This window comes from Peromyscus californicus, unplaced genomic scaffold (genome assembly GCF_007827085.1).
Source record: "Peromyscus californicus insignis strain IS unplaced genomic scaffold, ASM782708v3 Scaffold_6__1_contigs__length_162567912, whole genome shotgun sequence".
NCBI lineage: Eukaryota > Metazoa > Chordata > Mammalia > Rodentia > Cricetidae > Peromyscus > Peromyscus californicus.
Genome location: NW_026294584.1, coordinates 123241153 through 123313241, shown reverse-complemented (window position 1 = coordinate 123313241; position 72089 = coordinate 123241153). Strand labels below are relative to the sequence as shown.

Here is a 72089-nt window from a genome sequence, read left to right as displayed (position 1 = left end):
GCTATCAGGGGCTGTACATCTAAGAAGAGTTGAACTTGACCATATTCGCCCCGCCGTCTCCTACCTCTGTGTTTGAACCTCTTTCATAAGGTTTTCTCCTTCCCAACTGTGAGTCTTCTTTGATTACCCAGAGTCTCCATGCTGCTTCCCATTGGCGTTTCTCCTCGTAGGAGGTAGAGTCTCTTGGTCCACACCTTTACCTGGGGATGGTCTAGGGTCCGCTGACTAAAGGAATGTGCCTCAGGCTGGGGGTGTAGTTCAGCAGCAGAGCACGCGCTTAGCAGGCGCAAGGTTTTGGGTTCAATTTCCAGCACTAAAAACAAATAGTGCATTGGAATGTGCTAGAAGTGATAAGACCCGAGTTCAGGAGACTCAAGAGGTCTGGTGAGAAGAAAGGGGCCCAGACATCCAGGGTCCCCATGGAACTCCATAGAGTCATGAAGAGTTTATCTCCCGGCATGGTGTGGCACTCTAAGTGCACAACAGTACAACCCACAGAACTGAAGTGCCACTGAGTTTCAGGATGGCGTGTGACTCAAGAATCATAAGTGATCCTGTCTCCAAGTGAGCCCTCTTCACTACCACCCCTTCCACACACGCACACGCCTGCACAGTGCACACACACGTACAAATGCATACTCAAGCACCCCTCTGTCTACCCAGTTTAAGACCTCACCGTCCCTCTAGCTATACTGTCCACATTCAAACCCCCCTCTGCTGTTGCCTGGCCTTTAAGGACAGTCTATTTATGGGTTCGAAGATAGTCTTCTAGTTTAGTTTGGGGTGTCATGACAGAGACTGAGGCTGGTTTGATGTTTGGCTTTGTTTTAACCCAAAAGATCAGCACTCTGAGGTGAAAAATTGAGGCCGGAGGGTGGCAGCACCTTGGAAAGCGTTCTCTCCATAAAGGGGACTCCCTGACTTACAGGAGCAAGTTTAATGAAGAGGAAGGAAGTGGCCTCTTGTCTTCAGACTGTGTTCACCTGCACATCCCACACTTCATTTCACTGAGACAGTGGTTTCCAGTGATAGTTGTTAGTGCTTCTGGACCCTCCTTAAAATACCACGTTTAATTCTATTCAAAAGGAACCTGGAATTCCGATTCCGTGGGTGAGTATGCTGTTAGCTTTCATTCCTGGTCCTAGTGACTCTGAAAACTATGCGTAATTGCACACACACACTTTCACAAATGCACATAGGTACACACATATACATAAATGCACATATGCAGACATACGTATACAAACACATGCGCACCATACTTTTACATATACATGTAGACACTTCTGATATAGATATACATTTTTACATATACCCTTTCACACACACACACATACACACACACACACACACACACACACACACACACACCCCTAGCTCATCTGAGGAAAGCACACTGCTAGAGGAAGCCCCCTAATCCTGTCATTACATAGTAACAAGGTAGGAGAGCTGGATTTATTTGATAACATCTGACTATCCTTTGCAACTGAACAGAAGAAGGGAATTGTTCCAGCCTGAAAGAGTCAGGACCTGGTCTCACATCTGTCTTGCTTCCTGGTAGTGTTGGCCATCTAGGACCTGGGAGGGAGGCTGAGGATGCAGCCCCATACATATCACTTGTCTACCAATGCTCGAGGTCCTGGGTTTCATCCTGGCCACCCCTCTTCCCTCTAAAAGCTCTAGGGTGGATATGGAGATTCAAGAGATGATCTTTCCTATAGAAAGGGACAGCCCTGTCCCCAAGATGTGAAACACTGTCCTGACTTAGAATTTCTGTAAGTAGACAATTTTTATTGCTCTTGTGTTTTGTTTGCTTAAAGAATAGGTTTTACGTGGCTGGGCTGTGGTGGCACACACCTTTAATCCCAGCACTCGAGAAACCTTGTCTTGAAAACACCAAAAAAAAAAAAAAAAAAAAAAAAAAAGGGCCGGGTGGTGGTAGCTCACGCCTTTAATCCCAGCACTTGGGAGGCAGAGCCAGGCGGATCTCTGTGAGTTCGAGGCCAGCCTGGGCTACAGAGTGAGTTCCAGGAAAGGCACCAAAGCTACACAGAGGAACCCTGTCTTGAAAAACCAAAAAAAAAAAAAAAAAGATTTTATATTTTTTATTGTTTGAACATTTTTTGTTTTGTTTTGAGATAAGGTCTTTTGTTGCTCAGGCCTCATAGTCACTAAGTAGGTGAGGATGATCTTTTTTTTTTTTTTTTGGTTTTTTGAGACAGGGTTTCTCTGTGTAGCTTTGCGCCTTTCCTGGAACTCGCTTTGGAGACCAGATTGGCCTCGAACTCACAGAGATCCACCTGGCTCTGCCTCCCGAGTGCTGGGATTAAAGGTGTGCGCCACCACCGCCCAGCTCAAGGATGATCTTTTAAGTTAGTTTATTTAAAATTCAAAAGAACTTTTAAATCCATTAATTAATTTAAAAATTAATTTTAAATCAATTGATTAATTTTAAAGACAGGGCCTTACTCTGTAGCTCTGACTGTCCAGGAGCTTGTTATATAGACCAGGCTAGCCTTGAATTCAAGAGATCTTCCTGCTTCTGCCTCCCCAGGGCCTGGATTAAAATTGGGCACCAAGGATGATCTTGAATTCCAGAATCTCTTGCCTTTACCTCAAACGTGCCTGGAGAACAGGCATTTACCACCATGCTGAGTTGGGCGATTTTTAAAAATTAATGTATACTAAGTAGTGAGTTGTGTTCTGGATTTCCACACATATATGCCATTATACATGCTTCCACGTAGAAAATTTTGCAATCCAGTTTGGCTATCCATTCTCTGATCTGGAATTCATCACCTTTTGTCAGTATAGATAAAAGCTTAAAATGATACAAAATAGATAAGTGTGTGAGGTGAAATATTTCTGTTTTATTCTCACCCCTCCATCATCTTGTTCCCTTTTACAGAGCCTAGGCTCTTTTTTTTTTTTCTTGTTTGTCTTGATTAAGATACAGGGTCACATGAATCTCACCTTTCAGGTGTGTCCAGCCTGCAGCACACAGGTCACATGCCACTGTTGAAAGTCAGTGGCAGCTATGAATATGTTCCCACATAAAATTGCAAACAATTACTTGAAATGAGATTTTGTCTTTTATGTATGTAGTAAGATTGTGTGGTTTTTGTAGATGACAATGTTGTGTTGTGATGTGAAAGGTTGGACACAGCTGAATGGCCTTAAAGGTATGCCCTCCATGCATTTTAGTACACTCACTGTGTTCTACAATGTTTGTCTCTATTTAATTCTGAAAATACTTCCATCACCCTGAAGCAAAGCCCTCTGTCTCTCAGGTCCCTTTCCGCTGCCCTCGGCCACCTCTGCTCTCTTTCCTCTCTGTGGATTTGCCAGTCCAGTCATTTCATATAACTGGGACCCTACTATATATGGTCTTTTGTATCTGTCTTCTTTTACTTAGCATTTTTTAAAATTTATTTAACGCCTTGGTGGTGGCATACACCATTGATCCCAGTACTCAGGAGGCAGAGGCAGGTGGATCTCTGAGTTGGAGGTCAGCCTGATCTACAAAGTGAGTTACACAGGGAGAAGGGGAAGAGGCCAGGGTCCCATAAGCCCCCTTAAGGAGGATATACCCCTAGTTACTCAGAAGCTCTCACTAGGCCCTGAAAGTTCCACAACCTTCTTACAGCAGCAGGGGCTGGGACCAGAGCCTTTAGCACAGGCCTCTGAGAGCCGGTCCAGATCCAAATGGTATCAGCTTTCAAGTTGAGAGGATCAATGTATTTTTTTCCTTCAAATTCTGTTTTAAATAGTGTGTGTGTATGTGAGTGTGTCTGTCTGTCTGTCATGTTGGTATACTGTCAGGAATATACTAACTTATCCTTTAAATGAATTTTGACTTTTTGCTACCAAAGAGACAGATGAGAATTGTTTATTCTCTAGCTAAATTTAAATAGCGTTGTAGTTTCCACATACATATGGGCACATTTACAATATAAAAAAAAATCAGACTTTTGAGCAAAAGAAATCTCAATTATTGCTCATAATTCCCACCTGAATATCAGAAAGGCATCAGCCACAGAAAATTACAAAGAAACTTAGTTACACAGAGAAGCCCCCGAAGGGTCACAAAGATGGCTAATCTGGTAAGGGAGCTTGCCACAAAAGCTGACAACCTACTTCCAAACCCCGAGATCCACGTGGTTAAAAGAGAGAAGTGACTCCTGCAGGTTCTCTACCTTCTACACATGTGCTATGGTGTGCACATACTCCAAGTAAATAATAAAGAAAAAGAAAGAAAGATGAAGATTTATGTGCTAAACAACTCCATTTGTTTCCAGGTTTTTCTATAATCTTAGAATGTGGAGTACTCAACACATGTTATACTTCAATAAATAATTTTTAAAACCCGAATACACAAAATTGGTTTTGCTAGGTTTCGTTGAGTGTTTTCAGAAGTCCATACGGAACTGTGTTGTCATGGGAGCTGGCTCCTCTCTTCTGACAGCCCGACTTGTGTGTTCCACTTGGGAAGATGTTCCTCACCTGTGCCCTAGGAATTGTGGTGGTCTTCTCTGTTCGTAAAATGCGGTCAGCCTAAATCATGCTGTAACTGATTGGTGCTACTGTGAAATGGTCAAACATGATTCCTTTTATGGGTGACTTTCCAATATGAAACTTCAGCCGCCATGATTTTTCTTTTAATGCATGCATAGTAACCCCCTCCCACCCCCGTGTGTGTGTGTGTGTGTGTGTGTGTGTGTGTGTGTGTGTGTGTGTGTATGCATGTGGATGTCAGAAGACAACTTTTGGGAATTCATTCTTTACTTCCAACACAGACAGGTTCTGGTGATCAAACCCAGGTTGTCTACACTGCTCTGTAAGCATTTTTGACCACTGAACCATCTCACTGACCCTTGTTCATGATTTTTAGTAAAATCATCTTGCAAACCTCCTAATCAGTCAGGTGTTTGCTATTTAAAAAAAATGTAACTATCCTTGTCGCTGGTTAAGTGCTATGGTAAGAACAGGAGACTTAAGACTCACAAATACTGTGGGCTGGATTGTGGCTTAGTGGTAGAGCACTTGCCTAGCACATGCATGACCCAGGGTTTGAGCCCCAGGACTACAAAAAGTGATAGTTTTCTGGGGATCATAATGTGTTCTGTACTCATTGGTAAGCAGAAGTCCGTGTGCTTAGCCACAGTGAACACTCTGAGAAGTGTAAGCGCAATGCATTTATCTGCTTGAAAAGGAACTCATCTTGCAAAACCTAAGGTTTTAAAACAGCTCCGTTTTGCAAAAGATCAAAGGCTGGACCTAGCGAGAGACTAATGCTCATGTTCAAGACTTGGTGCAGTTCATAGTTGTACTTGATACCCCACAAGCTTTGACAAAACTCTTGTGGCTGAAATGGGTTTGCTTAGGCCTGCTGTTGACAGTGAAGCCATTGCAACATTCAGCTTCTAGACTGACACAGGAGCCCTGGCTGCCTCAGAATTTCTTTTTCAGAGCGAGGAAGTTCTAAGTTCAAACGGTCAAAAACCAAGATGGACTCCCTCCAGCCCAAAGGATGTAAGTGATGCTACCAGGCTATAATGCTGTCATTCTCAAATCCCACAGAAGTTCTGATAAACACAAAGGTGGAATTCATCCTGGGTTAAAATTTAGCTCATAAAGAAAAGAATCTTTTCTTTACAGGTGCTTCTAGAACTCTCAGCACTTATCTCACAAATGGCTCGAAATACGACTCTGTAGGCCATAATTTATCCTGACAAGCGGGCACCGTAAGAGCCAAACGGCAGCAGTTCTGTTTTCAAACCCAAGCAGAGCAGATCTTCCTAATAGCGTGATGACATTTCGAGCTCTAACTTCACATGCGACCTAAACAGCACACCTTTTAAACGGCTCAGTTTTTAGGATCTCATTTTATGATCATTCGCGATCTCCTTCATGTACACTGCGCATCCTCCTGGTGATTTAACTGTGTTTAGATGCACCTGCTTCTATCATAACGGGCTCTGGGGTAGGTTCCTGGATGATGACAGGGAATTTCTTAAGGTTCACATTTGTGTTGAACAGAATTATTTTGCTGTTTCCTAACCCTTTTCTTTTACTACCTACTTTCTAAGCAGTGCAGTCTGTTAAAAGAAAAAAAAAAAGCTGATTGAGGCTTTGAAAGGTAGAGAAGGGTAACTTATATAGTTCACGGGTCTTCTTCTCTTTACAGCAACAGTCTGCCTTAGGACACCTCAAGACATGCCCGAGTTTGAGCCCTCCTTCACTTTCCCAAAGCTTGCCCGTGACAGTAGATATGCAGAGATTTGAGAAAGAGCCAAGGTAGTACCAAAAAGACCCAAGGCTCACAGGCAGCCCACATGGCATCTGGCATCTCCCCATTCTATAGGAGAGGGACTGCCCCTTTCCCAGTGGTTGATCAGTCGATAGGGAATGCATTGACGATGCTTCTCTTAAGGGATGGGCTAAGCTGGTGTCACTACGCATGCTCCTGCAGCCTAATGTGGTGTGGATTGCCTAAATGAGTCCCCCTCTCCTTTCTTCAAAGGTCAGATCCCCTTCTGCTAGGAAGCCTTCCTTGGAGAAGTTAGGGCATGCCTCTTTGGAGAGCTGCAGAGGTCAGGTTGCCAATGTATCTTAGGCAACCAGGTATCTCGCCCACCTGCCCCTCTACTTGCCCTTACAGCTTCATTGGCTTCATGGAGTGGGGGAGGGGTGTCCATGAGTCCGTGTCTGTATTCCCTCCTTATGGATAGGGATGCTATCTCCACACGGTATGCTTGGAAAAGGCTCCTAAAGAACTCGGCCATTGAATTGGGTACCTCTGCATCCTGCACCTCCTGAGTGGAGCCCAGTTAAGTAGTCTTGGTTTGGAAGAGGGGTGCTACCAGACCCCTACAGAGGATTTATTCTTCTTCTTTTTTTCCCCCTGCCTGTCACCTCTCATCAGACCTCAGTGCCCTGTGAGAATGGAGCACAGAAGGGGCAGGAGTGGGAGAGAGACACTGAATTAACCCAGAAGCCAGGCAGGCTCTGGCCAGCAATAATGTTCAAGCAGCGCTTTCCCCTTCGGCGACCCCTTCTCTTTTTGGTGTGAGCCTGTTTGTTCTAAGTTCAGTTTGAAGCAGCAGGACACTATATAACCAGGAAGGTTTGGTCTAACATTTATTTTATGAGCATACAAGTTTCTTATAGATATCAAAATTACTGGCATCGAAAGAATTGGTTCTGCTTTGTGGAAAACAAACCCTTCTGCTGTAGTACATTTTTCCATTAAAAAAAAAAATCATTTTCCCCCAAGAGTCGTGCCAACAAACAACACTCTAAATGTAAAAGTAGATTTGCAAGTAGGCTTATATTCATATTTAGAGAATATGCATATTCAGAGGCTTATTATTCAGGAAATATTTGGTTATCTTCAGACTAAGTAAAACTTACGGCTAAAAATAAGAGAGGTAAAATATAAATAGTGGGGAAAGTTAGGGAGCAGGCACAGCAGTCTCAGCAAGAATAGGATGGCATGGATGAGACTGAGCCTGACTTTGTTTGGGTTTTGGGTCTTTACACTACCTGAAATTCCATCCCATTAAGTTGAATGCTGACTAGATGCCTGACATATACAGGATAGCAAAACTTAACTTGTATCCCATGATTTTAGCACTGGCTAGGCAGGACCTAATGGACCCATAAGGTGGCCCCCCGAACATCCTCTCTTCCACCATCTTGAAATTGCTACGAAACTGAGGGTCGGAAGTCCAGTTCAAAGGGTAGATTCTGACTAGTCTAAGCCTGCCATATTAGTTCCCACAGCCCTGCTGATGATTGATGCAAACACCCAAGAGTAAATGCCAATATAGAATTCTTTCCCCTATAATGATCAGTGCAAGAATGATGTGGGACCTCCCCATTGCTTAAGAATAATGCAAAGTAAAAGGACATTTCCTGAGGGATCTAGGGAAAATTTCCTGGCTCCTAAAAAAAGAGACAATATTCTATCCATAATCCTCATGGGCATGGGTATGATGCCCCCAACAACTGCAGCCTCATGGGCATGGGTAGGATGCCCCCAACTATGGCAACCTGTGGGCCTGGGTAGGATGCCCCCAACAATGGCAGCCTCTGCTTTTTATCTTGACATAAAAGTTTAATCACAAATTGATAGAGTCAACAACATCACCAAGAAATGGATAAAGAATCCTCTTAGGACCAGTGAGATGGTTCATCAGGCAAAGGTGCTTGCTCCCAAGCCTGATACCTGAGTTTGAACCCCTGGACCCACATGGTGGAAGGAAAGAACTGACTCCCATAAGTTATCCTGTGGCCTCCCCACCATCCTCCCCATGAATGTGGGGGGGGGATTTTTTAAGCTTTCCCTAATGAAACCTCTCCCAAGCCAGCATGGCGGCTTCACTTTTCAACACAGGGGGCAGCTCTTTCCTGTTCTTTAGTCATCTTCATTGATGGAGCTGGAAAGCATATTTATACTTTTAACCCTGAAGAAGAAAGCAGAGGCCAGCAGACCTGTGATGAGAAACAGTAGGACGCAGATCATCTAAGCGTCACCAGATTGACGGACTAGTGCAGGAGACAGGCAATTGCAGAGCTGACTACTTTTCTGAGTTCTGGCTCAAAGTAACTTTTCTTCTCCCCTTATAGCTCTTCTTTGGATCCTGACCCAAATCCTAACTGCCTGTGCTGACACTCTGGTTAGACTCCCATTACTGTCCCTGAGTCCGTCGCTTCCTCTTCTCCACCTCCTTCCTCTGGGCACCTGCCAGATGGCCCTGTCATTGTTTTGGTTTTTCCTTCTTCTCTCAACTGCTGATAAAATAAATGGTCGTTCAGCAACAACAAAAAATCCAAGAGGGCAAATTGTGGCCATTAAGTAAAAAACAAACAAACAACAAAAACAAAGCAAAACACAAAACCCCACCTAGGTCCTGAGTTAAAACCGAACCAGAGAATTCCAGAGTCAGAAGAGACCTCAGATCTTAGGAGGACTTCTAGATTTCTCGAATAGATTAAGTCCTGCCTGAGAGGTCAAGTGACTTGCCCAATGTCCTACAGGCAAGCTGAGCAGGCTTGAGGACCCGGTTTTCTGGAATTCAAATGGGTTCTTTGTGCTGCACTGAACAGTTTCCTTTCTGAAGCTGTGTAATGAAATAGGCAATTGGTATTTTAAAATGTCAGCCTAGGAAGATGAGTGAGGAAAACACCGCATTTTTATTTCACAGGGATGGGGGAAACTCATAATAGAAATTGTGGATATTTTGTTTTTAAATAAGACTGTAGCCTTTACTAAAAGGTTGAGCATATGTGCCCGCATGGAGCCACCTGGAGAGGTGGTGCTGCCTAACGCCTGCTCCATGGAAGGTAGTGAGGCTCAACCCATCCTTGCCCCAGACTGCGACCTCCCTCTCAGCTCTCAGACAGCTGGGTCTCCTTCAAGTGCAACTCCACACCACAATCAACAAGGTCAAATGCCAGGGCACAGTCAGACCTGTAGCGTACATACCCTGGCTCCGCCCCCCCCCCCCGCCCCCCCACTTTCTGGAAAGAGTGGCTTGCTTGCTTGTTCTTCATATTCTGAGTTAGTCTTTGGATTGGGAGGAAGGAGAGTCCCTTCGATCCCCGGTGTGCTAACAATGCACAGGACATTCCCAGAGTCAGGTGCTCTCCGCTCTGTCTCAGGTGTTCTATTTTAACAGCTCTGAGTTCTTAAAGTGCAGCGTTGAATCTCAGAGCCTTCAGGTTACTGTTACTAATAATTTCCCTGCTTGCCCTCGGTTCGCTCTGAGAATCAGAAGAGCCAAGGGTTGTGAGAGCAGCAGGTGAATTCTACAACCCTGCTCTTAAGATCTGAGTTAGGTCCTCAGTCTAAGGATCAGGGAGCCAGAAGCTACTGATCTAGACTAACTTCCCTAGATCGCAGCGAGGCTGCTAGTGACATGAGGTGTAGATGTTGACAGTGACATGCAAAAATCCAGCCATAGAATGCCTTAGATTTTATCCAGCAATCTAAAACAATAGGCCAACACTGGATTCTAGCATTGCTTTTAATTTTTTTATTTATTAAGCCTGGCGTGGTGGTACACGCCTTTAATCCCAGCACTTCGGAGGCAGAGGCAGGTGGATCTCTGTTGGAGACCAGCCTGGTCTACAGAGTGATTTCCAGGATAGCAAGAGCTACGTAGTGAGATCCTGTCTCAAAAACAAAACAAAACAAAATTTTATTATTATTATTATTTTTTTAAGGATTAATTTACCTGGGGGCGGTGTTTGCTGTATGCCATGGCATGCATGTGGAGATTAGGGACAACTTGAGGGGAGTTTATTCTTTTCTTCCAACACGTAAATCTTATGGATTAAATTCAGGTTGTCAGGCTTGGTAGGCAAGCACCATTAGCTGCCGACTGTCGTGCTTATCCCAATCACCTTCTTTATCATGATGCCCCAGATGTAATAAGACATATAAAATGCCAAGAGAAAACAACGTAAACAGTCTGGATGAATGAAGCCCATCCCATCCATCCATCCCCCCCCCCCCCCCCCCCGGAGCTGAGGACTGAACCCAGGGCTCTACCATTGAGCTAAATCCCCAACCATGAAGCCCATTTCTAGATGGTTCCAGTCCTGTTGGACTTTGTAGCTAATAGGGTGGGGGTGGAGGAAGCACAAAGAGCTCTCATGGAGGGATTAACAAAGGACATGGAACTGTTCCTTGACGCTTGGCATTCATGTTCTGGCCAGGAAATCCCTCTCTTCTCAGACCTCCTGTAAAGATTCTCTTTCCATGAGTTCAAGAACCTTGTAACTTGGACAGTTTTTTCATTTAGGGTTAACCATTTAAACATAGGACATCTGAGCTCACACAAGATGGCTCTTGCAATCTACCCTCCATTGTATTTATCAGTTTTAGGTTTTATTTCCTGTGTTTGTATACTAACAACCTATTTGAAGGTATTTGGGGCAGTTTACACAAATACATGCTCTGTCCAAAGATGAGAGGGAATGAGTTTGGGGGGAGGGAATATATATATAACAAAGGAAATTATGATGGTCTAGATGGGGGAAGCTAGCTTAGACAGTATAGTTCGAGCCATGCAAACATGGGTCTCTAGGTTTGATCCCCTGAACCCAAGTACCAAAACCAGGAGTGTTGGCGCACATTTTGTAATCCCAGTGCTGGGAAGGCAGAGCTCTCTGGCCAGCATGTTTAGCCTAATTGGGGAGTTCCAGGCCAATGAAAGACCCAATCTCAAAAAAACAAAAACAAGGAAACAGGGTAGACACAGCAACTGAGGACCAGCACCCAAGGTTGACTCACTGTGTAGTCTAGGCTGGTCTCGACTTCATGGTAATCCTCCTGCTTCAATCACCGAGTGCTGGGAATACTGCCAGGAGCCACCATGTCAAAATTTGAATATTCACTTTTAAAACACCTGTCATTCACCCACTGAGTCCAGTAGTCAGGTCGCTAACCTCTCCAGTGATTAGCTGATTTACTTGTTCACTACCCTGTGTTTATCGGGTAATATCTAAATTCAAAGACTGTATTTTTCTCTCACAGAAGCTACCGGGAAGTCTGCTACCCTTGGTAATTTGCTGCCCTAGGCAACTGCTTGTTTGGACTCGGTTCTCCCAGCTGGAGTCATTGTTCCAATTTATTTGTATGGTTAAGTTGTTTCTTAGATCCCTGGATGCCTATTCTCAGAGCTCACAGGGTAGTCCTTGGTTTTATTTTTATTTTTACTTCTGTACTTAGTAATTATGTTCTTTTGTAAACTAGCTAATCTGAAGAAAAGTGAGCTATCAGATTGGGAGAGAAGTGCTTTAAGTTGTTGTCATCATGGCATGTTTATGTGTAAAGAGCTTGGATGGAACATTCTAGTTATATGTAAATGGTGCTAATCTCAGGAATGGGTCTCTGTCCTCAGCTCCCTTCTCTCTTCAGGTGGTCTGTATCATTTATTGCTCTATGAGTGTGGTAGACTGCCCCGACATTCTGCAAATTAGAGGAGAAAGGGATTCTTTGGTTTACAGTCCATCTTGTCTGGGAAGGCATGGCAGCAGGAACTGAGGCTGCTCTGGCAGTCAGGAAGCCAGGTGATGATATTTCCTCTGCACACAGGAAGCACAGAGAGAACAGGAAGCGGGGGCGGGGGGGGGGGGGGGGTGGGGGTGGGGCAGACGGAGAGACAGGAAGTAGTCAAAGAATGGCCAAAGCCAGCACGGAAACCTGACTGAGCAGTGTCTACTGTCATTGCCTGTAGTTTTCTTGTTTTTGTTTCTACCATCTGCTTGCTAATAATGTTTTAAAAATTAAGACCTGAATTCAAGCCCTCCAGATTGTTTGTTTAAAATTATTTGGTCTATCTAACGAGTGGTGAGAAATTACCAGGAGCTCAGAGTGAAAACTCTGTAATTCATTCACACAGACTTCAAGGTTTAAATTAGGCAAACATATCATCACATTTATTTTAGTCAGTTGTCTTCTCTTGTTTTGATCTGCTGTTTGACTTCTTGCCTTGCCAACCCAGATTCAACTGTCTGCAAAGACATCTCAATATCACTTCAAAATCAGCTCTTTTTCTTCAGCTAATCTTGTACTCGGAAGAATTAAGACAATATTGCCTAGCTGTACTGTTGGTTAATGTGCAATCCACAAAGAGCTAAATCACTTTAGTGTGGATGATTAGGTTTTTACAGTGACGTCCTCAGTGAGCATATGCCCTTTCAAAAAAAAGACAATAATTCCATCAGTTTACATATTTTAGTCTCTGTAATATAGAATATACACAATGCACAAGGGATACACATTTTATATGTTTTTAGGGGGGCTGGTTTTGTTTTTTGAGACAAATTCTCTCTATTTAGTCCTAGCTAGCCTGGAATTCACCACTTAAACCAGGCTGGACTCCAGCTCACAAAAACCTGCCTGCCTGTACCTCCCAAGTGCTGGGATTAAAGATGTATGCTACCATGACTGACAATTTTTTATATGCTTTTAAAATGCATATTCTTGTCAAAGATTTTTATTGAATAGTACAGGTTAGGAAAAGAAAGTATAAATCTATAAAAAAAAGATTTCTAACTGACATAGTCTTTTCTGTTATGGCTGTAACAAAATATCCAAGGCTCGAGTGATAAATAAAGATAGGAGATTTACTTTGGCTTGTGACTTCAAAAGTTTAAGAGCACAGCATCAGCAGCTGTTTGTCTTTTTGTGAGGACTGTGTGCTGTCTGTGTGTGAAACAAGAGTGTGCAAAAGGAACAAAAGTGCAAGACAGAGTGGTGTGTGTGTGTGTGTGTGCTTTGTTTTAGTCAGCACAGCATGAGAACTGACCCATTCTTATTGGAACTACATCAATCCCTTTGTAAGAGTGGACCCCACCAGGGCATAATCACCTCATAAAGGTCCCACCACCTCACAACACCATTATGCTGATGACTAAGCCTGACATGAGTTTTGTCAGGCTGATCAAAGTGTTTGCTATGGATCCCCACCCCCCACCGTAGCCATCTGTTTCAGAGATGAGAAATAGCAGCTATTATGAAGGCCAAAGAACCCAAGAGTGGTTCTATTTTTAAAATAGGTTCTAGAACTTTCTTTATCTACATAAGTCTCATGCCAGTGGAAATCTATAAGCCTCTAGGAAGTAGAAAAAATTCCTATTGTTTTATAGGCACAGAAAAGAAAATACTAAAAAGTTCGTTAAATCCTGAAGTCCTACCACTGTGTCCTAAGGTAGGATTCCTATTGTTTTATAGGCACAGAAAAGAAAATACTAAAAAGTTCGTTAAATCCTGAAGTCCTACCACTGTGTCCTAAGGTAGGATTTTAAAATTCAGATTTAAGCACTAATTTTTGCCACAAATCAGAGCAATAGAGATTTCCAGACGTTGACACCAAAGCCACATTTATACAATGTTAGGAAGTTCCAGTTGACTAGCCAATTCGTGTTCTCCATTGAGTCAAATACTACAGGGGGCTAAAACTAGAGTTTTAGCTTTCTTTCTGTTCTGAAAGGCAAAAGAGACATTATATAATACTGTCTGAAGAAACAAGAAAACAGGAAGACCCTGTGTTAAGTGTCCAGTAATTGCAGAGCTCCTATTATTCTTTTGATGAGTACATAAAGAGAATAGGTGGAAGTCTTCAGAACTCCTACCTTGGAGCAGATGGAAAGAATGCCTGTAGTGGTACTCATCTTGGGAAAGAGAAAATGTCTCTTGTTGCTTCCAAAAGATTAGAAGGAATAAAACGATTCAAGGTCTATCAGTTGTTCTTACCTATCATCTGCTATTACCCGTCTTTCTCCTGCCTATAAACCACTCACCGATCCATTACCTATCATTATCTGTTTCTATCTTTTAACTCTTTTCTATTGCTCTCTATTACCTTCTTACCCAGCAACGAAATTTTTATCCTGTAACTGTACCGTTTCCTCATGGCCAGTGACAAGAGTCAGAGACAGTACCACAGGGGTGACAAAGAGGAAACACTGAGATAATAGCCAGTGACCACTTACACAATTGCCAAAATTTGATGTTGCTTTTACCCGCAGAAGCAGCAATTTTTGTACAATTCAACATAATGGACGCGGACTCCAGACCTGGCCAGGTTAAAGATTCAAAACCAAAGCTCGCTGTCCACTTGCCCTCATTTTCTCGCGTGCCTCTGAACAAGCGCATGGCAAGTAATGAACGGTAGGAAAGGACATGGTGATTGAAAGTTTGGACTGTGCAGTAATTGATTCCACAGAGAACTCAGTGTATTGCCGTTTTTACTTCATCAGAAGCATTTGGGCTCAAGAGGCATTTTCTAGATATAAAGTACAAGTAAATAACCAATAATGCATATTTTTAAAAATGGTGGCTATTGTTTAGTGTGAATGCCTACTGTCTTTTAATGACTCAAAAACCATTTGAACAATTTACCATGGATCAACTTTACAAGGACAGGTTCTCTTTTAATAGAATTCCCTGTGGCCTTCAGCGATGTTGTTATGTGTTAGGGGGAGAAAGGAGCCTGGGTTTGAAGAGTATTTTAGCAAGGTAATTTTATACCTTCCTTTTTTCTGTTTCTGCTGGTCACCTAGCTGATGGAACTCTCTGAAACACTGTGACCTCCTCATCAAGAGTAAGAAGACAGTATACTGTAATTATTGCTGTCTTGGAGGCCTTGGTTTTTATATTCCTGTCTATGTGACTTTCAAGGTGCACAGCAACCATCTATTACAGTGTGTAAGCCTCGTGCACCAAGCACCAGGACAGACTGGCCTCCAGCATGCTAATGAGAGCAGCGCATGCCCTCCAACACACAAGCCCTACTCACTGAGGATCGGAGGTGTTTCAGACGTGACATCTTTCAGACAGTTTTATCTGCACAAGTTTCACAAATCATACACTCAGGCAAATTATCAGCAATCGAGAGTCCACACTCTTCCCAGCTGGAGCTCCTCTGGAAAACCGGCTTGGGCATTACCATGAGGTTTTCTGCAAACGGCTCCCCATGGTCCCTCGACTGCAAGGATGTTAAGCCAAACTGCTGCTGATATGGAAACCGGCTGTCTGAACTATAACTCAGTTAGATATGTTAATAGAGGAAGGCCACGATATCGTGATGCAGGAAATGACTAAACATTTAATGCTTATTACTCGGCAGTATTCCTGGCCTCCGGAAGGTGATGCAGGTGGTACCGTGTGGGTGAGTGCAGTAAACCAGGTCAGGGAGACTTTGAAGGGACCCGGCCTTTGTCCTTCTTTCTTGAGTCTCAAACATGATAAATATTAACTTGTTCATGATCTTGCTCCATGGCAATCGTTGACAGGATGCGTGAAACATTTTGCAACACCTTTAAAAAAGCAATCCTTCCAATATGTCAAAGCTCTTTATTATCCCACTTCCTAAAAAGTCATGAGAATTCGTTAGGCATGGAAGGACCTTCGTAAAGCTGATGGAATTTGGACCTTTAATGACGCAAAAGGATGCATGCATGGATTTTGCAAGTTTAGAATTCCTGATATATAAGTGATGACTTTCTTCCATGTTTTCTCTGCTCTCATCTTTTATTTTATGATGATGATTTTTTTTTTGGGGGGGGGGGGCATGGTGCTGGGGATTGAACCTAAGCGCTTGCATGTGCTAAAGAAGTACTCTATTACTGAATTGTATCCCCATGACTTTCATATTTTATTTTGGGGGTGTGTGTGTGTGTGTGTGTGTGTGTGTGTGTGTGTGTGTGTACGCACATGTGTTGCCCATGGAGGTATCAGGTCCCCTGGAGCTAGAATGACAGGTGGTTGTGAGCTAGGAACCAAACTCAGTTCTTCTGTAAGAACAATATGCGCTCTTAACTTCTGAGCCATCGCTCTAGCCCCCATTTTTACACTTTAAACAAAAACAATACAGATACTACTTTATGTAATTTTAGAGAAAATTCTCTTAGAAGCAGAAACAGTAAAGAGGATAAAAATCTCTCCAGGCTGGGGCTAGAGAGATGGCTCAGCGGTTAAAAGTACATATTGCTCTTGCAGTCCCAGCACCCATGTCAGGTAGCTCCAATCACCTGGAATTGCAGTTACAGGAAGATCTGTCACCTCTGGCCTCTGGGGAAACCTGTGCTTACTTACATAAACCCACACGCAGACCACATCCACCCACCCATCTACACAATTGAAAATAATAACAATATATTTTTAAAATCTATCTGGGCTACAATACATCTTTTAAAAAATTCTGGCCGGGTGGTGCACGCCTTTAATACCAGCACTCGGGAGGCAGAGACAGGCGGATCTCTGTGAGTTCGAGGCCAGCCTGGGCTACAGAGTGAGTTCCAGGAAAGGCTCCAAAGCTACATAGAGAAACCTTGTCTCAAAAAAAAAAAAAAAAAAATCTCTGTGCTACGTGCTGGAACCCCCTTTTTGTAATACTAGAAATTTATTCTGTAGCTGACCTGGGAGCTAAGAGCAACTCCTGTATTTTTAAAGGATCATGAAGAATCCACAGAACTCATGTGAGAGCAGTGAGGTCTAAAATGTCGGCTGATCCTTTGCCGCAAAAGCACGCTCACCGTGGTAGAGCACAGTGGCCCTTCTGCGAAAGGACAGCATGTTTGTTTGCCTTGTCAGATGTTGCAAAGGTGAGTAAAACCATCCCTGTCCCACGGGGCTGGAAAGGCCATGAGACCAGTGAGCAAGAGGTGAAGGGAAGATGGTGTTAGATAAGGACTTCAAAGGAAGAGAGCCAGGGGGTGGTGGGGTCATAGGGAGTGGCTTCCTCGGGAGGCATTCTTAAGATGAACCTTGAAGATAAGAGATTTTGAAGGATTAGGTGGGCAGTGTAGACAGAGGTCAAAGAATGTAGAGTCCAGTTGTGGAAACAGTAAGGTGGCGTGCCTCACTGGAAGGCAGGAAGGTGGAGAGCAGGTCCTAGGAGGAGACTGCTAGGCAGTTTCAGCTCTTTAGGGGCCCCGGAAGGACAACAGTTCTCATTTCCCCTTGGTGTTTGATATGACCATAGTCTCAGGAAGCACACGGACTTGCTGAAAAATGAGCCTCATCTCCTGTAGGCTGAACATTTCATCAGTAGCTTTTAGCTATAAATCTATAAACGCTGTTACTGTGTGCCGTCACCATCAACAAATAGAGCCGCAATCTATTCCTCGGAACTCTTGAACGTCCTCTTTAACCGCAGGACAAACAGAAGTGAGACGGCCCAGCCTGGGGAGGGTGCCAGGAATGTAGCGTTTCTGCTTCTGAGTTTGTCTCTGACTCAGTAAATGGCTGACCTTCACCCAGCCCCACCTGCTCACTGTCTCAGTCTCCTCTGCTATAAAATGGGCACAGCATCGGTCGCCTAATATCTGTCCGTAGAAACTTCTCAACGTGTTCTGGACCCTGAAAGGAGAAGATTCTCATTTCTCTCAATATTTTGTTGTTGTTGTTTTTGGGGGGTGGGGGTGGGGGATGAGATGATCAGAGTTAAAATCAGAACATAATAGCTTTGCGAATCAAATGATTATTTGTGATGTATTTATGATTGTCGTATGCCGTGGTGTGCACATGTGCCGCGGTGCTCTAGTGGAGACCAGAGGACAACCTTCGGGACTCCTCCACTGTTCGTGTAGTCCTAGAGATTAAACTCGGGTTGCCAGGCTTGTACAGGAAGTGCTCTTACCTGCTGAGCCATCTTGTCAGCCCTGATGAATGATGCAAAGTTCAAAGACGGCTGAAAGTATTCCAAATCTACCAGTCTATGATCTCTCTCCCTCTCCTCCCCTCTTCCACTCCGTCCTCTTTGAACTCTCTCTCAGTCCTCCCTTCTCAGTCTCCGGAGTGCTGGGATTATAGGTTAGCTGTTAGTATACCAACCCTGCTGGTAGTTTCTAAATTAGAGGTAGGACGCTTCTTACTGTTATCATTGCTATTACGAATGGGAGACGACAGCCCTGTCCTGGACCGTGAGCTCATATGTCCATTTCTCCAAAGCTTTGGATAATCTGCCCCGTTCTGTTCTGTGTATTACTTAGTGCTGAGTGCAGAGGAAAGAATCCTGTTCTGTGTCTTCCTTTGTGATGGGCTCTGCCTGCTAGAAGTTCTGCTCCACAGTCTAGTCTTTGCATGGGCTCTGCCTTTGGCTGTCAACAGCTGAGGGAGACACCAAAGTCTTTAATGAAAGCAGAAAACAGGGCTGGAGATGTGGCTCAGGGGGTAGAGTACTTGCCTAGCGTGTTTGAAGCCCTGAGTAGGATCCTCAGCACTAAAGCTGGGTGTGGTGGTGCACTCAGGAAGTAGGGGCGGGAGGGTCAGAACTTCAAGGTCACCTTGGGCAAGACATACATAACAACTCTGAGGCCAGCCTGGCCACCATGAGAGTCAGTCTCAAACAAGCAATCAGAAGGGCATGGGGGATCTTGACTCACAGTCACACTGGATCTGGAGTGCATGCTGGGGTTCTTAGGCATGCTATGTTCTGTAAGGCCCGGTGGTGACAGGCTTCTTAGATGTGTATGTTTCTTGGCTGAGAACCACTTGGTGGCCTGTCTATCTTCATATATCTCTTTCTGTGTTTTATTCTTATTTTATGGATACAGGTGTTTTGTCTGCATGTATGTATGTGTACCATCTGCATGCCTGGTGTCTGCAGGGGCCAACCGAGGGTGTCAGATCCCATAGAACTGGAGTTACAGATGGTTGCAAGTTCAGTTCCCTAGAAGTCATGTAAAAAGCCAAGTGTGGTAGCCTGTGTTTATAATCCCAGTGCTAAAGAAGTAGAGATGGGTGGGTCCCTGGGGTTCACTGGCTACCCAGACTGGCCTAGTAGGTGAGTCTCAGGCCAATCAGAGATCCCCATCTCAAAAAATAAAAATGAGGTGAGGGCTGTTCACATGACTTAATGGTTAACAACTAACTCCTGCAAGCTGTTGTCTGTCTCCAACATACCCACACTCACACCCAACCACACACACACACACACACACACACACACACACACACACACACGAACACACGAACACACTACTATGTTTTTTAAGGTGGTTGGCACCTTGGGAGTGGTACCTGAGGTTGACTTCTGGCATGCGTGTGAACATGAGTGCACACATTGGTGCTTATATACACACATGCATATCATTTCTATGGGCTATATGTGTGGGTCTTATCACCTGCAGATCCATACACTGAAAGCCCAACCTTCAAGGTGATGATGATGATAGGAATTGGGGACTTTGAAAGCTGATGAGGTCGTGAAGGTGGAAGTCTCCTGAGTGGGACCAGTGTCCTTGTCAAAGAGCTGACAGGGTAGGTTCTTCACTTCTGTGCTGTGAGGACACAGCACAGTGACCATTGTCTCTGAACCAGGTAAGTGAACTTTCCCAGACTCAGAACTGCCAGCACATTGTTCCCCAACCCCCAGCTTCCCTCACTGTGAGGAAAGAAATGTCTTTCTAGGTCTTCTAGTATACGGTACTTTATAACTATGGCCCTATATCGTCCTTCTTTGGACTGCCAGTTCCTGAATAATGACAAGGAGACTTTTTATTAATTATGAAAACTTGGCCTTAGCTTAGACTTGTTCCCAACTAGCTCTTAACTTAAATTAACCCATTTATATTAATCTATGTTCTGCCACAGTGGCTCATTACTTCTTCTCAGTATCGTACATCCGACTTCTTCCTCATCTGGCTGGTGTATTTCCCACCTCAGATTTTTTTCCTATCTCTGCCCAGAAGCCCTGCCTATCCTCTTCTGCCCAGCCATTGGCCATTTAGCTCTTTATTAAACCAACCAGAAGGTCCCTTAGATGAGTGAGGTTAAACAGAGACACATCTTCACACAGTATTCGAAAAGATTATCACATCATGGCCCAAACAGAATGAGACCATCAGTCTCTAGGTACAGGGCAGCACTTTTGTACTGTTCAGTAGACTGAAAGAGAGCAAAATCTAGTGTCTGTTTTTCAGTTGCTGGTAAAAGAAGTCTAAAATGCCTTTAAACCACAACTTGCTGATGAGTCTTTAAACAAGGTTAATATAAAGAAGTCATGAAACCACATTCAACATAGATGAATCTGTGTGAGGCTGAAAGAATGTAGAGCTGGAGAGAAGGCTCAGTGGTTAAGAGCATTGGCTGCCCTTACAGAAGACCAGGGTTTGATTCCCAGCACCCACGTAGCAGCTTACAACCATCTGTAACTCCAGTCCCAGGTGATCTGATGCCCTCTTCTGGCCTCTGTTGGCCAAGTATGCATGCACCACACAGACACACACCTAGGCAAAACACCCATGTATATAAAAATAAAAAAATTAATAAAAGATGAAGTGAACACCATGCATTTTTAAAAATATCTAATAGAATGTAGCCCTTTAATGATGCAAATTTAAGGTTCAGTATGCATAATGCAGGGTTTCACATATGTATAAATATGGAGTTTCATGTATGCATAAAGGCAAGGTATCACCTATATCTTATAGAAAAAGAACTAAGGAAAAATAGTAGGTTTGGATGTCATGTGGCATCTCATCTTCACTATTTGACCCTGTTTTGTAACATGAAAATAGCCATAGACAGTACATGGGCAAGTGTTCTAATAAAATTTTATTAGAACAAAAAAAAAACTTTATTATCACAAAACAAATGGTGAGCTAGATTTAAAAGTTTCCTGACCTCCAGTTTGAACAAGCAAGTTTTTCTTTTTTACAAGTACCAAAAAGTTTCAGGACCTGATCAATACTGCAGCACCATGGTTTCATTCAGGGTCTGAATTCTTTCTCTCTGCTCCTCTCTGTGTTCTCTGTGACTTTGATTTTGATCCCCCCAGGATGAGGTGCCCACAGCTCTCCACATACCACACCTTCATGAGCAGGGTTCAAAAGCCACAAGAGTCTCTCGTGTTTCCTTTTGAGGAGCAAGGACATTTTCCTCAGCAGCCTCCTAACAAACTTAACTTTACTTCCTAAACTGGGAAGGATGAGGTGAGTGTGCCTGGGCGTCTTCAGCTTGGCAACCTATAACAAGGTCTGCATTCATTTCCCATGTCTGTGCGGCAAATTCCCACACAAACCGTATCACAGGTTCTGTTGGCAGACAGAATTCAGCTTCCTGTAGCTACAGGACAGAAGTCTCTGCTTTTCTTCTGGCTAGTTGTCATCTTGGGACGGTTTGCAGCTCCCGAGAGCCCATAGATTCTATGTCTTCTACTTGCCTCATAAGACACCTCACTTACTCAAGGCCAGTCAGAAAATGGCTCTCTTTGAAGATTTTCTATGATGTAACCTCCTCAAGGGAACAATAGTCCGATTGTATTCACAGGTCCTGTCCATATTGAAGAGAACACTCTGGACCCCAGAAGACCTGACACAACATGGTTTAAGCCAGGGGTTGGCAAACACCCTGGAGAGGAACAGACAGTCCAGATTGTAGGCTCTCACCTGCTCTGTGTTCTCACATAAAGAAGCCATACATCATGATGCATGAGCAACTGAACTTGGCTGCATTCTAGTAAGACTTCAGTGAACATGGAAGCCATCTTGGAATGCTGCCTGCCTGGTACCAGGTCTCACCTGGAAAATTAAAACAGATTCATGTCACAGTAGAAAATTATACTTTCAGAGTCCTGGAGAGATGGTTCAGCACTTCAGAGCACTTGTTGCTCATTCAGAGGTTCAGAGTTTGGTTCCCAGCACACAACTACCTATAATTTCAGTTCCAGGAGCTCTGACGCCATCTTCTGGACTGTGTACGCACATAGCGACACATACTCACACAGAGACACATAATTCTTTAAAAAGATGATTATATATTCAGAAGGAATTTATCCTGTTTGGTACTCCTTTTGCTGGGAGTACATTTCTTTCTCAGAATTTCTTTGTCTAATCTTGCTTATTTTCCCATATTAATGTTAAAATGAACATATGCAGTTTTTGTGTATTTGACACAGGATCTTATATAGCCCAAGCTGGCCACTAGCTTGCTGTGTCTTGATGGCCTTGAACTCCTGATCCACCAGTCTCACCAACCTGTGTGCTGGGATTACAGGCATGCATCACCTCACCTGATTTAACTTTATATCAATTTTTAAAAACTTAATTATTAGATCAAGAGTTTTTGTACTTGTAGATTAATTTGGGAAGGACTGGCATCTTCATAGTTGATTCTTTTAGTCTAAAATCACGTAAATCTTTCCATTTGTCCAAATATTTATGACCTTCAGTCGCATTTGAACTCTTCCTCACATGGCGTACCTCTTCAGATTGTTTCTAAGGACATAGTTTTTTTATTTTTTAATATAGATGGATCGTCTCTTCTATTTCTAATCTAATATTATTTCAAGGACTCTTAGAAGCCAAACGAGCATTTTTTGTTGTCTCAAGAAATAAAATGTTTTTACTTATTTATATTTTTGTTTGTTTAGACAAGCTATTACTATGTAGCCCTGGCTGGACTGGAGTTGGCTGGGTAGGCCAGGCTGGCATCAAACTCAGAGACAGTCACTGGCTCTGCCTCCCAAATGCTGGGATTAAGGCGTGCCCCACTGCTTCTGTCAAACGAAATCCTTTAAACTACAATTAAGAACACATCATTTACTTCTGACCAAAACAATTTGTAGGTGCTATGTGCTGTAGAGAGGGGGACCCTTTCACAAAATTCATGTAAGTAAAATAACATTATGAAGAAAATAAAATAACTATGAAAAAGTATTTCTTGACTGACATTTGGGTTTTAGGACATAAACTATGTTTTTCTTACCCTTGATATTCTTTAGGGAGAAATTGAACCCAGGGCCCTGTGTGTGCTTGGGACATGCTCTACCACTGATCTACTTACTGCCTAGCCCACCATTCCTCGTTTGGTTAGTAAGGTATGCATGCAGCTATTTTTCTTAATTTGTCTTAGTCCAGTATGCATGTAGCTGCTTTCCCTAGTCAGACATGCATGTAGCTGCTTTCCCTAGTCAGGCATGCAGGTAGCTGCTTTCCCTAGTCAGGCATGCAGGTAGCTGCTTTCCCTAGCCAGGCATGCAGGTAGCTGCTTTCCCTAGCCAGGCATGCAGGTAGCTGCTTTCCCTAGTCAGGCATGCAGGTAGCTGCTTTCCCTAGTCAGGCATGCAGGTAGCTGCTTTCCCTAGTCAGGCATGCAGGTAGCTGCTTTCCCTAGTCAGGCATGCAGGTAGCTGCTTTCCCTAGCCAGGCATGCAGGTAGCTGCTTTCCCTAGTCAGGCATGCAGGTAGCTGCTTTCCCTAGTCAGGCATGCAGGTAGCTGCTTTCCCTAGTCAGGCATGCAGGTAGCTGCTTTCCCTAGTCAGGCATGCAGGTAGCTGCTTTCCCTAGTCAGGCATGCAGGTAGGTAGCTTCTGTGATGCTCTACTTCTCACTAACCCTCCCTCAAGGAAGGCTGGCAGCTCCCATCTCCTGACTTCTTTCCAACCTGAATCTTTGGAAAGGAACCACAGCTCTCAACTCAAGCAGAAGAACCATCTAATGTTGCCACCTGCTTCTACCTGCCAGTTCCCTGTGACAACCTGGGAAAGCAGCAGGGGAACCATAGCAACCCTTCCGGTGTCCACTGGAAGATGAGGAAGGGTGACCCACTCTAAAAGAGTCCTAGGCTTTGTAAACCCAAGAACATGCAGGGTATAAGGATGAATAGTGTGGGGAAGGGAGCCTAGAGCTGGAGATGTCCTTGGGCAGTGGAAGTTTTCTTCAATGAGTGAACCTATGATGGGCCAGAAGAGGAAGATGGGTTGTTACTGAACTTAGGTTCACAGTCTGTACCCCAAGAAGCCGGCTTCAGCCACCCATCTTCTAGAAAACAATTAAAATAGTTGAATTAATAGTAAAGTCAAAAAAATTCAATGTGTCCACACTGTGAAGAGGGACAAAGGGATTCAGTGACCCGCCACCCTCACCCCCTGGTCCCCTGGCATGCACCCTGAGTTCATCTTCTGGTCCTGAAGAGAGATTAAATAGATGGCCATGGATATACACTTCTAAGCTGTTCCAGTGGAGGTGAGGTGCCACCCTCCATTGACCCATCACTGTTAGGTGGCCTGACAAGTTGTTAGAAGTGTGTCAAGTCTTTTTGGGGACAGGTTCTTTCTCCAGCTAGTGCTAGACGTCAGACTGTTTCCTCTCTAAGCGTGCAGTTCCTGAGGAAAACTTCTGTGTCTTTGGTCCATTGTTTTAATAGGCTATGTGAGTCTAGAATGAATTCGTGTCTGCCAGGCTGGTTACGGGGTGGCTTGTCACCCTTCCTTTGAGGAAGGATGAGAGACCACAAGTTCTGATCATCACTCCAGCCCTCCAACAGCCAAAAACTCAGTCAAGGGCAAGTGATAGAGTATGACTCTGAAACCAAATGCCTGTCTTTGCACACAAGGGATGTCAGGGGTGGGGTGTGAGTGTGCATGTGTAAGCACATGTGTGCGTGTGCATATAGCAGTCAGAGGCCACTTGTGCATGTAGAAGTCAGGTGTCTCCTTCCTCCGATGTCATCAGATACCTGGTTTCTAGGAGACAGAGTCTCTCACTGGGACCTATGGTTCCCCAAGTAAGCTAGGCTGACGGTCCCAGAGATCTGCCTGTCTCAGATTCCCCATTGCCAGGATTTGAATTGTCTGTCACCATTAACAGCTTTCGTGCGGGTGTTAGGGTTGAACTCAGAGACTCATGTTCATGATGCAATGGGCTTGTGCGTGCCTGTTACTGGCTGAACTGTCTTCCCAGCCCTCAAGGGTCTGACTTAGATCATGTCATATATTGTTACCCTGAGAGCTTATGAAAATCCATGGCTGGGGTACAGTTCAGTGGTAAGGTGTGTGAGGCCCTGAGTCCAGTCATCTGCCCAGGAAGAAAGGGAAGAAAGAAAAGGGAGAAAGGAAGGAAGGGAGGGAGGAAGGGAGTGTGGGAGGGAGGGAGGGTAGGAGGGAGGGAGGGAAGCAGGCAGGCAAATATTTGAAGTAAGGATTAATAGGTTAAAGTTGCTTTGTATATTAAATACTTCTTCCTAGAATTTTAAATATTGTTATATTCATTCTTTTAAAAAGTAACTTTGCTTATGTTGAGGAGGGCTTGTGTGTGGGATGGTGTTGTTGACTCATAGGCATGAAGACCTCTTCCTTTGAGTCACAGGCTCACATGGACCTTGAAATACAGTCACCTGAAAGGTTTATTCTGTAGTGCTTTGAAACTCGTCCCCCTTGTCACAGTAACTCTGTCCTCACAGTTTAGACCATTGTCTCAAAGAAATCTGTGTGCGCTCATGGAGACAGAGAGAGAGAGAGAGAGAGAGAGAGAGAGAGAGAGAGAGAGAGAGAGAGAGAGAGAGAGAGTGTGTGTGTGTGTGTGTGTGTGTGTGTGTGTGTGTGTGCATATGATTCCCCCGTGGGTGTGAATTTTGTCCTCTCTGTGATTCCTGTGCCCTAGTCATATTGCTAGGCAACACTGAGCAGCACACATCCCACATTTTCCTAATTCTGTTTGATGGTTCACAAATGGACTCTGGATTTTATCTGCAGGCAGAATGACACTAGAGGGCTCAGATTTTGACTTGTGAGATACTCGGGTATCCGTTCAAACCCGAACTAAATGGCCATGGGTACCAGTGACAGGCGAAAATGGGGATGAGCAAGCTTGGGAGAGAGAAGTGCATGCATTTGTTTTTAGACTTTGACCAATCACTCCTTAATGGTACAGAAAGAGATCCCTGCCATTCTAGCTTTGCAGGTGACCTCAGGGTCAGAGAGTGAGCTGGCATCTTTCCAAGGACTTGGAGGGTACATGGGAAGTACTTTTTCTGATATTGGTGATGTTGTATATGTATAACTTGTGGAATGAAACTCGGATGTATATCTCCTATCAAAATCGAGGACAAAGTTTTCAGGTCAGGATAGAGAATTTGGTAGCATGTGAAGAATGGACCCTGGGTCCCCAGGTGGCTTGTTTTCTAATCGGCTTGCCTTCTATGTTTAGGGAGTTGTCAGAAAGAAGTTCTGATGGGTGTGGTGTGTGTGTGTGTGTGTGTGTGTGTGTGTGTGTGTGTGTGTGTGTGTGTTCTGTTTCCACGACAGACAACTAATAGATGTCACTACTCAGAAGATCATCAGAGTTTTCCCCATCTGCCTTTCCCAGACTCGGAAAAGCAAAGGAAGGAAGGTGGGTAAGCCCCAATGTACTCAGAGCTGATGCTTCCCTGGGGTAAGCAGAGGGAGTTCAGATCTTCCTTACTGGTTTGAAGACATAACTTCCATGAGATGGAAGTGGGGCCACTGGTAACAAGTATAGTTACAGGCAAATAAGATTATGTAATATAACCTTATTTTTTCCCCTAGCTGTGTAAAGAGGCTCGGTCTCATCTCTCCCTCAAAAAACCTTAACTGTTTAAAAGGACAAATTCATCAAAAAGTATTTATTACATTGCACGATGTCTCATTGGGACAGGGATTGGAGTGGCTTAGTATGTGCTTTTCTGTGTCAGGGTCTCTCCAGGGCTGTCTTCAGAGGGCTGGACTCGGTGCCTGGGATACAGCTCAGTCAGCAGAGTATTTGCCCAGGATACACAAAGCCCTGGGTTGGGTCCCCAGCACTGCCTACATTCCCCACACTTAGGAGGTAGAGGCAGGAGGATCAGGTGTTCAAGGTCAGCCTAAGATGCAGTTTGAGGCTGTCTGGGATGCAAGAGACCCTGCCTGAAAATAAACAGATAAGGGGCTGGGTAGATGGCTCAGCAGTTGAGAGCACAACTGCTCTACCAGAGAACCCAAGTTCAGCTCCCAGCACCCACATAGCAGCTCACAGCTGTCTTTGGCTCCAGATCCAGGGAATCTGCACCTTCACACAGACATACATGTAGGCAAAGCACCAATGCACATAAAATTAAAAATACATAGATAGAAAGATAGCTAGATGGATAATAGATGGATGGATGGATGAGATGGATGGATGAATAGATGGATGGATGGATGGATAGATAGATAAAAGGAGGCTGAACTGGGGTTGAAGGATGCCCTTTGACTTATTCATTTAGATAGCACTAAGTGATGGCTATTATAGAAGATTTGGTCTCTTCCAGGGCCCTTATAGCACAGCACCTAACCTCTCCAGAGTGGACAAGGCAAGAGAAAGCAAGACTGAAGCCACAGTACCCCTTATAGCCTGGAGTTAGAGGTCACATGCCATCATTGCACTCAGGGAATACATCTGGAGCTCTCTGATTGGCTTGACTGGCTGACCGCTGAGTTCCAGGAATCCTCCTGTCTCTGCCTTTCCCCCTACCCCAGTGCTGGCATTATAGGCCTATGCCACCCTAACCAGCTTGTAACATGGGTGCTGAGGATCTAAATTCAGATCTACATGCTTACAGAGCAAGGAATTTAGTGACTGAGCCCTGTCTGCAGCCTAACTCATGATTTCCACAGTATCCTGTTGCCTATGGAATGTGAGAGGGAACCACATAGCATTCAGATAACAGCAGGGGCAATTATTAGAGGCCCCTTTGCAAGTTGGTTGCCTCCAAGACAGAGATGTTTCCATCCTTACATGACTGAGGAGAAATTTGTGCATTGGCTGGGCCATTGATCAGCAGTATCCAAGCAAACTGGAAGTCAGCATCTCCTCAGCTATTATGGAAAATAACTGGTCTTCCTGTCCCCTTCTGGAGTATTCTGATTAAATCAGAGATGATGCCTAGGTTTGGCAACTTCTAAATTAGATTTCTAAGGTCAACCTTAGCACAGTTTCCCAACCTTATATGATCGTCAGTGTTAGGAGATAGGTTGTTGAAGGTGTGGAATTCTGGGACCACTTCTAGCTTAAACAATCAGGCCTAATTAAAATGTTTTCCTTTATAAGGTTTTTGACCATATGCACTCAACATGATTGAAAGTTCTACAAGGTCTAAAATAATGTATTATAAAAGATATCTCTCCAATTTTGTCTTCCTGATACTTCAATTTACCTTCCAGTGTGATCAGTATTCCTGTTCTTCATATATTCATCCAGAATATATAAGATAGATACATATGCAGGGCCTACAGCTGAATGGTAAAATACTTAACATGCACAAGGCCCTGTGGGGTATGTGTGGGAGGGTTCACAGTAAGTCCTTTTCTACAGATTCATTTACCTTTATACTAGTTTCTTGTGTGTCTTTCAGAGAAAGGGTTCCACTGTTGCAAATCACTCAGATAATGCCTTTTAACAATGGATTTTTATTGGCATATAATTGTATGAAATACTCGATTTCATAGTGACATTTTATACATGCATATAAGTATGGTGTGTGTGTGTGTGTGTGTGTGTGTGTGTGTGTGTGCTGTTGCTGTTGTTTACTGTTTCTGAGACAGGATTTCATGTTGTCCAGACTGGCTTCACACTTGCTATGTAACAAAGGATGATCTTGAACTTCTGATCCACCTGTCTCTACCTTCCAAGTGCTGAGATTACAGATGTGGACCACCACAGCTGTATGTGGTGCTCAGGACCAAATCTTAGGGCTTCAAGCATTCTGGGCAAGCAGTCTACCAACTGAGCTACATCCCTAGTGCTCAGATGATGATGATGATGGTGATGATGATGATTATTCTTCCTCCTTTTCTCCTCCTCCTCTTTTTCTTCTTCTCCTCCTCCTCCTCCTTCTTTTTTTTTCTGCCAAGTATCTCTATGTAACCCTGGCTGGCCTGAAATTCCCTATGTAGAGCAGACTGGCCTTGAACTTACAGAGATCTGCCTTTCTCTGCCTCCAAGTTCTGGGGTTAAAGGCATGTGTCACCATACCCAGCCAGGTGATTTTTATAATCTACAATAAATTGAATTATTGGAACCCTTCCCTTGTTTATGCACAAGTTGCATGCAATGCATCCATCAGGTTGTATCCCTGATGCCTTATATTTAGCTGTTGTCTAAATCGTCCAAAGAGCTTGCAGTCATTGGAAGGAGCGGCTGCTTTCAGCCTAAATGCTGCGACACTGGCATGCATAGGGCACCACGGACACTCCCTAGCATTGGAGGCAAGAAACTTCTGGAAAGAAGAGATTCACCACTGAGGTACAACAAAACAAAACAAAGGGGGGAAATGAGGCTGTAGAACTAAATGGGGAAATGGAGAGAAAGGTGTACCTGGCAGTGAGAAGAATATAAATCTGGCACTCCCAAGTTTAGATCCAGCACGGTGCTCTCCAACATACAGCATCCCCAAAGTAGAGCAACTTGAAGTCTGAGCACCAAGAGCCTCAGGGAGAAACAGGAAGCAAGTGCCCTGGCTGCAGATTAAGAATAGCTAGAGCGGCAGCTCCAAACTGGAGCATTTGGCTAGTAGGAGGAGCCAGGGGCTCTATCCCGAGCACTTCACTCTTCCTGGGCACCCTCAACTTCGAAAACACAATACTGGATGAGGACTCTGAAGACAGGGTAGTCACCAATCTGATTACAGGAGATGGTCAATTCGGGCCCCCTCTCCACTATTGCTAGGATTCTTAGCTGGGTCATCTTTGTAGATTCCTGCGAGTTTCCCTGGCACCAGGTTTCTCTCTAACCCTGAAAAGCGCCCCCTCCCCCGCATCAAGATATCTCTTTCATTATTCTCCCCCTCTGTCCTGCCCCCAACCTTCTTAACCAGATCCCTCATGTTCCCACCCCTACCCCCACTAGGCTGAGGTTTGGGAGTCCTGTTGAAGAGAGGGAGGTGGGATTGTATGAGCTGGGAGGGTCAAAGGTCATGACGGGGGGGGGGGGGGGCAGGAGGGGGGGAGGGGGTAGAGCCTGTGGAACCAACCAAAGCCCTCTCTCTGCATGTGTGTGACAGTTGTGTAGCTTGGTCTATTTGTGGGGCTCCTTGGTGTGGGATCAGGTCCTATCCCTGGAGCTTGAATTGCCTTTTGGGAACCTATCCTCCATGTTGGGTTGCCTAGTCCAGCCTTGATGTAGAGAGTAGAGCTTGGTCCTGCCTCAGCTGAATGTGGCATGCTTTGTTGAGGCTCATGGGAGACCTACCCATTTCTGAACGGAGGAGGAGTAGATGGGGGAAGTGGGGGGAGCGGTGTAGAGGGAAGGCAGGGTGGGGAGGGGAATGGGAGGAGAGGAGGGAGGGCAAACTGTGGTTAGGATGTAAAATAAATGAAAAAAAGTTTAATTAATAAAAAGAAAAGAAAATATATGGGAAGAGCATATGACTCCAAAAGTGAGATACTAACCTTGGCATGCTATGCTCAGTGGTGATGGGGTGGGCAGGGGTGGATGTTGGTATTAAAAAAAATGGATCAGAAAGTCTACATCTGGAAGGAGAGAGTGAGAATTTTAAGACATTCTCAAATTTGGACTGGTCTGAATTAGGTGGCTGGGAATGTAGGTTAGTGGTTGAGTGCCTGCCTAGCATACTCAAGGTCTGAGTTTCAGCCCTGGCTCTGCCTCCAAAGACAAGCAACTGGAAACATTTCAAGAAGGCAGATTCCGTCCGATAGAAAAGGGATTCATCCAGATGCTCCCGGTTCCCAGCATGGCTAATTTATCACCTGCTGACACTAGGGAACAAGAGTGGGGAGGTACAAGGGGTTACGTGGCTGGGTGAAAGATGAGTCTGACATTTTGAGTTGAGAAGCAGTGAACGCCCATGGAAATGGAAATACAGCTTCCCACTGAGAAATAGGAGCCAGGTGGTCGCTGGCAAGCGCAAGACTAGTTTCTCCTCCTCTTTCCCTACTCCTCTTCCTCCCCTCCTGCTCTTCTTTGAGACAAGGTCTCACTGTGTAGTCTCGACTGGCGTGGTGCTCCTTGTGTCGACTGGCCTGGAACTCAGAGACTCTCCAGGCTCTGCTTCCTGAATGCTGGAACCCACGGCATGTGCCCGCCACCCTGGCCTCCCCTACTTTCTTCTTAAACCTCACTCCTTTGGCACCCCTTTGCCTTGCCCACACATGCTTTTTTCCCTGCCTCTGGCCCCTAGGCTCTCCTGTCCTCTCTTAAGCAAATTGCTCATCAGTACCCTTCAGGAGTGGCAGGACTGGGACCAGGAGAAACGTGTTCAGAGCTACTGTGCTTAAAGGAGAATCCTCCTCAAATGGTTATAAAAAGTCTCCTGTTCAAAGCAGTATTGTTCAAAACTGGCTCTAATGTGTTTCCCCTTTTTTCTTTTGCTCTAGATAATGTTCACAACTCTTGAGCATCCCACTGGCAGCCTACAGCACCGTGGATGTGTTTGCACCTAGGTAAGCCATGGTTTTCTACACTTTTTGGAGTTTGGGTTGGAATGGATAGAATTTAAGCACTTTTTGCTATTTGAAAGTACCTTTGTTTTGTGCCTTGAGCAACTAGCCAGAGGCATTTTAAATTATGATGGCGATGAAGAAAGATCTATGCAGAGAAATCTGAAGAATTTTATCCATTCTTAGTTCTTGTTAACAGACTCATTGTATGCCGTGTGGATGGCTTGGGTCTAGGACAGATTTCTCTCTGAACTTGACAGCATGGTTATATGAGTGTAATTTGGCCTTTCGTTTTTCCTGGCAGCCGGTGCCCGTCCATTTATATGGTATGTTCACAGGAGAGCTGACAAGTGTTGAGAGGTTTTATTTGATATGCATTTTTTCCTTTTAAGATGAAAAAAATCCGTAAAAATAGGTGCTTGTTAGCTAGTTTTCCTAGTTAGTCTTGTGATCGTAACCAAATGTTTCACTAAAGAGTTTCACCCAAGTACATTAGTGTGCTGAATGATTGGGCTGTGTTTAATATTCATGGCGAAGCTGTACACAGGCAGTTTTTAATGATACAAATGCAAGGCCACATTATTTTTCCTGTATGACTTGCAAAAGCCGTTCCTTCTAAAACAGGGCTATTTATGCTAATTTGCGATAGTTACTGAATTGCAGGCGGCTCTGTGAATTTACTTTTCTTGGCAGTTCTAGAATATCCTGCCATAACACATACTGAAAAACTGTTTGATGGGTTATGAAAATCTGGATGTACTAAAGGTATGTCTTGTATAAACCATGAAATGGTGATTACATTAGAGAAAAAAAAATCTGCTATCTGATCGGGTTAAGGAAGCAGTCATTACTATAACCCAAGGAAAAATTCAGTGGTTTTGAATGGAAGATAGATAGGCTCTGGATGGGTACAGAGACTCACTAGTAAGCTTGGTTACTCCGTATCTGACGTGGCTTGTGGTACTCATCCCTCCTTTGGTTTTATTGGTCTTTCTGAAGATGCTGAACTGTGCTACCCATGGAACTCACCTGGAGATGGGTAACACCCATTGTTTTCCAGTAGACATTCATTGTTGTTTTGAGACAAGGTCTCATGTAGCTTTGGCTGGCCTCAAACTCACCATGTAGCCCAGGATGAACTTGAACTCCTCATCTTCCTGCCTCCACCTGCCTCCACCTGCCACATGCAGGGATACAGATGTTTGTAATCATAGCTAGCTTCATTGACCTTTTTTTTTTTTTTTGAAGAATAGAAAAAATACTTCATTATCTTAATCATGCTTTACACAGAGAAAATCTTTATTTGCATTATAAAATTAAGTGCATCTAAAGAAATAAAATAGGAAAAATTGGTCCAAACTTAGCAGACTTCTCTATCCTGACTCAACTTTTTTATAATGCAAATAAAATTTTTCTCCAAATATTTTTTAAAAAGATTGTTTTGTTTGGAATTGTGGTAAATCAAGATAGGTATTTTGGGAAGAAGAATCTTGGTTTGTAATTTAAACTATGAAATATTCAATTTTAGTTTATTTTAAATGATTCAAATATTTAAAAATAAGTGTACAGTTTCCCTTGGCACATTAATAAAAGGATATAAAGGCTAAAAAAAAGAAGAGAAATAAATATTAAACCATCATCAAGATGGATAACCTTTTGTAAATAAACTTGTAAATACAGTAAAGATGTATAAAATATCACATAGTGATGTGTCAAGATGAGTTTTTAAGTGTAGTAAATAAGAAAAAAGGTTCCTATCTCTGAAGTAGTGCAAGAAGTCAAACACGAAGACAACTGAATGATAAACTACTTAATAACTATGTGAAGTGTTTTGAAAGACACTTGCAACCTGGGTTGGGTATATATGTTGGTGTACAGTTTTATAAAGATTTCTTTTTGAAACCAGGCGGTGGTGGCACACGCCTTTAATTCCAGCACTCAGAAGGCAGAGCCAGGTGGATCTCTGTGAGTTCGAGGTCAGCCTGGGCTACAGAGTGAGATCCAGGAAAGGCACAAAGCTACACAGAGAAACCCTGTCTCGAAAAAAAACAAAAGCAAACAAAAAGCATTTCTTTTTGAGACAGTCTCAGGTACTCCAGACTGGCCTCAGACTTGCTATGTATCTAAAGATGGACTCGAACTTCTGATCTCCTTCCTTCAACTTTCTCCCCAGTGCTGGGATTACAGGTGTTCAACATCAATCTTAGATTTTTTTGAGATGATGATGATGATGATGATGATGATGATGTTGATGACGATGTTGATGATGATGATGATGATGATTGAGATAGGGTCTCAGCATATAATCTTGGCTGGCTGGAACTTCCTATGTAGACTAAACTGGCCTCCACCTCACAGAGATCTGCCTGCCTCTGCCTCCAGTGCTGGGATCAAAGGCATGTGTCACCACACCCAGGCAAGGAAATGATTTTTAACTCAAAGATAGAAGGAGTATTTTTTTTATATTCCACTTCCCAAGGAAGAAAAATAGATAAGAAATGCAGATGGTCAATTAACTTATTCAGCCAACTTCATCCACATCACAAAGAATGTAAGCTTGAATATAAAAACTGTAAGAGACTTACACGCTAAGAAGAGTATCGAATTGACTGAGAATTTCTAGTGATAAGGTTGGATACTTGATGAAGGAATGTTCTCACTTATTTCTTTTTATTTTTTGATAGATTATCTTTTAATCTTTGAAATTTCATACATGTAAATAGTATATCTCTATCAGATCTAACCCCAACTCCCCTCAGTCACCCCCAGTTCCTCTTGTCCCCTTTATGTCTTTTTGATTGGTCTAATTAGCACTGTCTTTTGGGTGTTGACAGATCTTGTTGGCTTGTCCAGGTGCCCATAGCTGCAGTGAGTTCATGAGAACAGTGGCCACGTCATGTCCTGAAGACAGCACTTCACAGCGCTCCTCCCTACCCTCCATCCTTACATTCTTTTTGCCTCTCATCGACAATGTTCCCTGAGCCTTGGGTGGGGATGTGTGCTGATATAGATGTCCCATTTAGGGCTAAGTACTTAATGGCCACTTATTCTCATCACTCTCTGGTCAGCTTTGAGTCTCTACATTAACTGCTGCCCCGTGTAGAGAGATGCTTCTCTGGATAAGACTGAGTAGCACTAATCTACAATATAAACTTATGTATTTAGAAAGCAATTTGAAGATACTTCTATTTAGCAAAACGACAGCATTAGGTTCCCCTCTACCTATATCGACCCTAACCATGGGCCTTTGACCAGGTTTACAGTACCAGGCATGAATTCCCTCCTGTGGCGTAGACCTTAAGTCTAATCTAAATGCAGTTGATTGTACCCATAACTGTTGTGCCATCAAGGTACCAGTGGGCACATCTTGCCTGGCAGGTTGGTATTATAGCATACACAGTTCTACTACTGGGTACTACGATTGATGTGATTTCTTCTCCAGTGAACTGTGTAGCACCTTCCTATACCACGAAAGCTAGCCAGCAGAGAAGAAATATTCAGGTCAGTTCCAGCTTGATTTCTTCATGTCCTGCAACAAAAGTGTGTGGTATTTTTTTAGCAATAGGGTCTGACCATCTAGTTCTGGTGGGCAACCAAGAGCAAGGGCAATAGCCTGTGTTGTTTCGGGGGCCTCTAGGGCCTCCCTAACCAATAACTCATAGAGTTCTCACATGTTTCTATGCAAAACAGAATAATTATATTTGAAGCTAAAACATAATAGAGATGTTGGAAGAAAACCTAAACTGACTAAGGAGAGTCAAGTTCATATTTATAGTTTTTGCAGCTTTGTCTTTCAATAATGAATTTAAACCAAACTTAATTTAAAACTGTTATTGCAACTTGCAGTTTGAGAAATTCAAAAGGAATGTATAATCAGGAGTAAAGTAAATGTAATCACATAGGTCAAGGTTAGGTAAAAGTGTTACTTTTGATTTAATTAGAAACGTTGTGTTTACTGCATCTTATAGATAATTTTTTTTTATCACTCCACCCCTCCATTTCTCTCTCTTTACCACAGCCAACTAGTAGTCCATTACAAGAAAGCTCCAAGGTTGGATATTTGGGTTGTTCCTGGTAATCATCTCAGTAGTTAATAACTTTGTGACGGTCATTTTACAAGTATATCCACAGAGGCAGAACTCCCAGCTGAAGGAACAATCACACCAAAATTATCTACATGAAGGTTTCTATAATTCAATCTTGTTTTCATTTTTGTGTGTGCACTGGGCACATGAATGTATGCGTGTTTGCGTGTGTGCGGGTGCCTGTGGAGACTGGAGGCTGATGTGAGGGATCATCCTCTACTGCTCTTCCTTCTTATTCACTGAGGCAGCATCCCTGAACCAAACCAGAGCCTCAGATGGGCTAGTCTTGCTAGCCATGCTGTTCTGGAGATCCCATGTCAGCTTGTGGACTCTGGAATTACAGGCAGGTCACTATACCAACCTGGCGTTTACTTGGGTTCTGGGGATCTAAATTCTGGTCCTCAAGCCTGCACAGCAGGCATCTTAACCACTGAGCCAGCTCTCCAGCTTTGGTTGACATAATTTATATTTCCTCCAGGAGTACATAAAAATAATTATTTTCTACTTGGTGTTACCAAGCTTTCAGATTTTTTTTTTTTTTTTGCAAGTTGTTGAAGGAAACCAGAGTCTCATTTCTTCATTGTTATTCTCATGTGACTCTGTACTCTGTTATTCTTTTCTTTTCAACTTAAAAAGGCTTTCTTTTATATTAGGGAGCTGAGTTTTTGCTTACTAATTACAAGTTGCAAAAGAAAAAATTGTCTGTCACTGTTGGACTTAACACTTGCTTGTGGGGACTTTTGCCAGAAGGGGTTTATTCTTATAGTTGACGTTAACAAAAATTTCATGTGTGGCTCTTGGACTTAACTCAGTTAGGGGAAAAAAAACACTCATTTCATTTCATTGTGGGGATATGTCATTTTCCTTCTAGACTATAAAATAGGTAGTTTTTAACTATCCACCTTAACTTTTTTAGCTGTTTAGAATTTTTAAATAGGTGTGTGTGTGTGTGTGTGTGTGTGTGTGTGTGTGTGTGTGTGTACGAGAGAGAGAGAGAGAGAGAGAGAGAGAGAGAGAGAGAGAGAGAGACAGAGAGACACAGAGAGAGAGAGACAGAGAGAGAGAGAGAGACAGAGAGACAGAGAGAGAGAGAGAGAGAGACAGAGAGAGAGAGAGGGAGAGAGAGAGAGAGAGACAGAGACAGAGACAGAGAGAGAGAGAGGGAGAGAGAGAGAGAGAGAGACAGAGACAGAGAGAGAGACAGAGAGAGACAGAGAGAGAGAGAGAGACAGAGACAGAGAGAGAGAGACAGAGAGAGAGAGAGAGAGAGACAGAGACAGAGAGAGAGAGAGAGACAGAGAGAGAGAGATAGAGAGAGAGAGAGAGAGAGGGAGAGCGAGAGAGCGAGCTGTGTAGAGGTTAGAGGGAAGACATGTGGGAGTCGTTTCTGTCTCCCCACCCTGTGGGTTCTGCGGTTGAACTCTGGTCATCAGGTTTGGGGGTAAGCTCCTGCTCCCCTGAACCATCTTGCCAGCCCATGTTTGAAATTTGTCCTGGGATAAGAAAGATTTTATCCCTGTCCTGATCACTATCCTACACTGATTTATGATGCAACTTTCTTCTTTTCCTCCCTACCGCCCCCCATCCGCTGTCCCTCCCTCCCTCCCTCCTCCTCATTCAGTCTGTATTTTTTTCCCCACTCTACCTTACAGTAGGATCTTGTTGTACAGTCTCTCTCAAGAAGCCTACCTGCCTTAGCTTTCCTGGTTCTTGGATTTCAGGCATGTTCCACCATGCCCAGCTACAGTTTGGGTTTTGTTTTTTTTTTAAATCTCATATCTGTTTGGATCAATGTCTGAACTTTATTTATCTTTTCTATTTTTTAACATACATATTTTTACACATCTCAATTCTTTAAAAATGCTCCCATGTGGCATCTGCTTTTAGCCTCCTTTGAGGTGACTGCAGGGCTTAACTTTTTATTTCATAGATGATTTTTTTTTCCTGTTAACAAAGTTTGTTTTAGTTGCTTCCGTGGGCAACATGTTTAGAAACTTATAAGGAATGAAAAATGTGTTTGCAATTATGTGAAAATATTATTCATATCAGAGCTAATTCTGCAAAAGCTGAAACCTCGTGAAGAAGACACATCTATTTCAAGTGAAATTCTCCAACTGAAGAGTCCATACGGTTAGACCAGAACATACACACACACACACACACACACACACACACACACACACACACACACACACACACTTGTGATGTATTATGTATTTTGCAATGGAAGATGGATCCATTGGGCAATGAGTTGGTAGAAGAAAGTGTTTTAGAGCCACCTCAGAATCTGCAGTGTGATTTGCTGGAGATTTTCATTAATTTATTATTCTCTCTCTCTCTCTCTCTCTCTCTCTCTCTCTCTCTCTCTCTCTCTCTCTCTCTCTGTGTGTGTGTGTGTGTGTGTGTGTGTGTATACACAAGCATGTATTTGTGTGTGCATGTGGAGACCAGAGGTCCACATTGGCTGTTCTTCAGTTACGGTCCACCTTATTTTTTGAGAGAGACTCTGCTTGGCCTGGAGCTAGCTGGTTAGGCTAGACTGTCTGGGCAGTGAGCCTCAGGTATCCATTTGTCTCCACAGTCTCAATGCTGAGATTGAAAGTGCCAATCCGCCGGGAGGTGGTGGCGCACGCCTTTAATCCCAGCACTTGGGAGGCAGAGTCAGGCGGATCACTGTGAGTTCGAGGCCAGCCTGGGCTACCAAGTGAGTCCCAGGAAAGGCGCAAAGCTACACAGAGAAACCCTGTCTCGAAAAACCAAAAAAAAAAAAAAAAAAAAAAAAAAAGAAAGTGCCAATCCACTGTGCCTAAGGTTTTATATGTGTGTTCTGGAGTTTGAACTCAGGCCCCCCCTAGCAGGCACTTTACCAACTGAGCTATGTTCCAATCCCTGGGATTAATTTTAAATTGTACCAATTGGACAAGATGGTGTGCACCTGTAATCCTAGCATTTGGGAGACTCAGGAAGGAGGATCTTGAGTTTCAGACAAGCCTGGGCAACATAGCAAAACCTTGTCTCAAAAAGCTAGAAATATTACATTTATTGTAAGGTGGTTTTGTCACCGACAAAGTGTTTTAATTGGAAACAACAGCAGTTGGTTACATAATCTTTGGAACTGCAAGATTATGACAAAGGGGTAATCACATGCAACATTGTGTATCAAAAAAGAAAGGGACAGAAAGATGTCCGCTCCGTTATTTATTTTCTGTAGGGTATGCACAGATTATCCCTGATTTAGCTTAACCTGGAGGCCTATGTGGCTGAGCATATGAGATCAAATAGTCTTTAGACAACCAAACCATGCAAGTCAGTTGGAGCATCAGGCTCATAGACTGTCTTTGCTATTGAACTGCTTATGCATACTCCGTTCTTGATTTTCTATTCTTACGTAAGGTTCATTGGGGGAGCACGAGATTTATATTCATATAAGACAGAAGAGGTAGTAGACTGTCAGGTGCTCAGGAAATGAAATTCATGGAGCAGGAATGTCCCCACACCCCCCTGCATTATAAATTGCTCAGACCAAGTTCAGCTCTTCTTCCTCAGAAGCTGTCACCACTAACATTACACCAGTTTTAATGAAGAGTTTCTTCCACATATGTGAAGCGAATAGAAACCTGATTATTTGAGGTGGGGAGTGTGCCAGGGACTGTGTAGCCCAGGCTAGCTTTGAATTTGCAGTCCTTCTCCCTCAGGCTCCCTAGTGCTGGGACTGTAAGCATGTGCCACCATGCCTGGCTAAGTACAGACCTTTGCAAGAATTCAGTAGCCATTGATACCTAGGAAAGGATTATGTACTTGAAGTAATTTGGTTACTATCAGACCGTGTAGTAGAACTGAGACATATGGTACGTTTGAGATTGAAATAAATAAAAATTGTTCTCTAAATTGTTTAGATTTTCCTTCTTCTTGCAAATATGATCTTGAAATAAATGCAAGTATCTCAAATGTACAAATCTGTCATCTTCATTAGAGACACAATATGATCACCTGGGGGAACCTTTATTAATTTTACACTGAGTAGTTTTTGCCTAGGAATGACATATTATACAAATAAAACTAAATGAAGTCAAAGCTAATTTTTAACAAATGCTTAGTAAATGTATGGTTCTAGTGATTGACATATTACTTTGTATGCTGACTTAAACAATACAAGTATACTTCTTTACTTTTTGTAAATAGGACAAAAAAGAATCATAAACAAGGAAATACTCAAATTTCCTTTAAAGAAAATTTATGCAAGGACTAGAGAGATGGCTTAGAGGTTAAGAGCACTTGCTGCTCTTGCAGAGGACCCTAGTTCAGTTCCCAGGACCCATATCAGACAGCTCACAACTGCCCATAACTCCAGCTCCATGGGATCTGACGCCCTCTTCTGGCTTCAGTAGGCAACTACATACACATGCACACACAGAGATAAACACACATACACATAAATTAAAAATAATAAATCTTCTTTAAAAATAAAGTTAATTAAATGTAAATTACATGTGTTAAATGGTTTTCTGAGAATGAGGAAATGAGTGAATCGAAACTGGGACTATACGCATTTAATCCCAGCAGAGGCAGCTGGATATCTGTGAGTTCAAGGCCAGCCTGGTCTACAAAGTGAGTTCCAGGACAGCCAGGGCTACACAGAGAAACCCGGTCTCAAAACAGAACAACAAGAACAAAAATACAAAGCTGGGACTAGACATTGGGCTGACTTAAACCCCAAATCCTTGGAAATGTTCTGCTAATACCTTAAAAACTCTCATCTTGTTGGGCTTGCCTGCACCACTGTGAAATGGACAGAGAGATTGAGGACGAACGGATGGTCATTGCTGATGACTGAAGACATAATGGCTGTGGGGCAGCCGCCAGGCAGCTGTGAGGGCGCTGATACAGATGAGGGAGAGTGGACTGCAGGTGAACGTTTCCCAGCAAAGCAGCAAAGGCAGCAGTTAAAGCTACGTTTTCTAATAAGTGTCAGTCCCTGGTATGGCTTTCTTTGCTTGCTGACTTTATTGTCCAAGGAGTGTGACTCTCTGTTTGATTCCTTTTGAGTGGTTCTTCATAAACTGCACGTGAGAAATGAGAGTTGAAAAGCACCTCCCCCCTTTTTTTTAAAGAGTAAGACTAACCTGAGATCCATTAGAAAGTAACTGTTCATTTAAACCCCCTCTTGTATTTACTGCATACATTCTAGGTTTCTTGAATTTTAACTTTATGTATATGTGTGTGTGCCTGAATATGTTCATTACATGGGTGCAGCAGCCCACAGAGGTCAGAAGAGACTTCGGTTTTCCTCATATTAGAATTATAGGCTGTTGTCAGCTGCCCCATGGGTATTAAGAACTGAACCCAGGTCCTTTGCAAGAGCGGTAATTGTTTGAGCCAGCTCTCCGGCCCCTGTGTTATTGTTTATGGTGGATTTATCAAGTGTCTTTCATGCTTCATGAAATAAGCCTTGATCCCTATTTTTGCCATGAAGTAGTTTGTTTGGGTGATGAGTTTAATCCTCCCTTATATGTAATATTTAAGCCTGTACAGCAACTGTCAGAGATGATTCGGGTCGTAGAATTTCAAAAAAGAGAAAGACTGTGAACTGTCAGCATAGGCAAGTTTCCTGAAAGGCTAAAATTAGTTCTTTTCTCTCCTTCAGTATGTTGCCATATATAATTGGCTGGGGACCAGAGAATCGGATTGTGATCAGAGAAGAAGAAAGGGCAGGGAGGAGGGGATGGGTTGAGAAACTCTGTCCGAAACCTTTACGGAATGCTTTACCTTGTTGTGGGGGTTACACTGAGGGTGCCCTTGTATTTTCCTCTCGGTCCTTTACTGTTTCCCTGGAATTTCCTTTTCCTAAGTTAATGGCCAGAGATGGCAGACACAGAGGGAGACAGAAAAGCAAGGAGAAAGGCTAGGCTTAGGTCTGAGGAGCAGTACAGAGGGTTCATCCCAGCCCCCAAATCTGAGGAGAGGCCTTGTGGGTGAGCACTTGTCTAGGAAGATGACATGAAAATGTTGTTCATGTCAGGTGTGAAGTTGAAACCAGAACAGGGTCTAGTACAGCCCAGAAAAGGTAGAGTGCCTGTCGCCATTGAGGACCGAGTTAAGGGAAGCCATGGCAACCAGTTCTGAGATCTTGATCAGGCTACGTGGATAGGTGCTCATGGGACCTCAGATTCTCCTGTTACGTCTCAGATCTCATCCTTCAGTGCATAGCTCACAGCATAATGGCAGACACGAACCCCTCAGTGCTTGTTTTTAGCCACAGTCTCTCCTTTTGAAAGAGCATGCCTCAAGGCTAGAGGCCACACTCTCTGGCATTCTTCCCTCATTTCTGCCTCAAACAAACCTGGAGTCCAAGGTCATGCTGGCTTGTTTTATTTCAGTTTGACACGAGCTAGAGTTATTTGGGAAGAGGGACCTAAACTGAGAAGATGGCCTTGCCAGATGGCCTGTGGGCAAGCCTCTGAGACATAACTTTGACTGAAGGTTGATGTGGGAGGCCCAGCCCGTAGTGGGTGGTGCCACCTTTAGGCAGGTGGCCCTGGGTTCTTTAAGAAAGCAGGTTGAGCAAGCCATGAGGAGCAAGCCAGTAAGCTGCATTCCTCCATCGCCTCTGCCTCCAGGTTCTTGCCCTGTTTGAGTTCCTCCCTTGTCTTCCCTCAGAGATGGGCCATGATGTGGAGCTGTAAGCTGAAATTAACCCTTTCCTCCCTAAGTTGCTTTTGGTCATGGTGTTTTATCACAGCAATAGAAACCCTAACTAAGACAAAGGTACACACTGAACTCAAGGAATTCCCTGACCCTCTGTGCTGGTTTCCACAACAAATATTTGCCTGAATCAAGACAGTTCTTTGAAGATACATACATTCCGAATCATCCTTTGTAAATGATGTGACCCTGGAGTCCCTCTTCTAGACCCAGGTTTTCTAGAATTGACTATTGCCTCAGGGACAATCTTGAGCAAATTGAGAGGCTCAAGATATCCTTGGCATCCTCCTCTGACTGGTATTTTGTGGCTTAGTAACTGACTCTTTAAAAATCTTTTGATGTAATTAAAGCTGAAAAGTTATGACTGCTTGATATAATCTGTATGCCATCCCAACCCTTCATTAACAAATAGCATTTCTACTGACCACTTGGTACTCAAATGCCTTCTTAAGATGAGAAATAGGGGTTGGGCTTATTCAACATATTTCTCTGTTTGACTCTCCATTTTATATTTTTATTCCTTTAGCTTAGCTTTTCCTTATTTTCTGTAATAAGCACATAGTATTATTAATACTGTAACATCAGAAAAAAATACATTATGTTTCCCCAAGTCAGCAGAAATGAAAATGCTCAAAAAATGATAGATGCACATTAACATAGAATATAATGTATTTGAGTGCATGTATGTGTGTGCATGCATGTATGTGTGTGTATATGTGTGTGATATGGGTTCTTGTTTGTGTCTATACACAGATGCATGTGTGCCTATGTATGTAGAGACCAAAGGTTGATGCTGGGTGCCTCGCTCTGTCATGCTTCACCTTGTTTGCTTGTTTCTACCTTCTTCCCTTCCTCCTTCCTTTTCTCCCAACCCCCTCCTTCCTCCCCCACCCCTCTTTCTTTCTTTCTATTTTTGAGACAAGGTCTCATCATGTAACTCTGGCTGACCTAGAACTTGCTACATAGACCAGTCTGGCCTCAAACACATAAAGATCTGCCTACCTCTACCTCTGCCTCCCAAATGCTGGAATTAAAGGCATATGCCACCATGCTCAGCGCACACCTTACTTACTTATTGATTGATTGATTGAGACACTCAGGGACCATCTGTCTTTACACCCCTACCTCTCAGTGCTGGGGTTATAGTCATACACTACTATTGTCCGGGTTTTTAAGTGGGTGCTGGGGATCTGAATTCAGGTTCTCTTGGTTGTATTCAAGCACTTTATTGACTGAACTGTCTCCCAGCTCCAGAATATAATTTAAAAATAAAATGTCACAGCTTTGAGGCTGTAGTGATGGCGATGACATCTGATGTTTATATAACATTTTACCAATTAATAGCTGTTTCCTGCGTGTAGCATTGGTGGTGGGGTAGTCTAGTGGTTTGACGTCAGTTCGGAATATGGCTCTACCACTCTAAGATACCAAGAGGGTGAGGTGTTGACCTCTGCTTAGCCTCTGCTTGATCTCAGTCCTGGTGTCACAAAGTCATTGTGAGGCTAGATTGTGGGAAATGTTTCATAGCATTACTTATTGTCCGACTTTTTTTTTTTTCCTTGTGAAAAAACAAGGCATGTGGGATTAGTGTCACTTCCCCAAAGGGGAAAACTGCTTAGAGATGAAGTGAGATGACAGGTGACTCTGGCAGTATTTCTGCCAGGACTGGAAAAAGCAACCAGCGAGTTCCCTGGGATCTTCCTGAAAGGTGGGGCAAACCCCAACCTGAACTACCAGCTGAACCACTCCGGTGGGGTTAACTGACCCCCTGTGGTCCTGTCAGCTCTCCCTGTCTTCACACAGGTAGCCACTGTCTGAAAGCTCCAGGGAGTTGAGCATCAGCAGGGAGGGCTCAAGTCATTCTTCCTTCTTTTTTATGTTGAGGAGACGTTGGATGAAGAGGTAGTGAGACTGTACTGGTAATGGTTCTGGTAAACTTTCTCATTTCCAAATGAAAAGCAGTCCCCTGCACATTTCTGTGAGTGTGCAGCCTGCACAAAGCTGCTTTGAGAGTCCATCTTAGTTGTTGTGGCTTTGAGAAAGGGCACACAGAAGCCTTCCCACTGCAGCGTGCTGGCTGGCCCTTGCCTTATTTGGTCGGGAGATGTGTTGACACCTCTCATCAGCTTGTGACTCTGTCACTTCTACTCAGCAATGACATCTTCTTTTCTGCATTAAAGATCCCTCCTCCCACTATCCTTTTACCGTTCTTTTCCTTCTAACAACCCTCCCTCCCCGCGACAAACCATTTTAAAAACGACCCATTGCTTTTAAAAATGAACCAAAGTGTTAAAATGTTGGAGTTTGGAACAGACTCTCTCCTCATTCTATAATTGTGACTTTTGTGTTCAGCTTTGAGAGAGGTAAATGATGAAAATGAAAATTCCCCAGTAAATACTGCAAAGGGCGTCATTCACTGTATAAAAGAAATGTTTGTTCACATATGGCTTTGTTAGTGATAAGTTTGACTTAGATCTGTGAAATGTTAGGAGTCAGTTGGCCCAAAAAAAATCTCTGAAGTAACATTGTTGAGAAGACAAATTAAAATTCAAACATTTGATGCATCCTAAAGTTCCCAGTTTCATAGCTATTTGGCAGACTTCGAAGTTTATTGACTAAGATAGTTTGGAAAACCAACATGAAAGAATTATAAAATCATATCTATAGGTTATGATGAAAACAGTTTAATTCTAGAGAAAAAATTAATCCGGGTGGGGGAGATTTAGAGATTGGATCACAGATAGAGAAATACTTCACATAGGCACCATAATCGTCAAGGAATATATGATTTTTTTTTCCTTTTGAGGAGAGGCCCTCATGTAGATCAGGCTGGCCTCCAACTCACTTTGTAATTGAGAATGACCCTGAACTTCTAGGTCTCCTGAGTCTACCTCCCCAGTGCTGGGATCACAGGGGTGTGCCACAGATCCTGGTTTATGCAGTCCTGAGAACTAAAGCCAGGGCCTTGGGTATGCTAGGCAAGCTCTCTGCCGAGTCACATCCTCAGCCTTATTTATGGGTCATTTTTGCTGGACTTCTCCTGTATTTTAGTACTTGTAAGAGTTTTAATCACTTGTCTCACAAAATGTCCCCAGGGAGGTCCCCAGGGAGGTGTGGAGGCATACTGGCCCCTCTTCAGCTTGCAGGTGGCCGGGGGCATTTCGAAAGAATGCAAATGTTACTTTTTTTTTGTTCTTCCAAAATTATACTTTGGATGGATGTGGTGCTACATGCCTTTAATTCCAGTATTCAGGAAGCAAGAGGCAGATGGGTCTATGAATTAGAGGCCAGCTTGGTTTATACAGTGAGTTCCTGGCTAGCAGGGACTACATATCAAGACACTGTTTCAAAAACACACAAGACACACAAATTCCCCATGCTAGAGAACGACCTCAGTGGTTAAAAGAGAATGACCGCTGCTTTTCCAGAGGACCTGAGCTTAGTTCGAAGCACCCAAGTCAGGCTCGTCACAACAGCCTGTAATTCCAGTTCCAGAGAATCTGATGCCCTCTCCCAGTCTCCCTGGACACATGCACACATGAAAGATACATGCACATAAATAAAAATTCAATAAGTGAAATTTAAAATATTTGAAGGGGGGTATCAAGGTATCAAGATGGCTCAGTAGATTAAGGTACCTGCTGCCAAGCCAAATGACCTGAGTTCAATCCCCAGAGCCACAGGATAGAAGGAGAGAACCAACTCCTGTAAGTAGTCCTCGGACTTCCACATGCATGTTGTGACATGCTCATGTAGCCCTTCCCTCAATAAATGTAAACAGTTAAAAACATGTCATTCCAATGACTTGGAATCTTTTTTGAGAGAGGGGTTTGGGGCTGGGGAGAGGACTCCACAGTTAAGAGCACTGGCTATTCTTTCAGAGTCCCTGGGTTTGATTCCTGGCACCCACACAGCAGTTCGCAGCTGTCCGTAACTCTAGTCCTGTGGGACCCCCGCTGTCCTCTTCTGGCCGCCATACATACCAGACACGCAAATGGTGTACAGACATACATGTAGGCAAAACATACACACACTTTAGAGAAAGAGGGGGTTACAGAAATGGCAGTAATAGTAGACTATTCACATTTCCCACCAACTCAACTCAAAGTGCAAAGGAAGTTTGAACTCCCGCCCTAAACCAAGGCACTTTTGAGGGACGTGCGTTCACATTCCTAAGTACTGCAATTGGCAACTGCAGTTTTATTATTTTACTCAAAGCTCCCATAATTAGCTTTTCTATCGAATGTTTTATTTGCTTGCTTTGAGACAGAGTCTGCTACTATCTAAGTGGCCTCAAACTTTGCCTAAACCTCCGTTTTATACCTTTTAAGTGTGGGGATTACAGACTGCACCATCATAGCTGGTTTATTCTGTGCTGGTGACCAAACTCAGGCTTTGGGCATCCTAGGCAAACATTTTACCAACTGAGGTATCTCCTCGTCCCTTCCATTGTTAGTACACGTGAGCACACACCCATGTGAATCTATGCTGCAGTGTACGCACGCATGGAAGTCAGAGGACAACTTTCGGAAGTTGGTTTTCTCCTTCCATCCTGGATTGGGGATCAAATTCAGGTTTGGGGGCGTGTGGGGCAAGCACTTTTACCTCCTGAGCTAGCCCTTCTTATCTCTAGCCTGAAATGCATACATAGAGTTTGGAACCTGGATGAAATAGAGTTTGCTTTGCAAATATGACAGATCCAATCCAGCCCCTCCGCAGTCCTAGCAGTGTGATTTGGCCCTCCTTTTTTTAGGTGTTTTTTTTTTTTTTTTTTTTTTTTTTTTTAGGTTTTTCGAGACAGGGTTTCTCTGTGTAACTTTGCGCCCTTCCTGCAACTCACTCTGTAGCCCAGGGATCTCATTGTGAGGCCTCGAACTCACAGAGATCCGCCTGGCTCTGCCTCCAGAGTGCTGGGATTAAAGGCGTGCACCACCACTGCCTGGCTTGGCCCTCCTTTCTTAAGAGGTGTCCTGCACTCCATTTCCTTGGATGTGGAGGGGCCGATGACAGGGCAGAAAGGAGGTGGTAAGACTTACAAAGTGGAAGTCATAGCAATCGATGTAGCTTCTCCCGGAAATTGCTTTCCCAGGATCCCTGGCTGACATGTTAAAAGGGTCAGCCAGCCGGAAGTCACCATGCTGGAGATGCCCTATGGAAAGCTCCATGGATGCTCTAGGAGCTCAGCCATCCTAGCCTACCTGTTTTAGTCTTCTTCCCACTAGCAACCTCCAGACACGAGACAGCCAGCCTTCAAATTATTCCACCCTCCAGCCTTCGAGCCAGCCCCAGCTGATGCTGTGTGGAGGACAGGACCACCTGTCTCCATGGAGCCCTGCCCAAATTGCAAAGTAGTTGGGAAAGCGAGCTCCATATCCATGGATTCTGAGTGCGTGGAGTCAACCAAGTACATATGAAAAATACCTGGGAAAGATGAGTCTGTACTGAACACATATTTGTCGCCACTATTCCCTAAATAATAAAATATAACTACTGTATACACAGCATTTACATGAAGTTCTCATGCTTCTGTGTGTGTGTGTGTGTGTGTGTGTGTGTGTGTGTGTGTGTGTGTGCGCGCGCGCGCGCGCGCGCGCGCCAGAGGTCAGTGTTGGCTGTCTTCCTCAATTCTTCTTTTTTGGGTGACAACATCTCTAAATGAACCTGGAGTTTGCTAATTGGGCTGGACTGGATGGTCACTGAGCCCCAGGGAGCAAAGGAAGTCCTGTGTAAATGTGTATCGTTGTCATAGCCATGACCACGTTAAGGACCAATGCCTCAGACCCATGGGAAGAGCAAAGTCTTCTACTTCTTCTTTGGGTCTGAATACAAATGTTGGCAGGATGTGCAAAAACTAGTGAGTGCAGCTTCCTCAGCCCCAGGATGTTACAGCCTGAGGCTTCTCAGTGCAGAGACCTCCTACAGAGACCAGCTAACATCTCCCCTCTTGGCTGTGTAGAAAACAGTTGCCAGGGTTCTGGGCTGTGGTGAGTAGTTGGTGCCACTCTATCGGCTTATGCTCCGCCCACTGACCCCAGCGTTTCTGTCCTTCTGTCTGTCCTTTCTTCATTCCCTCACCAGCCCTAGTCAGGTTCTCAGGACCTGGCTTCCAGGGCTCAGACACCCACCCCCCCCCCCCCCCCCCCCCGTCTCTCTCTCTCTCTCCCAATGTTGCCATGCCTGACTTAAAAGCTTTATTTATTTTTATTCACATGTATGAATATTTTGCCTGTATGTGAGTGAAACTGAGGATATGACCGTTCCATCTGTCTGGTTGAAGAAAACGATTTTTATTGTAGATACAAGGGTGAGTACAGCCAGAGGTACCTGGAAGAGTCCAGACTGAACCCAGCCATGAGAGGAGAGGTGGGTGGGGGAAGCTAGAGAGGAAGAGAGTGGGGGAAAAGGGGGCAAGACGACTAAGAAAGGAGCCAAGAAAGCAAAAGAGAACCAAGAGACGAGAGGAACCAAGAGAGCACAAGGCCAAAATGGCAAGGTTATATAGGAAAAAGAGCTGGGGGAAGAAGGGCAAAGCCCCGGGATAGAGAAGTACAGGGTAGGAGGCAGGGGGAGAAGTGAGAGGAGCCACAGGTATTGAGCGAGCCTGGAGGCCAAGGAGACGCTGTGCTATGCTAATAGGCACCACAGTTAGCCATTTGTCCCAGGTTCCCTTGGGACCTGACAGTATGAATGCATAGGTACCACACACATGCAAAGCCTATGGAGGTCAGAAAAGGGGGTCTGATCCCCTAGTTTGGATTGTGAGCCACCAGGTGCTTGGAAGCCAACCCAGGTCCTCTGCAAGCACATCATGTGCGCTTTCTTGGCTTCTGACCTCTTTCACTAGCCACTCTCTCCACTTCTAAGATGTGGGGCTCTAGGGACTGAACACAGGTCTTCATGCTCCTGCGGCCAGATCTCTTAAAAGTCCGAGCAAGGCAGCCTCTGAACCTCATTTTTCCTGCACCCCGTTGGTCCGATGAGGTCACCGATCAAGCCAAGGGGTGAGAAAAGTGTTGCTGGATCTGGAGGAGTGGTGTGTTATATTCATACACAGGATGACAAGAAACTGATGATGGCCGCTCCGGAGGCAGGTAGGAAGAACAGTTGGTCCGGAATAGGGAGGGAAGGATGGTATTGTTGTTTTCACAGACAACTCACACTGTAGCCTGAGCTGGTCTTGAACTCATGGCAATCCTGCCTCAGCCTCCTGAGTTCTGGGATTATAGCTCCCAAGCCTGGTAAGAGAATGATTTTTTTTTTTCCTTCAGCACCCCCTCCTCCCCAAGCAGGGCCTGCTTTTGTACCACAGGCTGGCCCGGAGCTCACTGCGCAGCCCAGGGTAGTTTAAAACTCTCCACCCTCCTACCTCAGCCTCCCAAGAGTTGAGATACCAGAAGTGTGCCACTAGGCCTGGCCCAGGAGAGTGGTTCTAGCCTGGGACTGCCTTCAGCTATGTGAGATTGGCTTAAATGATAATTGAGGAGAATGGCAGCTGAGAACGTGCCATAAGAGCCTGCCCTGTTCTAGAAGTTAGGGCGATAATCAAGGGAGAGATACATGAGCTTAGGAGCATGGAAAAGAGAGGTTATCACCAGGTGCTGGATGGATGAAATACTCATTCATGTCCTTCTGGGTGGTGGTTAGTCTGAGCCATTGTTTAACATTGAGCGGTGGACCTGAGTGACAGCCTCATGGGTCATGACCTTAGCTTCTTATCCACCTTCCAGACTTGGAGGCTGCTGTACCCAAGTCTTCTTCAGCCTCGCAGGATAGGAACCCAACATACAGTCTCATTCTGTTTTGCTCTCTTTTACAGGGCCTGAGAGCTTTAGAGCATTGCAAAAATCCTGGAGGCTGGTTTATGTAAGTTATAGAAGCCCACTACAAGATAAGCCTTCTAAGATTATTGAAATAGCTCTTTTTTGTTTTTAATAATCTTCATGTGTTTTATAACCTTGAAATGTATAATTCTTTCAGGCAGCATTCTATAAAACGTCATTTGAAGGGAACTGTCTTTTGCTGTGTTGGTGATTTTCAGTTTGAGGTCTCTTTCTCAAGGTTTAGTAAGTGACCCGGAACCTTCAGGTCTGTGGATCTAAGGAAGGTATAGCATTCAAGACTTTTCTGGTTGCACCTACTCCTGGAATTTCAGCACCAAGCCCCAGGTCCTGGCAGGCTCGTGTATGCCTGGCTCTAACTAGTTTCACCTGTATGGTGGAGAACCAAAACAATGTGAACCAAGATCCACCAGATCCTAGGAGATTTTGTTTGGGCACTAAACTACCACCTCGTTCCTAAGCCCTTCCTATTCTATTGCAGGATCTCTTGGACCCTCTATAACTAAAATTGCTCCCCAAATGAGGACACGGGATAAATAATACACAAATCCTCTATGCCAAGAACTAAACTTACTGCAATTATTATAGACTAGCTGGTAGACTGGGTGGGGTTTTTGTTTGTTGACTTGTTTTGTTTTTTCCTTATTCTTTCTACAAGTTCTTACTGGATCTCCTCCAAATCTCCCCAAACCACAGTCTTCCTCCTTTTTCACTCCATTTCCAATGCGACTAGGCTATCAAAATTTCAGTGACATGCAGTCCTGCAATCCCACACTTGGAAAGCTGAGGCAGAAGGTTAATGAGTTCGAGGCTAGCCTGGTCTACCGAGAAAAACAACCTTTATCTTCATCAAAACAAAACAAAACACCATAATCTATGCAAATTAAGGAAAGACATTCTTTTAGCTGTTTGTTCTTGAGACAGTGTCTAGCTGACACTGTAGTGTGCAGCTCAGGCTGACCTTGAATGGATGCCTCCCTTCCTAAGTGCTGGGATTACAGGCCTAAGCAACCATATCCCGATTTACATGTTAAGAATTAAGAGGTGAATCAAACCAATCCCTGAGCAGTCAGCCAGTTCTGAAACCTCAGGGTGTGTGTGTGTGTGTGTGTGTGTGGTGTGTGTGTGGTGTGAGTGTGTGTGTGGTGTGTGTGTGGTGTGTGTGTGGTGTGTGTGTGGTGTGTGGTGTATGGTGTGTGTGGTGTGTGTGTGGTGTGTATGTGGTGTGTGTGTGTGTGATGTGTGTGGTGTGAGTGGTGTGTGTGGTGTGTGTGTGTGTGTGTGTGTGGTGTGGTGTGTGTGTGTGGTGTATGTGTGGTGTGTGTGTGGTGTGTGTGATGTGTGTGTGGTGTGTGTGGTGTGTGTGGTGTGTGTGTGGTGTGTGTGGTGTGTGTATGTGGTGTGTGTGTGTAAGGGAGGGTACTAGAGGTGCAAAGAAGGCGGTGAAGGCTTTTCTGAAATCTGTTCCGTTCTTGCTCTGCAGTCCTTCCTTCTCCCCTGCACGCCCTCTGACTACAGGATTCAGTAGAACTAGTCCCACAAGACGAGACGGAATAAAGCAGTGGTGGAGCTTCTGGAGTGCCGAGACAAAAATTAGGAATGGTGACACACAGCTCAGTGGTAGAGTATTTTGGTGGCATGTGTAAGGACTTGAGACTTGGGTTTAATCTCCTGTTTGTTTTTTTAAAGGAAGAAAATGAAATTTTGGGGTATGTATACCCAGATATAACAACAAAATTGTTCAGAAACTGACAATCAAGCAAAACTCCATGCTACCAGATGAGATGAATGTGGGACACTTGTTGGTCTAAATCCTTTCCCAGGAAAGCCTCACCTTACTAAATGCCACTGGCTGTGTTCAATTTAATGTCAAAAACAAAAAAAGGTGGGGTGTGGTAGCGCTGGTCTGTAATCCCAGCACTTTGCACTTGTCAGCTGGAAGCAAGGGAATCAGGAGTTTAACATCAGTCTCAGCTACTTAGCAAGTTCAAAACCAGCCTGGACTACATGAGACCATGTCAGAAACCAAACCAAGAAAAACTTCCTGTTCCTAAGGAACAAGCTTTATAGAGTGTCTGTGGAATAAGAATGCACCAGATGACTAAGATTGGAATTTTGAATAGATCAAAGCAGTCTGGAGTGTTCTAGAAACTGCATGAACATACCTTAAGTTAGATTGAGGTAAGGGGAGACGTGTCAGTGTTCAGACACAGGAGGAGCCTGGCCTATGAGTCAGCAAGGCCTAACAGGACCACAGGAAGCTTGGCCAGGGGGTCCCCACACAGTGGATGCTCATCATTACTGGCTGTCGCATGTTGAGAAGTCCCAGGAATTGTGACAACCCGGACTTGAGTGTGTTGTGCATGCAGCCATGAAGTGGGAGGCTGCAGCAGGTCCTGACGACTTCTCTCATAAGACTCCCACGGGGCAATGTGTGTGCGGCTTTTGACACCCACTTCCTTTTCTGCAGAAACGCCCTCTCTGCTAATGTTGCCGACCTAGACACCCCCTCCTTTATACCAGAGCTATCTGCGTGCGCTGCTGCCTCAAAGGCACCCACCACCCACGTACTTCCTCAAATCCCTACAAGCCCACACTGGAGCCTACTCTGCTGGATCTGGATCAGGAGAGGGGGGGTCTCAGAGTGCTCCCGGGGGCGTGCCCTGGAGGGCGTGGTGACAACGTCTGAGCTGGCTGGCCCAGCAGGGGCCCACGTGAGCTGTTTACCTGCTTGCCCTTGGCAGTTCGCAGACGGGTGTAGCGGGGCTGGGGCGAGGGAGTGCCTGGGAACAGTCAGTGTGCGCCTGGCTTGGCGCTGTGCCTTGCAGCTGGCGGGAGGGTGGGGTCGCCCTGCCCTGCTGGGAGCTGCTGACCGGAAAGTGATTGGGGATGGGAGCCCCTAGGCTTTTTCCGCTGGGAACCTTGACTGTGAGGCAGAGAGGCTTTGGACAGCATTACTATTTGGGAGCATGGAGAGACTCAAAGAGACCTTTCCAGGCTCATTCCTGTCTGCTGTCTGCCTTGTGACTTTCGCCAAGTCACTTGATCTGGGGCCTTAGTTTCCTCAGTTGTCTTGAGGGAATGAGGCCTGAAAGTGGCCAAGAAGGAAACACAAGTCATGTCACATTACATTCATTCCATGTCTAGTGAGTATTTAGGATGCTCGGCCATGTCCTGATCCTGAGGTTCTGGTGCCTAGCGCCAGCACTGTGCAAGTTAGGTGCTGGCGCTCAGGAGTGGGCCGTGAGCAGGCTTGACCTCAGAGTCCTCACCGGACGACATATTGGCTACAAAGGTCATGAGAAGAGGCGAGGTCTTTGACGTACTTCCTGTCGTCCCTGGCACAGAATGGGCTCCTAACCCCAAGCTACAGGCTTCCGGCCGCACAGAGGGTTTGGAGACAGCTGATCATCTGAGTGCAGCCTGGTCTGGAGAAATGGAAACAGACCTCGCAAGCTGGGCGTGCACAGCGCAGAGCGGGCTCAGTTTCCACGATGCTGGCTAGCCAAGAAGGAATGCAGTTACTCATTAAGCACACTCCCGTTGATCCCTGCCTTAGCAAAGCTTCTCAGCCTGGCTTTCGAATCTCTAGTCCAACCTCTGCTTAAAAAAAAAAAAAGCCCAGTGAACAGTTCATGGATGTTTCTCCCGATTCACACTTTCTAATGAATAAGATTGTAAACAAGATTGGCCTACATCAGTGGTGATTTGTGTATCAGAATAACTTGGGGATGAGCTTGCCAGCATTTAATAGCAGAGTTGGTAAAGCCAGATTGCAGTTGCTTTCGGCTCAAAGTCTGGAAGACGTTCCTACTTTGTGCCTTAGCAATAACACAAAAAATACTGCCGCCCTTGTTGCCACTAGGTGGTCTCAACAGCTGTTTCTGTTTTGATGTTGTAAACTCCTGTTTTGACCTTAATTTCACCTTTTTTTTTTCCCTGTCAGTAGCCACTTTAAGGTCCTGTTGCTACAAGAATTAAGGGAAAACCCATTAGCAGTGAGTTATTACCACACCCCTGACTTCTGCAGAATGTTGAGTAAATCAAACTTCTGTTCTTTCTGGAAAAAACCTGCAGCTGAAACTGGGATGGGGCTAAAGAAAGCCAGCTGGCTTCTGCGTCTGCCTGCCACTGGCCGTTTCTGTTTAAGATCTGTTTATCATGCAACCTACTTGGCCAGGATGTGACTAGCTTTCCTAAGTCTAGGGTGGTGACATACACTGTGTGATGCCTCACATCTAAAATACACGAGAACCACCCGTTGAGCCTCACGTTTGTTGAACTCAGTGGTCTGGTCACACATATTAACAGTTCCTTGTTAGAAAACAGTAGCTATTTGGTTAATGTTATGTATGAATAATAACTTAAAAATAACTAAAACATGGAGAATTTCAGGGTTCAACATTTTCATTTAGCATACTTTTTTCATTTCAATCTTTTAAAAAGGTGAGTTTAGTTGCCAATGTTTTGGGCTCTTAAGATTGATATAAAAGAGCCAGCTGTCTGTCTCTGGTCTCATTTCAGTTTTCCATACATTTTTTTTAAACAAGGAGTATATACTATGCTACATCAGTATGGCATTATTATTAATATTCACTAAGAATGTTCTATATATATATTTATTGTATGTATATGTGTGTATGTGATATATTTGTATATACATCACTCCATTTAGTGTGATATGTGTGCATATATAGCTATATCTATATAATAGTGTCAATCACTCCTTCAGCATCATGGCATTATTACCCCCACCTCCCTGCTTTCTGTAGTATTGGGGATATTCACTAGGCTAATATTCTACTGCTGAACCACACTCCTAGCCCATTACTGTTTCTAAAAGATTCTTCCAGTAAAGTTAAGCTACACACACACCCCACCTTGTATTGGGAATAAAGGCCAGGGGGCCTTGCTGAACAACAACTCTGTCATTGAGTACATCTCCAGTAACATGTACTTTTTAATTGTGTTGTAAGTCTTGGTAATTATAATGTTTAAGAAACACAATTTGCTTTTTTGTCGTTTTTTCTTTAAAGAAAATTTGACAGTGTTTTACAAAAACCATTAATTTTTTTATTTGAGTAAAAGGATGGAGAATATTTTTGGTTTTTCAAGAAAGGGTTTCTCTGCATAGCCCTGGCTGTCCTGGAACTCACTCTGTAGACCAGGCTGGCCTCGAACTCACAGAGATCCACATGTCTGTGCCTCCTGAGTTCTGGATTAAAGACATGTGCCACCACCGCTTGACTGAGGGTGGAGAATTTAAATTTAAAGCATAACAACTACTGAGAAGCTGTTGGTATCAGATGATGCTGGTTTTTAAATAAGGGGCTTTAGATTTCAGAAAAGGAACGGTAATTCGGGGCTTGTCCTGTGCCATAAGTAAATTTGGAAGTGCGGGAAGTTACATTAACATGAAGAACTGATGGGTGGGAGACATTAGTAGGGTTTTGGCTAAATGGGTCTGACAGTGACTTTTAGCACCAAGGTTTAATGATATGTGTGTAGGTGTGTTGGGTATCATTGCTCAGATTACAAAATTTAATTCCTCTGGTCTCCATCTGGTTCTCCTGAATTGGTTTGATTTGGATATTGCTTAATCCACTTAAGACATGAGAAAAAAACCGGTGACAGGGTGAAGAGAAACATCTGATACCCTCTGAGTCTAGGTCCTAGAGTGTCCTACACGACAGGAAGGCTTTGCGATCACTAGGCACACTCTGGAAGGAGCCACGGCCATTGCAGTGGGCTGAGAGTCAGGAGGGCAGAAGGAGAATCCTGCTGTTCCAGTGACTTCTTCTTCCTGCCTGCCTGCAATTTTTTCTCTGAATAAGCTAGAGACGACTGGATTTAGCAATGATGGGAATTCAGTGCTAAGAAGACAGAGAAGGAGAGCAGCCCCAGTGCTCTGAGAGAGTAGAGTGCAGTGGGAGATGGAGAGAGGAAAGTAATAGGGTGTGTTTAGTGCCAAAGAGAAAAGGGGGAATTATGTGACATTTCTGAGGAGAAACGCGACTGGAACAGACCTAGAGGGAAAGTCAAAGCTGGTAAAGGAGACGGGGGAGGTGGATGTGCTAAGGAAAGAACGGCACGTGAAAAGACATCTGGCACACGAATGCTCATTGTCCCGGGACTGGGAAGTAACCGTGCTGGTTATTACAGGGGCGGGTGTGTGGGTGTGTGTGCATGCGGGCATGTGTGCGTGTGTACAAGCACATGTTGGGGACAGTGGCCCTCGTGAAAGAGGAAGTGGTGAGAGATAAGGATAATAAAGAAGGAATCAAAGGACTTCGCAAAATCAATAAGGATCGATTAATCATGACGTCACGACAGCCATAACTATGAATGCGCTAGCACGCCGCAAAGTGCCATCATTCAAAGAGATAAACCCTTTAATTGAAGTTGTTGACCTCTCTTTTAGTATTCACAGAATGAGCAGGCAGAACATCAGCAGAAATACAGAAACCCTAAGTATCCTTAACTATCAGCTTGCCCTGAGTGTTTTTTGGAGAGTGTTCCACATAAACAAACAAACACCCACCCAGCAAAATACACTCCTTTTCAAGGGTAGAATCCAAACGCCCAGCAGAATACACCTCCTTTTCAAGTTAGCTCATATTCAGACATCAACAAATGTGAATAATTGGGAACATTTCGACTATGTTCCTTGGACTGGGGAGATAGCTCAGTGATTAAAAGCGCCTGCACCTAGACCTGACGGTCTGGCTTTGGTCCCTAGGACCCACATAACGGAAGGAGAAACTGATTCTGACAAGTTGGCCTCTGACCTCCCAGGCACTGTGGCATGAGCTCGCCCCTCCCCTACAAAATAAATAAATAAATAAATAAATAAATAAATAAATAAATAAATAAATAATGTCAAACGATGTTCTCTGATCACAATGGATCACGCTAGAAATCAGCAATGATGTCTGGATAGCTTTAAAATATTTGGAAATTAAACACCATGTTTCTGAATAATTCATGAGTCAGATAAAGGAATATAAGAAAATCAAAAACTCTCTTGAGTTGGAATGTCAATGATAACACACTACATTAAAGCGTGTGGAACTAAGCCACAGCAGATCCTCGACTCTAGGACTTAGAGAATCACGTGCGGCATTGAATGCTCGTATTAGAAAAGAAAAAGGTCTTAGACCAATGTTCTAAGACAACACCTTAAGAAAAGAAACAGAAGAGCAAATTAAAACCCCACCCCAGCAAAGCAGAAGTAGAACTGACATGAAAAGCAGGAAAAGTTACTAAAACCAAAAGCTGATATTTGAAAGATAATGTTCATAAACGTGTAGACAGGCTTAGGAGGGGAAAGAGGAAGCAGATGTAAATTTCAGTATGCGGACTGTACAGGAGTGATCTCTTGGAGCCGCTCCAGCTGCTCTAAGCCTGCAGCTATAGAGATCAGGGAGCTCCGGGGATGCTGAGGCAACAGAGTCTGGCCAAGCCACAGGTGCAATTAAGAACACTGGCTACTGTATCTGGACCATGGTGGTGCGCACGTTTAATCCCAGGAGGTGGAGGCAGGCGGATCTCTAAATTCAAGGCTAGCCTGGTCTACAGAGAGAGTTCCAGGGCAGCCATGGCTTACGGAGAAACCCTGTTTTACCGTGTGTGTGTGTGTGTGTGTGTGTGTGTGTGTGTGTGTGTGTGTGTGTTGGGGTGTGGGGGAGTGCTTGCTGCTTTTACAGAGGACCTGAATTTCTAGCACCCACATTGGGTGGCTCACAATGGCCTATGACTTCAGCTCCAAGGGATCCTATACCCTCTCTGGCTTCCATGGGCACCACGTGTATACATGGCACACACACACACACACACACACACACACACACACACACACACATTTTTAAAAACAACAGAAATGCAACATAAATACTACCTGTTTAGAACCTTTCCATCTTACATGACTGAATATTTTTATGCCTTGACCAGGAACGGTCCATCCCCACCCCCAGCCCTACAAGTCACTATTGCACTTTCTGCTTTTTATGCGTTTGAGGTGTTAGATACTTTATGTAAGTAGGGTCCTGTAGTCGTTGTTCTCCTGTGACTAGGTTATTTTGTCTAGTGGAATGCTTTTGTGGTTCATCCATGCTGTAGTTCATTGACAGGATTTCCTTCCTTTTCAGGGTTGCATAGTACTCACATACACATATGTCATCTTTTATTGATATATTCACCCATCAGTGGACATGTAGGCTGTTTCTACATCATGATCATTGTGAAGAATGCTACAATAATTGTGGGAGTGTAGGTTTCTCTTGGAAATCCTGACTTCAGTACTTTTGGATAAATAAACTGGAAGTCTGATTTTTGCATCATATGTTAGCTGTATTTTTAAGTGGTTTTGCTTTTAGGGTGTGTGTGTGTGTGTGTGTGTGTGTGTGTGTGTGTGTGTGTGTGTGTGTGTGTGTGTGTGTGTTGTATGTGTGTATAGCATATATGTATACTGGTGTTCATGCCCATGTGCATACAGGTGGAGGTCAGAGGATATTGAGTATTCTGATCGCTCGGGTATTTCACTGAACTTAGAGCTGTCCTGGCAGTCAGCAAGTCTCAGGAATCCTCCTGTCTCCACTCCAGCCCACAACAATAGGGTTATAGGTGTGCGTGCAGCTACACCCAGCTTTTTGAAATGAGGGTGCTGGAATTTGAACTCAGGTCCTCAGACCTGCACAACAAATACCTGTACGCATTGAGCCATCACCACAGCCTCTGTTTTCAAGTTTTTGAGGCACCTCTGAATTTTGGTTGTGCCTGCCTTATTACACATGGTGCAGAGGGACTTTGTGACTACATCCTCGCCTATAATTGCTATTTCCTGTTTTCTGTCTCTGTCACTGTTTTTATAGTAGTCACCTAATAGGTGTGAGGTGTTCTCTCACTGTGACTTTCATTCACATTTTCACCATGATTAGCGATCATACTGAGTTTTCCCACACACCCGCTGGCCATTTGTGTATTGTTAATGAAAAAGATGTCTCTGCATGCTTTTGTCCATCCTAAAGGTTTGTTCATGGTTTTTATTTGTAGTTAAATTATTGGAATTCTTTATATCTTTGAGTATTAGCCCCTTATGAGATTTTTGGTGTGCAAATATTTTTTCCCATTCTATAGTTTGTTGTTTCATTGTGGTGTTTGTGGTGTAGAAGGTTTTAATTCTGATGCACACTCACTTGTCCGTTTTTTCTTTGGTTATATCATCTTCTAGTGCCATGCTGAAGAATTATCTGAGAAGGCAAAGTCATAAACTGTTCCTGTATGCTTTCTTCCAGGATGCTGGTGTGTGTGTGTGTGTGTGTGTGTGTGTGTGTGTGTGTGTGTGTGTGTGTATGTGTGTGTGTGCACAAGGGATCAAACCCAGGGCCTCACCGATGTTGGGGAAGCATTCTACTATTCAGCTCCCCACTAGCTGATGTTACCTTCTTTTTGCCCCACTAAATGATGTGGCATTTATTAGTACGTTGGCCAGACAAATGCACAACCTGTCTTAGGATCCAAGGCTGTCTCTTAGACTACAAACTGCAAAGCCTTGGTTTGTCATGCTGATCAGGTTACATAGCCCTACACTGGGGCCAGCACAGGGGCTGAAGAGCACTGTCCCAGCGGAGAGTTTATGGTGAAGGTCCTGTTACCGCCGGTAAGAGGAAGAGCAGGGCATCTCACCCTCATTAGGAAGACTGAGAAGTTCTATGATGTGGGCTGCATCCTAGGCACCAGAGCACCAGGCAGCAGCCGAGCCATCCTGTTTGCATTTTGAGATCACTGATGGGACTCTCTGTGAAGATAGGGTTCCCTGACCATTGGAGGGTCTGAAGGCTGTGATGGAGGGAGGGACGAAAATTCGAAGCCGCCGGGGAAAAAGAATTGGTGGACATTCTGGATGACATGGGCGTATTTGGGGCTGAAAGATCCGGTATGGTCCCGTTCTTGACTGTTATTGTTGCTGCTTAATCAGTTTGACCCACGTGTCTTGAAGCCAAACCCTCAGTTATCTCCCTTAGGCTGAGTTTCAAAGGCAGTTTTTATCAGACTGAATGCAGCCTCGAGCTCTTCATGATGTTTGTGGGTAAGCACAGTCGTTCTTGATGCTCCTTTGATACTGTGGAATTGGCTAGATCCTATGCTGTCAAGGGCATGCGGAGTTCACCCACATTACTGAAGGGGTGTGGCTAGGACTCACCAGGGACGCTATATTCATCAAAGGTATGAGACCAGCTGGGTCCTGTGGTGTCAAGTTCATGGTGGAATCATTTGGGATGATCAAAGCATCTGTTGGGCTGAATTTTTTTTTTTAAACCAGGGTTCTGTGAATGCTCAGTTCTGCTTCTTGGTTCTCTCTGTGTTGTTGTAGAGCATTATTTTAAGGCTTGTTACTTTTGTTTATGTTGCATTTGTTTAACTCTGTGAAGCTGTGTTACTGTGCCTGTCTAAAACACCTGATGGTCTAATAAAGAACTGAGCAGCCAATAGCAAGGCAGGAGAAAGGATAGGCGGAGCTGGCAGGCAGAGAGAATATATAGAAGGAGAAATCTGGAAGAGAAAAAAGAAGTAGCCAGAGAAGGAGGAGGACTTCAGAGGCCAGCCACCCAGCTACACAGCAAGCCACAGAGTAAGAGCAGGAGCGGGAAAAGCCCAGAGTCAAAAGGTAGATGGGGTAAGTCAAGGAAAGCTGGCAAGAAACAAGCCAAGCTAAGGCTGGACATTCACAATTAAGTATAAGTCTCTGTGTGTGGCTTATCTGGGAGCTAGGTGGTGGGCCCCCCAAAAGACCAAAGACCAAACAACACTCTGTCACGCGGTTTCTTTATCCAATATTACTTTTGTTAAAGCTTGAGAATAATTTTATTAGAGTTTGGGAGAAATAACAAAGCCAACAAGTTGTAAAGCTTAGCAGCTGCCGGAAGAGACTGAGATAAGAGAGACATCAAGATGTGTCTTCGACTGAGTCAGGGCTCAAGAGAGAAGGCGGGTTTAGCAGTGGTGGTCAAACAGCACTGCATGGAGGGAAGGAAGGTTCAGAGAAAGAGTGTGGATGTCCAGAGCGGCAGGGCAAGCATGCTTAGCAATTGGGCCGGGATCCTAAGGAGAGAGAGAGAAGCGGGAAAGGAAAGGTGATGAGTATTGACTTAGAACTCAGAAATGGGCAGGCTCAGCAGTGAGGATCTGTCAGCAACTGCCTTGGTCTTCCTTATTTTTAAAATGTTAATCCTCACAAATAAAACCACCCAAGGGAGAGAAATCTGCGCTCTCTCTCTCTCTCTCTCTCTCTCTCTCTCTCTCTCTCTCTCTCTCTCTCTCTCTCTGTTCCTAGTTGTCCAATATCAATAATGAATGTAAAAGGAATTGACTGATTTTTATTCAGGTGTCTACAGCTTTGTCCATTTCTGAGATTATTTTGGTGACCTGACTTGTTCAGCTTGTTTGGACCATAAGAAAATGTGATGTTCCTAGTTGCATTCAGGTCTCTTAGAAGTTGAAATCACGCATGATTTTCTTCTTCTGTCTGAAAAATAACTTGCCTAGACTTTGCTCAGTCAAATGTGGTAGGTGCAATAGTGGCCGCTATAAAGACATCTGCGTCCTAATCCTAGAACCCTGTGAATATGTTACCACATATGGCGAAAGGGGATTTGCAGATGGAGTTGAAGTAAGGCTTGGGAGGCAGAGATCTCCTGAGTTATCTGGTGAGGGGAGCAGGGTCATGAAAGATGAAAGAGATGAGCAGTAGAGTCCGTGATACATTGTGCCAAAGACTCAACTGGCCACGTCTGCCTTTAATTAGGAGTAGGATCCAAACCAAGGACTCTTATAGAAGCTGGTTAAAAGCCAGAGAATGGGTTTTCTTCCTAGAACCTCCAGGAGAGTCTTAACAGCCAGATTGTGAGATAACATATTGACATAATAATAATAAAGTTGCTGTGAAGAGACACCTTGACCAAGGCAACTCTTATAAAACAAAACATTTAATTTGGGGCTTGCTTAGAGTTTTAGAGGGTTAGTCCATGACCATCATGGAGAGGAGCATGATCATGGAGCAGTAGCTGAGAGCTATATTTTGATCTGTTGGTTGAGAGAGACTGGGCTTGTCATGGGCTTTTGAAACCTCGAAGCTCACTCCCAATGACATCCTTCAAGGCCATACCTACTCCAACAAGGCCACACCGCCTAACCCTTCTAACCCTTTCAAACAGTTCCACTCCCTGGTGACTAAGCATTTAAATATTTGAGCCTATGGGGGCCATTCTTATTCAAACCACCACAACATCTTAGCCTCTATTTTATTTGGTCAGTTGTTACAGGAGGAAATTAGCGTAAAATACATTTGCAAGGATTTTTTTTAAACAATTACAAAAATTGAAATAGGAGCACAACTTTTCTTCTTTTCTTTCCTTTCCTTCCTTCCTCTCCTTCCTCTAATTCCCTTCTTCCTCCCTCTGTCTTCCTCCCTCTCTCCCTCCCTCCCTTCCTCCCTCCCTGCAGTTCATTGACATATCTACTGGATTCTCTAGCAAAAAGTCTTTTGGTTCTTGTCCTCAACTCTGAAGTAGTTAAAAAGCGTTCACATTTAATATGCTAAAAAAGATTAAAAGTAGGTCAGGCGTGGCGGTGCACTCTGGGAATTTCAGACAAAGGGAGACGATGGAGATGGGAGAATTCAAAGTGTGAAGCCTGCCTAGGCTACATAGCAAGACCCTTTTCCCAAAGACAACCAAAAAATGTGTGTGGCTCAACCCCAACATCACTGGTACCCCTCAGCATCGGAGCCACAGGCTGCCAATGTCCCAGGCGCACCATTAGAATAGGAGTCAGGATTTCAGATCTAAAGTGGTAAGGGTCATCAAGAGAGTGTAAACACCTTCTTAGGCTCTTTGAAAGCGTTACGGAAAATTCTGGGTCTCCACAGTTACGTGCAATATGGCACAGAATTTATATTGAAATGTTAAGTGAAAGACAGTAAAACTGAGGATGATCCAGATGCAAGAGGAACGGTATCACTAATAGGGTTGGGAGGTTCAAATGCTAATCTAAATGAAAATACTTTATAAACTAAAGAAACACATGATCTCAGATGTTAAATATCTTCAGATATTTTTCAAAAAAGAATTCAGATTTTAAATTCAACACTAAGCACAAATATGCAAGTGATTATCCGGAAGTTGGGAGCTTTATGACTAAGTTTTTTTTTTTTTTTAATGAATTATTCAGTTCAAACTGATAGTTACAACATAGTTAAAATAAAAATGACTGGATGTGACCCAAACATGTCATGTGAAGACATAAAGATTTAAGATCCACGGTAACAACAGCAGAGCAATTTAGTGGGAACAGAAAGTGGCTCGATTGTGCAATAGTTAGCTGAGTTATAGGTAGGTGTGAGAAGAAAATGTCAGGCCTAAGGAATGGGCAGTATGGATGGAGTGGACAGAGCAGACCCTTGGCGTATAGCATCTTCGTGTTCATTACCACCTGTGGGAGGAAATGGAAGGCTCTCTACCCTTAGAATGGGGAGAGTGAAAAGCTGAAATGAGTGACTTTCTCAGAGTCAAAAATTGTAGGTGGTTGAGCTAGCATGAAGATTCTCATTGTCAAGGGCCCTGCACTTTTTATTCCACCATGTACCCATTTGGGGTCAGGCAACCTTTAGCCAGTAAGCCAGTGGTTCTCAACCTGTGGGTTGTGACCCCCATGAGGGAGCAAATGATCCTTTCACGGAGGTCACCTAAGACCTATGGAAAACACAGATATTTACCTTGCAATTCATAACAGTAACAGAATTACAGTCATGAAGTAGCAAATAATTTTATGGCTGGGGGGGTCACCCCAACATGAAGAAGTGTGTTAAAGGGTCACAGCATTAGGAAGCTGACGCCCACTGCAAGCCTTGTGTGGCCCAGTCTTCTTGCCCAGCATCTCACCAAATCTTCCAGACAGCTTTTACAGAAAGTGTCTGAAGAGGCTTTCTGAGCTACTGTAAGTGAGGAATACATGGAAAGGGGATGGAATGACTTGGGAATATCCAGTAACGAGAGGGTTAAATTCCTGGATCCCACTGTGGATGGACTATATTGTATAAAGTTCCATCGACACGGGCCCAGCCTCTCTCTCTCTCTCTCTCTCTCTCTCTCAGAGGTGATTACAGAAGTGCTGGCGAATTCTTTCCACCAGTGGTTCCTGCATACAGCACGCACTTATGTTGTGGGACTCTTTTGTTGTTGTTCAGAATTCACCTTAGGGGTTTTCTCAAGCGCTGTCTTCTTGCTCTCTGGTGGTTTTTAGCTTTCTTTTTTCTTTCCAGGCTGGGTGGATGATGCAGTTTCACTTCTAGGTGTTAGGGTTCTCTTCCACGCTGGCTTGGCCTGACCTTCAAGGGTTTCAGGTAGCCTACTTGCTATTTTCTCAAGTCATACCTCCAGTAATTTTACACATGAGTTCAGAGAACCAGCATTAAGGGAGTTCATCTTATGGTCTGAGCTGTGGTGTGTACAAGCCAGCGTTGTCCTTTTAAATTCTCCACGTTGTTAGGTTTGGGGATGTGGAGCTGAAAAGCTGGTTATGTTCCTGAATTGGCTGTGGGATGCTACACATGGCTTCCATTGCTAAGGGTGGAAAAGTGTTTGTTATGATCGTAATTGTCTTAATTATAATTGCCGTCATAGCTCTCTCCCCTCAGGTAATTGAGCTCCGATAGTCATGCTTAGCTGAAGCCACCCACAAAAACCACACACATGGCGTTTTACTCAAAACTCAACTCTAACCACCACTTTGTGATGCAAAATCAGTGGAATTTTGGGTACTTTCTGTAAAATCGAAATCTTCGTGGGGGTTTTCCAACGTCCCGGTTGGTTAGCAAGTGATCAGCGGAGCGAACAAGACCTAAGTGGAGTGGCCTACACACTGACTTCTGGGCCAGGATGGGACAGCAGTGTATGTGAGTGCCGTCATCTGGAGGGAGCTGCTTTGATTGCATTGAGATTGGCTCTGCTTCTGAAAGATGTGGCAAGGCAAGGGGTATAGCCGTCTAGTGTGAAAGGCAGATATGTTGGTTTACCTGTTGCTTATCTTTGCCACAGGGTTTTCGGTCTTGACACAGTATCCACATTTAGTCCTTTCTAGCTTATACCCTCTTATGAAAGAGATTTGACAAGAAAGAAAGAAAGATCAATGGGCAGTGTTTCCCAGGCAGGAATAAGGGTGGGAAGGGGATGGCTGCTAAGACAGGCTAGCCCTGTTCTGGAAGGCAGGAAGCACCTGACTTGGGAGGAACTCGCTCTGTTTTGCAGAAGTCAGGAGATGTCTTTATTTTGGAGGCAAGTGCTCAGGAGTTTACTCTCCCTGTTGAGTCTCCAGGTCTCATTTTCTAAGTGTCATTCCTGCTGTGTGGTTTCGGAGATGGAGCATGTTGTCTTTCAAGTGAGACCCTGTCTCAACAACCAACCAACCAACCAACCAACCACCGCCCCCCATCCCCCCAACAAAACCAACCCTGGCTTTGGTTTGGTGGCAAATGTTTAAGCCCGTGAAGCCCCAACGGCTTTCTTGCACATGAGCACGGGACTGCCATACTTCATACTTAAGTCTGGCTATGTTCCTTATTCATCTGCGGAGGTCACTTTAAAGGTGACCTGGACCTTGATCCTTGAAATAGAGGTGCCACAAATGGTGGTGTGTGGAGAAGGCAGCAGAACCAGCGACCTAGCCAAGGCCCCAGGAGCTTTACCTGCAGATTCTGTTGTAGCTACAGGAGCTTCAGCGTTGACACCCACATTCCCAGGGTAGGACCTGCCGCATGTAAGGCAGAGTGACATTCTAGTTTCCATTATTTTCTGCTGAAGCTGGCAAGCTGAATGAAGATTTATATCTTTGGTGACAGGATTCAAATGAGACACGACAAACCTGTAAAAGCTGCCACCTAAACATGTCAATGCAGAACTTCCAGTGAACTGGATGGGACTTGGGGAGACACACCACACGCTGCCAGCCTTGGGTGTTGGGCAGCTCGAGAGATCAAAGGCAAAGCCCAAGGGAACGAACAAGTCCTTGCTGGCTGTGCAGTACTGGGAGACTGAGTACAGGGGCCATTTTGGTTTCAGACAAAAAGCACGCGTCTCTTGAAGGTTTACCGTATGATGGAAAAATTTAAACTGACTGGAAAATTGATTTAAGTTACCCAGTTTATATAGTAGAAGCTATGAAACTACCCATTAAATTGGAATTTAATCCTGACCCAATTCTCCGTGCTGGGTGGGAATTAGTCCTGTTTACCAAAGCACAGAGAAGATCGGCATCGAAAAGAGCAGCCAAAGTCAGCTTTGCTTCAGGAGGGGACAAGTTCTTCTACATTTGGATAGACGAATAAGGCAGCAAAGCAAACATCCTAAGTGGTCTATGATGGGACCCTGACCTGGGGGAGTGGGCCCAAACAAACGCCAACGGTTACTGATACTTCTACCTGGTAGAGGCCCAGTTAAAGATCCCCACGCTAAACAGAGCACCCTGGATCTTGTCACAGCATGCCAGGTGCCTGTGACAGCCTGGTGGCACTCAGCCACCTGGAAGAATGAATTCTCTATGTAGGACCCTCCAATATTTGTTCTGTTGGTTTCCCATTGAATATAAACCATTGTTTATTTTCTAAAATCAGGTCAGCATTTCCTGAATTAATCTGGTAACCAAACCAGTTGTAGTTCAACTCTGTCCTAATGGGAAGAAGAGTCTAACTCTGGAATCGCTCCTAAGTCACAGAGAAATGCCAAATGAGAGCCACCAGCCAGTCGCCATGTAGTATTCTGCATCATTTATTAAATATTTATGTATGCATTTACAAACTTGACTTGCTCCAGAACTCTGCTATCAGTTCAGTTTTTAAACTTGTGTGCAGAGACGGCCTAGTAAAACGAGACCCAGGTACAAACGAGGCAGCAGGTAGAAAACTTCTCCTGTCATACTGTGCACCCGTCCAGAAAAGAAAGCACGTGACCGACGAAGAAAGAAAACCCAAACGTGGCTCTTTCAGAAGGACAGCATTGTCAGTGTTCAACTATGCCCCCTAAGGGGGCAGCTAAGCATCCTAAGGGGGACAGCTCCTACTTTATATATTTGTAATAACCTCTTACCTAGTGTATCATGTTGGTTCAGATGAAGAAAGTCTAGAAACCATCAGCTAATTCATTTGACTATAATGTGACATCAAAATTCACCAGGGAAATGACACTTATTGGCCAGCAATATGCTGTTATTCCATCATCATGTAAAAAGTTCCCTTTAAAAAATTCATCGATTTCTTTGCAAGCTAAAGTATTAGCCTCTAACATGGCTCTCTTAAAGAAATACCTTAAATGATTAATTTTGAAGCTTAAATGTCTCCTTGAAACTAAAGTTGCTTTTCTTAAAATGGATGCTGTTTGAACAGTTCACAGACCTGGAGTTATCACTAGGAGACAGGGGCCCCAATGCCATTAGCAACGAGAAACAGCATAACCGTAGGATAATTACAAGGTACAAAGTTGCCCAGGGGCCAGAAACTCGCTATTAATATAATTTTGGCAGCAGCATCATTTGATATTTAACCATTTATTACATCAGTATTAACATATCAGCTTCAGAGACGCGCACTCCTTGCAGGACACCCAGGAGTTACAAAGTTATGGTGATTGCATAATTTGTATTGCACAGTTTTATAAAAAACATAAATACTGGCTATTCTAGCTTTAAATACAAAATACATGTCATATACTTTTAAATCTATAATCTGGTTCAAGTGCAAATCAGGTACTTTCTGGAGTCCTTCCAAAAAAGGCATCTTTAACATTTTTGGCCCCAGTGACAGGTCACCATGCCAACAGAGCTAATTACAATACGTTAAGTCCAAACCTCTGAGAGTAGCAATCATATACATACAATACAAAACTGAGTATTTACAAATGTACTAAGCACACATGTAACCTTAGTGGGTGAATGAGAACTAATGAGCCATACCCACGCCGATAATAATTTAGAAAGGGTGAGTACAGTCCCTCCGTCTCGTTGGCTTAGGCTGGCTGCTGTGGGTTGACATTCATGTGAGGAGGATGTCCTAGAAGGCCGATTCTTTGCTTCTGCTTCCTCTGCTCTGTCATCTGGAAAGTTACAAAGTTTCATCATTATACTCAGACACTTCCTGTACGTCAGGTCACACACCGAGCCATAGATTTATTTACCTCTGTGGTTATGGGTTATACTGAAACCCACTTTCTACAAATAGTGTACTCCGAGAGAGAAAGAGAGAAAGAAAGGGGGGGGGGGGCGCTTCAGAAAGGGCATCTTCCTCCACAGAGCGGGGAATTAATTCTGTGGCCCATCATGCAGGGTGACATTCATCAGAAGTTCTGCTTGTTACTTGTTTCATACAGAAACAAAAGAGAGAAGAGGCACAGGCTTCGGGATTATTTCTGAAAACCATTTCCAAGTGATGTACAGACTCATTGGAAAATGGTAGCTTGCTTTGATTAGGACACATCACTATATAGAAAAGCGGTGTTTTTAGAATTCCTGGGTCTGACACTTTGTGCCCACGCTCTTCAGGGGGTCTTGAGTTCCTCTCCTCAGTGATTTTGCAAAGGTCAGAAAAAAGTTACCTGGTTCTTCTAGGAAAGATGAGAGATCCTCAGATCCCCAAGATGCAGGGTAACTAACGCTATATAAGCTGTGATCTGGCTACCAGTGCTGTGAACAGGCACTGGATTTCGGATTTCAACAGGAGAGACCATTTTTCAGTGTGGGGTCCCGTGAAAAGATGCATTCACAGCCCAAAGTGAGAGATTGATTTTCTTCGGGCTGTGTGGCTGAGCTTCACTTTGGGCCTCCAGCTCTCTCCTGGGTATTTTAGGACCCAGTTCTCTGCCTTGAGAGTTTTCTTAGCATTGTAGGGACTACTTCTGGACTTGAGGCTCACAAGTTCACCAAGACAAAAGGCTGTATGAACACATACTAGATGAAATTATGTGCAAATAGCATAAGGCTTAGGGTAGAATAGTAAAAAATACAAACTTTGGAATCAGACAGCCATGTAACTTAATCTAAAATGTTATTTATCTCCTGCCAATTTGTTCATTAGTCCGTGTAATGAAGGTAATTCCTGTCTGGTGGGTAGACAGCTAAGGGCACATATGTAGATGTCTCAGTACAGAGTCACATACAGGATGCTTACGTTTCAGTTTTCACCTCATCTGATTTCCGGTGCATACCTAGTACACTTCCTTTAGTTCAAATTTAAAGTGGTTATATTTTTCTTTCTCAAAGCAGAGCACTTAACAGTTTAAGCCAAGATATTATTTTTTGGGGGGCTCCTATGGAAATACTTTATTATAATTTAGACGAAAAGATGAACAAAGATTTAGCACTTCCATGTGGCAGTTTTAAGTGAAAGTTTTTGTAAAGAGCGGAATGAAAATATTCTAGCCAGCCTCCAAAGTTTACATCCACAAGTTCATCTGAGGAAGGAGGCGTTTCACACAGCCCATGGAATACACTCATTGTTACGTTAACATGCTAGTTACCTGCTCATCTTACTGATGGAGAATTCAGTTACGGTAGCTCAGGTCTGTTCTCCTCAACTGCGCTCTAGACAGGCAGTCTTGTGAGGGAATACACTCGTAATCCTCATCATTTCAAGTATTTAAATGGATTTAGAAATCTTGGCATGCTCACCACCTATGAAAGGGGTACTTCCTAAAACATCCACAGGAAGCTGCTGACATCTTCCAGCTCAAAGCGGGCCCATACAACCTTCTCCTCAACGCTTTTGGTAACTGCTGGGACCAGAGAGAAACTCTACACACACCGGCCTCACCCCTGCTCAGTAAGTCAGTTACTCCATCTTTGTCTTCAACTCACAACTTGTAAAGCTTCCTGCCATTTAGCAAGTGACTGTTTGGCTTCACTGAGAGACATGAAACGGCTCCCTCCCTCTTGGTCCATGCTTCCTTTTGTTTCTTTCAAGCTGGCTGGTACATCATGTTCGCTCCCTCATAAACCATGAAGGTCCACAGTGTTGTAGGCTGGTGGCCAATTCTTAAACCCTTATCAGTTCAAGTACCTAATACATATGTGTCTGATTTTGATTGTTTCCATAGAGTGGTTTATAAATGGTTCAGCATCAAAACCACCCAGTAAAAACATAAAAATATAGACAAAGGGGACCACAAACAGTTTGGTATTATCAGGTCTGTTGTGGGGGGCTTGGGAATATGCTTTTCTAACAAGTTCCTGGATGTTGAAGATGTTGCTGGCCTGTTTTTGAAGAGATGGGCATGCACATTTTGAACATGTTTTCATATACTTCACTTCTTCCTTCTTCTTACACAAAGACAGGTCATAGAGAGGATTCTCTGCAACTACGTATACAATAGCACACCTTTCGACTGTGTGATCTGCATCAGCCTCAGCCTTTTAGACAGGAGGAAGCCGTCTAACCCAATGCCACTGGAAGAGTTGTCCATCACTTAGTAACAACTAGAAAGGAGGTAAGAAAAAACAAAACGAAAACCAAACAATCCCCAAAGAGCCATAAAACAGCTAAGGACTAAATCTGATTGGAAAGGAACCAAGGCCAACAGTATTGGCTACTTAGCTTTCCTACCATTCCTGCCTGTTTTCAAATCGCTTCTGTCTTTACTAGCTCCATTCACACTTTTCACATATACAACCTGTCTGCCTATCTTACCACAAGGCACCACTCACTATGTGTAACCATTGTTGTGTCAGCAAATATAAACATGACCAAAATCTATTCCAGTCTCACATAGTGTACTCACTGGATATCCAAAGCAAAATGGATATTTTGTACCCTCAAGTACCCGTATCATGGAAAATGTCCTAACTGTAGAACATTAAAAATTCTCAGTCTCCACTTAGCTGGACAGCTGACGCAATGCTGTGCTTCACAGCTATACAAATACAGAAATTACCTCGAATGTCTCTGTGCTGCCTTTTGGCTTTCGTCAACAGCTTTATAAATCAGATGGAAGCAACATCAAAAAGACCTTGCCTGAGAACACTAGACACAGCACGGATGATCATGAAGCGATTAAAAGTTGGCAGAGGGAGGAGGCTCACCAACTCTGCACTGATACCTTAGTCTGGCTCAAAACAGATCTTAACACTCCCTGAAAAGCCTCTAGTTACACACGGAGAAGCATTCTAGTTACCGAGGTTCCAAATAGCCAGTGAGGTCTAGTAAGCAGAATTCCTTCCTATGGTTCTATAGAGTCAGCCAGGCTCAAATGATGAGCCCCCAAACACTCAGAAGTTAAAACAAACAAAACCAAAACAAGAACAAAAAACCCCCCAAAAAACAAAACCTCCAAAACACAGTGTCTGCTGAATGCGATTATACTGCTTGTATATTATTGCTCAGCCCCTGAGAGGTGTGCCCCGTAACCTGTTAAGTCCTATCTCACTAGCAAACTTTCTCAAGCTCTGAAGACTGACTAGCCCTGGGGCAATGACTGAAATCTTTCCTCTAGGTCACTGTGAGGAAAGCCTTACTCCCCTTGTCCATTCCCACAGAAACCAGTTTAGAATTCTGCAACACACTGGGTTTTAGTGTAATTCACCTGTTTGTTGTCTCGGTGGGGAGACAGCTAGTTCTAGAAGGCGGACACTAGGTCCTTTTTGCCTCTGTATCCTGGGTATCTAGTGCTGTGCGTGGCCTCCATGGCTTCCGAGTGTTGGTTGAAATGAGGAGTCAGGTTCACCTGAATGTACTGCCATTCCTTGAGCATGCCATGCG

At 44.0% G+C, this 72089-nt stretch overlaps 1 protein-coding gene and 2 long non-coding RNA genes across 5 annotated transcripts in view; 2 read left to right on the top strand and 1 right to left on the bottom strand.

Annotated features, from left to right (window-relative positions):
* The first annotated feature begins 31497 nt into the window (after nucleotides 1-31497).
* On the top strand, nucleotides 31498-55268 carry LOC128098472 (uncharacterized). Its single transcript, XR_008214268.1, has 3 exons — nucleotides 31498-31677; nucleotides 50278-50324; nucleotides 51783-55268. It is a non-coding gene; the product is annotated as an uncharacterized LOC128098472 (long non-coding RNA).
* An 11832-nt stretch (nucleotides 55269-67100) lies between these two features.
* Nucleotides 67101-72089, bottom strand: part of Itpr1 (inositol 1,4,5-trisphosphate receptor type 1) — a 344324-nt gene continuing 339335 nt past the window's right edge. The window contains exon 62 of the mRNA XM_052719669.1: nucleotides 67101-68436. Within this exon, the coding sequence (XP_052575629.1) occupies nucleotides 68350-68436 (87 nt within the window). The 3' untranslated portion in view covers nucleotides 67101-68349. The remainder of the gene's footprint in view (nucleotides 68437-72089) is intronic.
* The window catches only part of LOC128098470 (uncharacterized), a 24790-nt gene continuing 21143 nt past the window's right edge, over nucleotides 68443-72089 (top strand). For all 3 annotated transcript variants that reach the window (XR_008214263.1, XR_008214264.1, XR_008214262.1), the window contains exon 1: nucleotides 68443-70821. This is a non-coding gene — a long non-coding RNA (uncharacterized LOC128098470). The remainder of the gene's footprint in view (nucleotides 70822-72089) is intronic.